Source organism: Carya illinoinensis, chromosome 5 (assembly GCF_018687715.1).
Source record: "Carya illinoinensis cultivar Pawnee chromosome 5, C.illinoinensisPawnee_v1, whole genome shotgun sequence".
Classification (NCBI taxonomy): domain Eukaryota; kingdom Viridiplantae; phylum Streptophyta; class Magnoliopsida; order Fagales; family Juglandaceae; genus Carya; species Carya illinoinensis.
This window is the reverse complement of record NC_056756.1, coordinates 17,842,467-17,914,555: the sequence shown is the minus strand read 5'-3', so window position 1 is coordinate 17,914,555 and position 72,089 is coordinate 17,842,467. Positions and strand designations below refer to the sequence as shown.

General features: G+C 38.0%; 4 protein-coding genes across 5 annotated transcripts; 1 reads left to right on the top strand and 3 right to left on the bottom strand.

The window, feature by feature from the left end:
* Positions 1 to 72: 72 nt before the first annotated feature.
* Positions 73 to 892, bottom strand: LOC122310147 (scarecrow-like protein 14). Its single transcript, XM_043124027.1, has 2 exons — positions 782 to 892; positions 73 to 633 (listed from the first exon to the last, which is right to left on the bottom strand). Exons 1-2 carry the CDS (start codon positions 890 to 892, stop codon positions 73 to 75), a joined length of 672 nt encoding a protein of 223 aa, XP_042979961.1.
* Positions 893 to 23,819: 22,927 nt separating this feature from the next.
* Positions 23,820 to 31,582, top strand: LOC122310605 (pentatricopeptide repeat-containing protein At1g05670, mitochondrial). 2 transcript variants are annotated; one of them, XM_043124652.1, is made up of 3 exons: positions 23,820 to 24,040; positions 27,354 to 29,821; positions 31,069 to 31,582. In XM_043124652.1, exon 2 carries the CDS (start codon positions 27,449 to 27,451, stop codon positions 29,702 to 29,704), a length of 2,256 nt encoding a protein of 751 aa, XP_042980586.1. In that variant the 5' UTR covers positions 23,820 to 24,040; positions 27,354 to 27,448; the 3' UTR covers positions 29,705 to 29,821; positions 31,069 to 31,582. The 2 variants fall into 2 exon arrangements, with proteins under 2 accessions (XP_042980586.1, XP_042980585.1); XM_043124651.1 differs by having other exon boundaries at positions 31,063 to 31,582.
* Positions 31,583 to 31,820: 238 nt separating this feature from the next.
* Positions 31,821 to 35,775, bottom strand: LOC122310606 (HIPL1 protein-like). Its single transcript, XM_043124653.1, has 7 exons — positions 35,307 to 35,775; positions 35,045 to 35,202; positions 33,631 to 34,413; positions 33,287 to 33,503; positions 32,967 to 33,145; positions 32,622 to 32,848; positions 31,821 to 32,457 (listed from the first exon to the last, which is right to left on the bottom strand). The coding sequence occupies exons 1-7, from the start codon at positions 35,401 to 35,403 to the stop codon at positions 32,079 to 32,081; spliced, it is 2,040 nt and encodes a 679-aa protein (XP_042980587.1). The 5' UTR covers positions 35,404 to 35,775; the 3' UTR covers positions 31,821 to 32,078.
* Positions 35,776 to 49,918: 14,143 nt separating this feature from the next.
* Positions 49,919 to 50,629, bottom strand: LOC122310146. Its single transcript, XM_043124026.1, has one exon. The coding sequence runs from the start codon at positions 50,627 to 50,629 to the stop codon at positions 49,919 to 49,921; it is 711 nt and encodes a 236-aa protein (XP_042979960.1).
* Between the last annotated feature and the right edge of the window lie 21,460 nt (positions 50,630 to 72,089).

Genomic DNA, 72,089 nt, shown 5'->3' with positions numbered 1-72,089 from the left:
TTATTGCATTCATCTCTGTTTGTTTTCATTTCGTAGATTTGGAGTTCCTGTGTGTTTGGGTAAATTGTTTTTTTAGTCATTTTTGGGATATTCATGTGTGTTTGGCGTTGAGTTACTGTATTCAAAAGGGACATTGAATCTCTTGCAATAGTTTTCCAAGCGACGCCCTGTCTCTTCAACCCTTTCCGCAGGCCAAAAACCCGGTTGGGGAAGCTCAATCCCAGTTATACGAAGCTTGGGAGGGCCACCAGGTCTTTCAGAGAGACGTTGGATGAGACAGGGCCATTGGAAACCATAGAGAATGCCGAAATCAATGATATGCACTCTTGTTGCTTTCTGGGATAGCACCAGTTTCCTAATTGTTCGATTAGCAAAGACATTTGACATCCTTTTGAAAGGGCATGCTGTGACATATACCCGGTAAGCTTTCAAGATATCAGCTGCCGATGTCCCATTGCTCACTAGGGGTGTGTAATCAGGTGTCCTAGTACCCGCCAACCGCACCTCGAGGGCGTTTGCGAAGTAATGAGATAGTCTCTGTGTTCCGTCTCCAAAGGGAGAAGAGTGTTGCTTGATTTGCTTGAGCAGTTCGTTTGCAGTTCTTTGGTCACCGCTCGCCACAGTATGTGCACACTATGTTAGCAGGGTCCATAAATCTACCACTTCCCCCTTGTTGCCTTGCTTCTTCGAGCGGGTTGTTTTGCTATTATTCTCTCCACTACTCCTATTTCCACCATGCTGAAATCTTGTCTTTTGCTTTGAAATTCACATGAAATGGTACAGATATACACCGAAATAACTTGTACCCAAGATAGCATGTCACTTTGTATGGTTTATCTGCTTCTTCAGTAATGATTTGTTTGTCACTTTGTCTGCTTCCAGTACCCACCATGCATGTCACTTTGTTTCTTTGACTATGGTTATTCTCTTTTGCTAAGACACACAACAGAGGAAGCAATTGCTGCATGCATAGAGGCAATTGAACCAGCTCAGGCTGCATTGACATCTCAGTTGCGGAACACAGTGATAAATGATCTCATAGAAGGTTTAACAAAACATGATTGGTTTACAGAACTTGATATTGCTAATGAACCACCTCCTGTGAGATTTTCTTTGAGGGAATGGATCAACCAAGCCAAGGAAGTTCAAGTAACGGTTTTTATTGCAGGTTTTGATTACCATCCATTTATTTTCTAGTGGAGGAATATTACATTTGTTTCTTTTTCTTTGAGTCTCAAAAACATGATAGCTTACTACTAATTTTTTATGCATGGATTTGGTGTTATTTTTTTTAAATGAAAAAATCACCTTTAATAAAATATACTATTTTGAACACAGCTCATATGTGGAATGGACATCATCTTCTTTGCACTCACTCTTTTTGAAGCTTATCTTTTATTATTTGCAGTGCATGGAGGTATTGGTGAAGATGGTACACTTCAGGCTTTGTTGGAAGCTGAAGGGTTTCTTATACAACTCTTATCTTACAAATCAACTGTTTTAAATGGACTGTATGTTCTCCTGGTACCAATTGCTCATTTCTTTCTTTCTTTCTTTCTTTCCAATGAAGGCCCTGGAGTGATTGCTTTGAAGACTTGTATGGACAAAGTTGCAACATCTAATTCTCTTTACATATTAATTTTAAGTTGCCGTGGCTATATGTGAAACCCATATGTGCACATTATAGTTTTGATGTTGTTTCTTTTATCGATTTAAGTTGCATTTGTTTGTTTGCACTGAAAGCAAAGTATATACTTTTGAGCCATCACCTAATGGATGAAATATCTAACTTTCAACCGGAAGCAAAACATAGAAAAGTATGCATTTGGTGAAGTTATTGCAAACATATTCTGAGGATGTTTTGAACATGACACAGGTGAAATCCATATGTCATCTTTGCATATTCGACTTTTACATGATGTTTATCTTTTAGAGGACATTTATTTTCATTCTTATGGATAATTTTTATTGTGCTTGGACAGTTATTGATTTCCCTTGAAATATACAATTTTTATTTAGCATGCTTTTTTACTAATGCAGTTTTATGCTTCCATAATTTTTTTTTGGGATAATTATTACTTGCGGCAATTCGCCGCATATTTTTTTTAAAAGTTTGATGTTATTTGCGGCGCAAAATACTCGCCGCAAATAACTATTTCCGGAGATCCAACCCCGCGGCAAAATGTATTTGCCTTAGTTGAAAACCTATTATTTCCGACGGAATTCCTTCGCAGCAAAAACTCTTCAATCCGACGAATTCCAAAGCTCACCGCAGTTCATCAACCTAGACGTTTTATTCTCGGCCAATTTGCTGCGAACGACTCTCAGTCGGTTTATTTCTTTGGCGGCGAAAGATATGCTTTTTTTGGTGAAATTATGTCTCCGCAAAATACAAGATTTTTTGTAGTGTCAAAGCATTCTTCATTCATCGTACAAAAGATCGGTCATTACAATGCTTTCCATGATGAATACATTTCTTAATTAATTCCGGAATCCAGATCCTCTTATAATCAAACAGACTCTTCTTTCACATGACAAGATCACGAACTTAATTAGCCATTTGGTGAGCATCATTATTCTCTTCTCTTGATGTATATTGTATTTTCCAATTTATCCTACGTACTTCTGAAAATTGTTTTGATGTCTTCAATAGACTAGTCATACCATGACCAGTTTTGTTTAGACCTTTGTATATCCCTGATCACAAATAAAGCATCCCCTTCAAATATGACCTGATTTAAACCAATTTTCCTACATAACTTCATAGCCCTCCATTGGGCATTAATTTCTTCATCTAAAGATACATCCCAATTTGTTTAAAAAAAAAAAAAAAATGTTACCTGGTTTTTGCCATCTAATAGCTTTATTTACTGAATCGATTGTAGTTGCTTGCTCCCTTAGCATAACTTGTGCCAGTTGATACTCTCTATAAGTCATTCTTTTCACTATTAAAAATTGCTCTGGGACTTTCAAACTTCCCGTTTGGATACGTAGTTCAAATAAAATGAGATGAGATATTTTAAATAATAATGAAATTTTTTGAGATGAAATAAGATAAGATAGTTTGAGAAAAAGTATATATTTAGACAGTGAGATGAGATGAGATAGTTTCGAATTTTTGGAATTTGATAAAGTGGTGAGTGCCACCAATGATTGGAAATGATTTAATAATTATTGATTATATAATAATGAATATATTAATAACAAAGTAATATTGATGAGTAAATACAAAATAATGTATAAATATTCTATTTATATTTCAAAATGGCCGAAATTTTTGTACCGTATCCTTAAAAAATAATTCTCTTTTAATATATATTAGTCTAATTATGACTTATTTATTTTTCTAAGATATAGGAAATTCAAAATTTTTTTGTAATTATAAATTAGAATATTATACAAATTATGACTTATTTATTTTTCTATATATAAGAAATTCGAAATTTTTTATTCTAATTATAAATTAGGATAATTATAATTATTGTAAGAGATAATTATATGTATTAAAGTGTTGTAGATTTTTTTTTCAAATTTATTAATTTCGAAATTCCTAATAAAGTGTTGCTGAGGGGCTGGTTTTCTCAAATGGGTTTGGGCGTTCGTGTTTTCAAAACGAGAAGAAAAGAAAAATGAGAAAGAAAAAAAAAAAAATTGCAGAAGAGTGTTTTCAAAATGAGAAGAAAAAAAATACTAGAAGAGGACGCGTGATAGCCTGCGTGAAGAGACATTGCTTTTTACTGTTTCAGTATTCAAATATATATTTGTTTCTTCTGAATCAAGTTCTTATGAAAACACATGCAGCTTCCTCGCTCCCGTTCATTTTTCTATAATGTTGTCACCATCTCCTCCCATATGCTGAAAAAGCCATCCTTTGTACATGCATTTCCATTTATGAAACATGCTCTGAGTTTATCCATACATCAGAAGCTGCACTACAACTCCATAATACATGGCAGGCTGTATATATTCTCAAACATTGCACAAGTAGGGCAGAGATAGTTTTTAGCGACTTTCCTTTTATACACATTCCTCTTGGTTGGAAGAACCTCACTAGCTGCTTTCCAGTTAATTAATACTTTAACAACTAAGTTTGGTACATTCATATTACAAATTTTCTGTCAAGTCTTATTATATATATATATATTATTGAAGTAAGAAAATTCTGATTGATTTCGAGCTTATAAGTTATAACCTCCCTTAGCCCCTAGAGATTTAGGACCTGTTTGGATGCTTGGAGTAAATATAGTTTGAGTGAATATGTTTCATTAGGTTTATTAGGTTTTTGAAAAGGATAGAGTAATTAAAATTGAATAAAATTATTATAAATTTAAAAAACTGTTCGAATATAATTTTAATATTATTTTTTATTTAAAAGTTTGTAAAAGTTGTATTGATTTTTGTGTTTTGTTTTAAAATTTGTAAAAATTATATGATTTCTTGTTTAAGTAATAATTAAATAAAAAATTTGAAAACTTAAAATTGAAAAGTGAATTTACATTTTAATGGTGTTTGATAATGAAATTATGATGAAGTTTTGAGAACCTTCAAATTCCAGTAGCTAGTGTCCAAAAATGCTCTTACTACCTAGCCTCTCAATGTGTGGAATATGGGCCTAAGATCTGCCTCCATTAATATTATGCACGCCATGTTGGTCTGATTAACCCATTCAGCTCAAATACTAATACAGCAGTGAAAGAGAGCATCTCCCAACAAGCTGAAGGAGTTATTTGTGATAGCTATAACAAATACTTGGGTTTGCCCACTACAGTAGAAAAATCCAAGTATAATACTTTCAGAGGACTAAAAAAAAAAAAAACCCATTCATGTTGCCTTCACAGAAGCAAGATCAGAATCTTTTGATTTTCTAGTGGTTCTACATGTTAGATGATTGATCATGTGAATCGTACATGTCGATTCATGATTTACATATGATCATGATTGGGGGGGGGGGGGGGGGGGCAATGACTTCTGTTTGGTGTCAGTTTTAATTAGCCACCTTAATTTTCTTCATAGCTTTTTCAAGACTAATTTGGTATAAATGTGCTTATTATTAATGCATGTAATACTATTTAAAAGCCGGCAAGGATGAAAAATTCTTTATAGAGTGGTACTACTGTGCCACTAGAAGATGCCCGCTCCAATTGACCGCCTGATATGGCATGCGACGTTTCATATTTATATTTAAAAAAGATCAGAAGAGGTTGGAATTCTCAAATCGAGCGGGATACATTTTGAGGCCCTCCCATCACCGAATATCGTCACACCATCAAGAGTTCCATCCTTTGGCGAACTCGGCACCCTCCTCCACGAGTACCATCCGTCGTGCGTGGTTGCAGGGCTTCTTTAAGTCACGACAGCAGAGCATCTACCCACCAAAGCTTCTTTACTTTCCGTACATGTTTTTCTGTGTAGATCTTAAAGTTACTTTGTTTATATGCATTTAATGGACTTGTGTTTTTCATAATGTGTCTGGTACCTAGGAAATTGAAGGAAAAGTGAAGAATAAAACCTATTACGTTCTCTTGGCAATTTGTATGACTAAAACTATGTCAATAAAAGTAGCAAATATGAAGTCGGTGAGTCCTAATAGAAGTACCAATACAAAGAGAACTACCTAGAAGCTATCGGTGAGTCCAGGTAAGCTCAATACACACAGACAAGGTCATGGCCATGGCTACCCAGCAGAGATGAAGGAATTTTTTCTTTTTTCTTTTTTTCTCAAAGGCACCTATAATTTTTACCTTTTGCTTCCATTGTGGAGTGATTAGTGAGGATGGGACGGAGCGAGATGGAGGCTTCGAATCACCTCGAATCATAGTGAGGATGAAATAACATGTGGATTTGAATCATGTGGAGTTGAAAATGGTGGCTAGAGTTTCTATGTGGAGTCGAATCCTAGTCGTCACCCCTGTAGGCAATGGAAATAGAAATAGAAAATATGTTGGAAGGTTAGTTAAAGTGCTCTTAATTAAAGTGAGTCATCCCCTTTTCGATAAAAATAACCGTTTCCAATTAGCAAGCTTTCTATTTACTTTCTCCACAATCACATCCCTTCTCCCTAGTAAACATATGCCACTGAGTTAAAGAATTTTAATTGGCCTAAGAGTTTGGTTCATATGGTTATAAGACTAATGATATATATACAATTATTTTTAGAATATTTTATATGCCCATATTTAAAATTAAAATTATTTTTATGGAACGATATTTTTTTTATAAATTATTTTATAAAAAATACCGCTCATTTAAAAAAGAATTATATAAAAAATTGTGAAAATGATTGCATATATATAAATTTACTTTTCCAATTAATAAATGCCTTGGTTCTCTCTCTTCTTCTTCTTCTTCTTTTTTCCTTTTTTTTTTTAATTTTTTATAAAGTTTCCCTTTCCGTAAGAATTTCTATTTTTTTCTTAGGCTATCCTCGAAACTCTTATTTCTCCATAGCTACTGGTGCTAGTTGGGCCTTCATGGAGTTGCTCGAGCAGCAAAACAAGACATCAACAATGGTGTCGTTTGTGAGATCTTTCCTATAAAAGCGTGTCTTTCATATGCCAGCAATGACGTGGTACCAAACCATGTGAAGAGAGGAAGAACATAATGAAGTAATGGAAATGAGACTCACAGAGAGACACGATAAAGAACCAACGAAGAACTGGCAGGGGGAATGGAACCCAGCCAAAACGAGCATGCTGAATCACGTCCTAAAATGGCCAGAAGAATGGGTGTGTCATCCTCTGTAGACCAGCTACTTACCAGCATGGACCTACCGTATAGCGCGGGAGTTATGGTCATGCCTCTCCCGCCTAAATTCAAAGTCCCTAAGATGGAAGTGTATGATTAGTCCAAGGATCCGTTGGAACACTTGGAGACATTTAAGCTATATGACCCTACATAGGTTCTTAGGAGAGGTTGCATGCCAAGCTTTCCCTTTGACACTAGAGGGGGCCAACACGGGCCTGGTTTGGGTCCCTACCACCAAGATTCATTGATGGTTTTAGCGAGCTAACTTGTCTATTTTTGATGCAGTTTATGGCAAACTGGAAGATGAGGTGCCATGCCACCTACCTTCTGGCGGTGAAACAATGGGATGACGAAAGCCTAAAGTCATACTTCACTCGATTCAATCGGGAGCACATGACTACGAATGACCAGGATGAAAAGATCACCCTGGCAGCCTTGTTGGGAGGGATCTGGCCCCTAAACTTGTTCATGATTGAAATAGCCCAGAGGACCCCCACGACGTTGAGAGAATTCATGGACTGGGCCAACGATTTCATTAATTTTCAGTACACCCTCTGAGCCCTGACAACTCCCTGAAGAACCAAGTTGGAGCAAGCAGACAAGAAGGCCTCTAGACAAAAGGGCTAGCCAAACAGTGAAGGGAATAAGAAAGGTGTGCAGGAGGTCAAAAAAAGGAGTGAAGCATCAGCTCGGGCTTGTGGCCTGCCTCATGCTCACATGAGCATGACTGTAGAGGGTGAACGTTCCTCGAGCCCTAGAAAGGAACCATGGCGGGGTCAAGATAGCCTTAAGTATTGCGCCTACCATTTGATGGACCAACACAGTACTGAGAACTACTATACTTTGAAGTGAAGGAGGAAGGCATTAGAGGGTTTGCTAGATCAACGACGGCAAGCAGAAGGGCGATAGGAATGGGGCAAGGGCAGCTACCTGAGGCCCCGGTGGAGTGAGAGCCCAAGGAGACAGGCGGGAGGCCCGAAGGAGCCTACGACGTAGGAGCCTAGTGGGCGGCATTCATACTATCGCAAGAGGATACGCTAGGGGACCTTCCACCTCATCAACTCAGAGAGCCCATGCTCAAAGAGCTCAGTATGAGGAAATGTTCACAACGGGAAGGGTCATGACTGGTACCAGGAAGCACGCCAAGGGAACTAGGATAACCTTCAGTGAGAAAGACAAGGCGGGAATCCTCCACCCGATGACAATGCTTTGGTAGTCACCGTATAGATTGCCAACTTCACAACGCGAAAAGTCTTTGTTGATAATGGCAACTCAGCAGACATCCTACTCTAGGAAGTCTTTTTTAAAATGGGGATTAGCTCAGACTAACTGCGCCCGGCTCCAATGCTACTTAGAGGTATCATGGGAGGCATAGTCTAGCCAATAAGGGCCATCATGCTGTCCATCCTGGTAGGAAAGGCCCCAGGACTTTAGCCATGATGGTCAATGGTCAATTTCCTGGTGGTAATGGCCCCCTCCTTGTACAATGTGATATTGGGCCGCCCGATCCTGAATAGCCTGAGGGCGGTAACCTCCACCTACTACATCAAAATGAAGTTTTGTGACATCTCCATATTCCGCTTGGGATCAAACGGACATTTGAAGCGTCGAGATATACAACGCAAGGTTATCTACCCTCGTTCATGACATATAAGATGTAATATTCCTAATATGCATCTAGTATTATGCAATATTCGCAGTGGATAATTTTTTTTTAGCAATACTATGCACCAAACTTATAATATCCCAAATAATTAAATCATAATCTAAGCATATTTAACAAAATAAACATCCACAATTTCAGTACGAGTCTCAGAAGACTGTAATAAAAAATATGGGAGGACAGACTCTATATTTACATTACCAAAATACACTATTGAGGAAGTTTGTTGAGTAACTCATGTAACTCGACTAACGAGACTAAAATACTATCCAAAAACTAACTAGAGAAGCTGTAAGCTCTACGTCGTGTCTGTGGAGTCTAGTCAACTTCCTTCAGTCTACCAATGTTCGCTCCCTGCTCTGATCCTGACACATCGCCTACCATTCAGGAGAATGGTAGTTGGGACTACCATGGTAAGATTTGATTACAAATCTCAGTAAGTTAACAGCAAAATCCCACACAGGTTAAAGATGCATGCATGACAGTAAAAACATGAATGCATAATTAAAGTCGTAAGTAAGCATAGTATAACTTGACATATAGCATGACATAATTGACATAACCTGAACTGAAATGTGAACTGAACTTGACTTGACATGACATGAACTTGAACTTAAAATATAACATGGACTAGCAACATAACATGAATGTAAACTTGAAACATAAGATGGACTTGAATCATAGCATGAACGTAAAGATACATAACATAAATATAAACTTGAATTTAACATAAACCTGAACATAACATGACATAAACGTGAACTTGAGGCATAATGTAAATATGAACATAACATAACATGAACGTGAAATTGAACATAACATGTACGTGAATATAACATGACATGAACGTGAACTTGCAACATAACGTGAACATGAACATAACATAACATGAACGTGAGCTTTAACATAACATAAACGTGAACATAACATGATTTGAATATGAACTTGAAACTTAATGTGAACATGAACATAACATGTACGTGAACATAACATAACATGAACTTGATCTGAAACTTATTCTTATCTCATGGGGTCTCCATGATTGCTTATTCTTATCTCATGGGGTTACCATGATTGTTTATTCTTAACTTCTTGACATGAACTTAGAATCTTGTTCAATAGACTTAATTAATAACGTGACCATATGGGTGCTACATGGATCCCTTTGAGCCGTGTGTCCTTGCCGATTACCGTATCACAACACAGGTATCTACACCAGCTGTGAATGCGTTAATACGTACTCTACAGTTGTTGTGGCTCCACGTATTTTACGTGTCACAATTGCTGTATCTCACGTAGTGTATATTCCACAGTTGTTGTGGCCCCATATTTCATGCTCCACAGTTGTTGTGGCCCCATGAATTATTTGTGCCACACTTGTTGTGAACACACGTAAAATAAAATATGGCTCCAACGACGTTAGTGCCTGGTGCGCTCCAGTAACCAGCTAGTTAGACCCCATTCACAACCTGTTGACTATACTTCATCAACCTAGAGAATTTCATACTTATTTAGACACTCTAACGTAAACAAAGGAGTTCCACTAGGATATTACCACATCCTAACACTTAGGATCGTGATTGACATGAATAACTTAACATGAACATGATCTGAAACTTAAGTTAACATAAACTTGATCTGACTTCTTTTCTTAACATGACATACTTGTAATGGTGAATATTACATGATATGACATATATGTAACATATGACATGACATAATTAGCATGACATACTTATAACATATAAAAATATGTGACAGAATAGATTGTGTAACAGATACATATTCATGACAGAATAAATCATGCATAACAGATAAACATGTAATGACGTGGCATGGCATGGCATATATGATAACATATATACATAAATTGTAGTTCCCTTATCCATCATACATACACAGTAAACTGATAGTAAATTAGGAGCTAACTTACTTCTTTTGTCGCGTTCTATGAAAATAAAGTGCGAAACACGATAAACTATAAGAAAATATTCTAAAAGTTAGAAATTTAATTACTAACAATTAGAAATGTGTAAAAAAGATAACTTAGAGTAAAATTACAATTTTACCCTCTACATGTGAAAAAATAACTATTTTACCCCTAACTTAAGAATTTCACATCCTAATTCTAGAATTTTCAAAATTTACATTCCTCGTGTAAATTTTGTCCTAAACTCAAATATCAACTCATAAAAATTTAAAATAAATTACAACTATGAAAAACACACTATGGTCGAAACATCCATAAGCCATTTCTCTAGATTTTTGTTGCAATTCCTTCCAATTTCAAAATTCATGCTTAAACAAAAAATTTTATAACAAAGATATTCCTATTCTAAGTTTAAAACCATACTTAAAACATCAATTTAGAAAAAATCTAATAATCAACACCAAACTTTTTGTAAAATGATTCAAACACTTAATCACAAGTTTTGACCCTAAATCAAAACATCTCCAAGAATTCAAAAAAAAAAAAAAATCTTACTTCTAACATATTCATAACATCATCGTAAGATCAACCATGCTTTAAATCATCAAACTAAAGTCACTAAAATCACAAAATAATACTTTGAGTTTTTGGTTTTACATTTAGCCCAAAAACAGAAACTTTTTCATCAACTAGTTTTGATAAATCTCTTGATCAAGGCTTAAGAATGTAAGATCTTCGAAATAAAGCATCAGATGGTTTAAAAATGTGTCCAAAAGAATATCCAACCATCAAACTTAAAATCACGTGGCTAAAAATCAATAAAACATGGATCTAATCCAAAAATATCAAATCTTAGGCCTAACCAAAATCCTCTTGCATAGAAAAATTATATCTTTGAAAATAATACTAAATATCTTCAAAATAACATCCAAATATGAAAATAAGAGACTTAGGATCATCATATAAAAATATTAAAGCTTTTAGAGTAAGATCAGACCTCAAAATATTCAAACTTTCTTCAAACAAAAACTGTTTTTCCACTTCCAGTTTTCAAGTTTCTAAATTTAAGGAAATCTATCATCAAAAACTTTATTCATGCAATAAAACCTCAATGGAAACTCATAAACATATGCTAACAACACTCAAAAAATTTTCGAACCAAGATATGTCCACTAGCTTGGTCAAAAACTCCAAAGCATAACATACTATCTAGTTTTATGCTCAGAATGACATTTTCATGGTTAAAAATACTTTTTACCAAACAAATGACTATAGAATAAGACAAATAATATATCTACAGAAACTATACTAAAAGAGGAACTATTTTTATGAAGGAGTCATCGTGTGAAAATACTTACAAAGGGTATAAAATTTACACGCAAAAAGATCCATAAATCTATCCGAGAGAGCTCTTTTGGGTTTCTCTCTAAGAACGGGGTGAAGAAGTGATTAAAGGGAAATGATTGTATCTTGCACAACTCTATACATCTGGAGGGGGAAGATATGGGCATGAATGACCTTTGATTAGAGGCGGCTATGTGACATAAAGTGGAGAATAGTGAGGGGAAGGGACTGCCTACAGAAGCTGTGAGGTATGAAGGTTGATGAGGTGGGTTTCTCCATCTCATCAAGGCACTATTGGGTCCAGCCAAGGGCAGTGGATGGTATGCCATGTGGGAAAGGAAACTTTTTCAAGAAGTTTTGCCAAGGTGACCAAATTCGTGGGCCTTGGTGGACCTCAACCAAGTGGACTTCAATTTGGGGTTTAAAGGGGGTTTGGTTAGGGTTTAAGATGCTATCAAACCTAAATCCAATTTTTCTTGGCCCAATCAAATACCAAGATTTGAAATATTGGATAATAATGTCATAACAAGGGTTTGAGAAGTTAACAGCATGTGAAAATGATTTAATCAAGTGATTAAACACAATACTAGAAATAAAAATAAAAAAGAGTTTGAATGCCAACTTTAGGGTTTAAGGAAACTGTTTAGGGTTCTAGTTTCAACCAAGTTTTTGAGATTTCAATTGGATTCCAACTATTTAGGGTTTCACTATGGTTGAAACCCTTTTTTATCTAGCTCAAATTGGTAGATCAGATGAAAAAAGTTTTGTATAAGTGGCATGATCTCACACCTTGATTTCTTTCACAAATCCATCTAATGGTTCCTCTTTGTGGTAAGTGTCTAATACTATTCACTATTTGTGGCTAAAATCTTACCAAGTGTCCAAATAAAACTTTCCTAACCTAATTTAGACATTCCACATTGTGATTTTGAAAACACTGTACTTAGTGCGCTTATCGAGATTACTATTCACTTCACAAAAATGCGTAATAAACTTAATACTGAAAAATCCTAAATATTCATATTAAGGTACAGTGAAAATCGTTTATCAAAACTCAACCCCAAAATGCTCCTAAAAAAGATTTCACAGTTTCGAATTGGCATTTCGTCCGAAATTATGAAATTGAATTATTGCACCACAAAATCCTAAAGAATCAATTGAGTCTAGTGGCACAGACCATAATGTATTTTGATACTTCTATCTCAAACAAATAAAATCGCATTTCTAGCACCATAGTGAGTGATAACACTGACTATGTTGACAGACTAAAATTTTTGCGATTAGCCGATTCGTGAAAACTTACGGAGTTTTCATGAGATTCCTAAAGTTTATAGAAATTATACCATTAAATTTCTAGCTAGCTATTACAAGTTCCATACGGACTTGGGGGTGGGCGAGGTCCACGGCAAACAGGTACTACCTCGGGAATGCTATGCTCGGGAGCTAAAGCACGAAGTAAAAGAGGTCAAGATAATGGGAGGACTATGGGAGGGTGTCGGACCACCTCCACCACCAACCTTGCTTAATGGAATGGAGAGGTCTGAGATGTATAGGTGTTGCAGAAGGTGAAACCCAAAAGGCCATTGAAGTTAGTTTTCGTAGACCAGTAAACTCCTGAGCGCACCGTGCGAGTGGGGACCAAAATGGCTCCCGAATTAAGGTCGGCCGTGAAGCTGCTCCTCATTGAGATCAAGATGTGTTTGCATGGAGTCACAACAAGATGCCCGAGATCAATAACTCGATCATTGAGCATCGCCTGTGTGTGGTATCCACAGGCAGGAAAGTCAAACAAAAGCACCAAAGCTTTAGCATGGAAAAGTTTGCAGCCATGGCTGAGGAAGTGGATCGTCTCCTCATGGCAAGATTCATTCGAGAGGCCCACTATCCCGAGTGGCTCTCCAATGTAGTGCTGGTCAAGAAGGCAAGCAAGACGTAGAGGATGTGCGTTGACTTCACAGACCTAAACAAGGCATGCTCGAAGAACAGTTTCTCCTTGCCCCGCATTGATTTGATAGTGGACTCAAAAGCGGGCTACCCACTTCTCAACTTCATGGACACGTACTCTGGATACAACCAGATCTAAATGAATATGGATGACGAAGAAAATATGACCTTCATCATAGACAGGGGCTTTACTACTACAAAGCCATGCCATTCTGCTTGAAGAATGCTGGTGCCACATACTCGAGGCTAGTCAACCGGATGTTCAAGCAACAAATTAGCCGGAACATGGAGGTGTATATGAACGACCTGCTGGTGAAGAGCAAGAAACCTAAGCAATAATTGTCAGACCTCTGAGAGGCTTTTGCCATACTTCGATGTTACCAAATGAAGCCCAACCCATTGAAGTGCACATTCGAAGTGGAATTAAGCAAGTTCTTAGACTTTATGGTCTCTGAGTGTGGGATCAAGGCCAACCCAGATAAAGTTGAGGCAATAATGGAGATGGCCACTCCCAACGGCTACAATCTTCATGAAGTTCAGAGGCTCGCAGTGCGGGTGACAGCCTTGCACCGCTTCATCACACAATCGACCGACCGATGTCTCCCCTTCTTCAAAGTCCTAAGGAAAGCTCAGGAATGAGATGTTGACTGCGACGAGGCATTCGCTAAACTGAAAAAAAAGTACTTGGCTAATAAAGTGTGAGAAATGCTTAATTAATGTGCTTAAGTGATCTATTTTATCAAAGAAAAGTCAGGCACTTAATTATCCATCAAATTCTATGATTGGATACCAAATTAATTGATGACAATATTCTACACACAAAAGTTTCGTATTTACCCTTAAAATGATAAACACTCATATTATGCTTAATTGCTATGCAAGGCATTTTTGGAAAGAGTTATGCGGCATGGAGAATTCTAGATGAGTAGATTAAGAACAAAGCCATAATTGCTATAGAGGGCAAAACCTAGAATAACAAAAGGCTTCATTTCTTCACCCTTTGGCCAACACTTCTTTAGGAAGAAAGCATGCTAAGTCTGGTGCTACGAAGGAGGTGTGGGACGTGAACCAACAGAGAATAAATCAGTTATAGGTTAGATTAAGGCCAAGGGGTGTGTGAAACAGGCTATGGGAAGGAGGCTGAAGAATATTCTGTGGTCCAGGAGAAGGAAATCAGCTACACAGTAAGGTAGATGGGGAAAAAGCATAAAAGGAGGGGAGCAAGGGCTCGTCAACACCATCCTTCTTCTTCTTCGTCTTTACCATTTTTTTTAATATTAATACTTTCTGCATTAGTAAAAGAGCATTTTACTTCATGATGCAAGAGTAATTTTGTGACTAAGCTTGGGCATAGCTCAGATTGGATTGTGACTCTTATAAATTGAATTTCCTTTTATTTGATTTCATGGATCTAAGGTGTTGTTAGTCAATTTACAAAAGATTCAACATGGGTTCTTCTTTCGTTCCTTTGATCTGTTATTGACATGAGGCACAATAGATGCTTGGGTTACAATGAGAATACGTGGTTAATATGTTGTTCCAAAATGGCTTAACAATTTCGTAGAAACTTTTGGTGTTGATTGAAAATTGCTTTTAATTGTTGAATTTTCCGAATGCTCATCTCTTGATGAAAATAGTATTTGAAGTGGTTAGAGAATGAAATTTTATTTGAGCACAATCCATGAAGAGTGAACCCATAGCTTAGGTGTTTGATCTTTTGCCTCTTAGACATAAAAATTGCATTTAAATTTGAGTTTCTTTCACCATTCCTTGTTTTGACATTTTTTTTTTAAATTTAATTTTACAAATAATTACAAGAAATCTTAGTTAGTATAGTTGCATCTCATATACTTTCCAATCAGTTCATTCCATTCCCATTTGTGCACAAAGAACTAACTTAGTTCATTTTGAAGTCTAGAATTAGATTTATGCACCAATTTCTTACATAATACATTACACTATTTTCTGAAAGTAATAGCATTCTCAAGCATTTTAAGACTCAAGTGATTTTCTGAACATCATTATCCTTGTAAAATCGACATTGGGACTTTCCCTTGAATCAACTTGACACCTTCTGCACTTGGGAGGTAGCTTTATTGGCAAGACATTGGCCCAACTGCCACTTCTCAGCCAGACCAAGCCAGACGAGAACTTGATCGTGTACCTAGCTGTATCACTACACGCCATGTTTGCAGTAATGATTTGTGATGTGGAAAAGGGACAACAACCCATCTATTACACAAGTTGGGCATTCTATGGAGTTGAGGCAAGGTACTTGCAAAAGGAGATGCTAGTATTCAAGTTGGTAGTCGCTTCAAGAAGGTTAAGGCCGTACTTCCAAGCCCATTCGATGAAGGTGCTCACCGATGTCCCCCTCAAAAAGATCTTGCAGAAGCCTGACATGTCCAATCGGCTGGTGAATTGGACAATCAAACTAAGTGAACTCAATATAAAATATGTACCCTGCATGTCAATTAAGGGAGAAGTGCTGGCAGATTTCGTGGTTGAGTTCACTAGCTTCCTAAAGGAGGTACAAGTCACACCTTAGGGGAAGCCCTGGCAGGTCTACGTCGATGAATCGTCCTACCGGGCTAGAAGGGGTGTGTAGGGGTGCTGATGAGTGTACGAAAGTGCACCCTAAATATTCTATTATTGGACTAGAATGCTAAAATTTGAATAGAAATCATATGAATTAATTTATATTCCTTAATTTATCTTTTATTTATTTTTGAGATATTTCTAAGCACAATTTTTAATGTTTAATTTTAGAGTCCATAAAAGAGGAGGGCATGCATGCATTTTGACTTGAAATAGATTTGATCACCTTTTGGTTTTACAAACGGAACGGCATGGAAGTATATATATGTTATTTTTTAACGTTGTAGATATACACGCATGAAGATGCAAGAGATGGAAACAACATTTCATTGTTATCCATTTTGAGCGGCATGCAGGTCTTTGAATTAGATGATAAGTCTTTAGGTTTTGGATGCAACATCTTGCAAGGAATAGATACGCACACAACACAAGGAGCAAGGGAGAATTCTTTTACTGGACAGATCTGGAGAGTAAAGAAAAATATACCATTTTTTACTTTTTCACTTCATTTTGGGTAAAGTCTAGGGTAGAGATAGATTAGTGAAAATACTTTAACTTTATTTCAATTCATATATTAAGTTTTATTGTTTAAGATTCTAAGATTGAATTCTCTATTTGTTTTAGATTTTTATAAGTTTAAGACAATTATATTAAATCTTGCTATAGTTTTACATAAGTTATAGGATTATGAATATATAATTGTAACTTAAACAGTTATTTTTCATGTCATTGATATGATCTTTTACTGTATTATTATTTGTGAACATAGTGTCGTCTATAGATCTGATATTCATTTTTATATATGAAAACTGTGATTTGTAAAGAGGAGAATAGATTCTAGAACTAAATTTGAGAAAGTAAATAAACATAACATCATATCTTCCAATTAGGAATTTGTTACTATAATTCTTAATTGTGTATATACTTTAGACTGAAAAAGTCAGAGTATTGGATTTAGTTGATTGAAGCCCGAATCTTTACTTACCTTTTTATCCATTCCCTAATATCATTTTAATTACATGATTTAGGTAGAATTTTCATATTCCTATTATATTATCGTTTAGTCTTTTTCCTTAAGCTTGCATATTGTAGTGTTTCTTCCAACTCCTTGTGGATCGACACCCTAAACTATACTACAACACTGCATAATAGTTTGGGCGTAATTAGGTGCACATCGTCACTAAGCATAGGGAGGAGCACAATTACACGGTAAAGCTCACCTTCAAGACGACCAAAAATGAAGCCAAGTACGAGTTACTACTAGCAAGAATGTTAGTGGCCAGGCTACTAGGAGCCACAAAAGATTACAGTAAAGGCTGATTCTTAGGTTACCATCAGCCAGGTGTTCGGACAGTTCACCACTAGAGGTGAGAAGTTGAAAACATACCTCCCGCAGGTGGGCGTGGAGCGCGACCTCTTTTGCTACTTTCGCATAGAAATCCCAAGGGGAGAAAACTAAAAGGCAGATCGATTTGCAAAGGTCGTATTGCGATAGAAGGAGCTTCCCCTTCTCGAAAGTACCGTGATTAGGACAGTCGATGCCCTGGCCATCGGGGTCACGGTGTCGGTCGCCTCCTCAGCATCGCCTGAGTGGGCCGCATACATCATGAAGTTCTTCTAGGAAGGTGAAGTCTTAGACTACCGAGGGGAGGCACGCAAAGTTAGGAAGAAGGTCGTTTCCAAAAAAAGCCCATTATGTACTGGCCAAATTTTACGTTGGAGTTTGTGAGAAGCCATTCAGGAGGAAGTGCCCTGGCCGCAAGGGTGACTCGAGCAGGATACTATTGGCCCCACTCCCTCCGGGATGCATAAAGCTTCTTGAAGAAATTTCCAAGATGTCAAGAACATGCACCTGTGTCGCGCTGCCCGTCAGAGGAATTGACATCGATCATGTCTCAATGGCATTTCACGCAGTGGGGACTGGACTTGATCAGCCCATTTCTGGTGGCTAAAGGAGGAGTAAAGTTCGTGGTCATAGAGGTCGACTACTTCACAAAGTGGGTCAAAGTGGAGGCATTGGCAACCATCACCGCCCAAACCATCACGAAGTTCTTATGGAAGTCAGTAGTTTGCTGGTTCAGCATCTCTCACAGCTTTATGTCGAAAAAGATAGACAATTTGACTGCTTTCACTATTGGAAATGGGGTGCTAAGTTGGAGATCATGGTCAAGTATTCTTTTTTGGAGAATCCGTAGGCCAATGGACAGGTTGAGGTGACCAACAAAACTTTGTTGGCCACCTTGAAGAAAAGGTTGATGGCTCATAAAATAGAATGGGCTAAAGCACTTCCGGGGGTGTTCTAGGCCTACTGGACAACCGTAGAACCCCCAAGGGAGAGATACCTTTCGCCCTCGCATTCTAGAGAGTAGCAGTGATCCTTGTGGAGATAGAGATGCCCACTTACCTAGTCCAGCAATTTGACCCAAACCTCAACGATGAGAGATTGAAAGAAAACCTAGACCTCATGGAAGAAATGCAGGAAAAAGCCATGGTGGCAAACAACAAAAGAAAGGCGGAGCACTACTTCAATAAATGAGTTAGACCATGCTCCTTCAAAGTAGGAAACCTATTTCTAAAATAGATTGGGGTGACCACTCAGGAAGAAGGGAAGCTGAGGCCACGATGGGAAGGCCTGTACATAGTGATGGCTAGTAATAGGCATGCCTCTTACTGCCTTAAAGATGTTCGAGGTGACGAACTCTCTCACCCATGGAACGCCGAGCACCTAAAGAAGCATTTTGCCTGGGAACCACAAATATTATCCATGAATGTATCAAATGTGCTTATAAATGAAGATATTAGACATGACCGGGCGCTCTTGATCTGGGACATGACCGCCCCCTGGTATGTATGATTGATCGCCTGACTAGACTCCATGGTCAAGATCTTAACGTCTTGGACCATGACTGCTGGCGAACCTCCCAGATCAGCTAGAAGTGCTAGAAATAAAACTTCAAGCGTTGCCTGCGCCTGAGGACTGCTACTTGGACAGTTGGTCCCTCTTATCCCGCAGCTACAGGAGCCCTCTACAGGAAAACTGAATTCCTCCTCCCATCTCTTCAGGTCCCTCTAGGCGTCGGCACGCTCGTCTTGGAGACGCTTGCACTCTAATGCGATCTGGGAGAGCTCCTCCTTGACCTCGGCCAGTTCCCATTTCACCACGGTCTTCTTGCCTTTGAGCTCCCGGCACTTCTCCCACAGGAGCCTATTGTGCTCCATCAAAACATCCAAGTCCTCTATAAGATTGTTGCATTTGAGGGTCAGCTCCTCAACCTCCTGGTTTGCCTTGCGAACCTTCATGTGGGCAAGGAGAGCCAGAGACTGAAGCACCCTGTTCTCCTCCTCGAGCTCCCAGCGCTCTTCGACAATTATGCCGGTCAGTTGGTCCACGATTTGCATTGTAAGCATTGTTAGAAGAGGAAAAATAATGGATCGAGGTAACAAACGAAGTATGAATAGAGTGTACCCGGGCGAAGAGAGGCCTTAGCTTTTGGGCCTTCCAATTGATCGCCTCAACTCGAGCTCTCTCGAAGCCCTCACCGGTTGTCTAGGCTCCCCTCGTCCGGGCATGGGAGGACAGGCCAACATTCCCTAATTTCCACGAAAGCATGGGAGCATCCGGGATGGATCCCAAGGAATGGCCTGTGCTAGGGGCCTTCGGGGTGTCAGTGGCTTTGTCGACCTCCCCCAACTCAAGAGCCAGCTCCTCTAACACGAGTTCTTTAGATACAGTGGGCCCCGGGGAGGGTTCCCCAGATGTCATGAGCCCTTTACAGGTCACAGGTTAAACCTCCTCCTTAACAGTAGGGGTGGCAATATGTAACATAACTTGTTAACTCAACATGAATATGACACGATAAATTAGGGTTAGGGTTTAGTCTTAATGGATTCGGGTCAAACAGGTTGACCCGTTAAGACATGATTGCTTAGCAGGTCACTAACAGATCAACCCATTATGAATTGTTAAGAAAATGAGATTTCCCTTTATACCCTTAGACCTAAAACTAAAAAAACCCTTAACACTTATGACCCACTTCCTTCTTCAAGTTCTAAATTTGTTTAGATTTGTGTTTTTATCATATTTGGGATTGTAACATTAATATATTTAAAATGTGTGTTTTGTTTCTTATATTTGAGATGTAATTTTAATATTATTACAATGTGTATAGATCATATTTGTGTGTTTATCATATTTGGTATCGTTAGGATTTTAATATTGATATTTTTATTGTTTGGATTGTAATTTTAAACTTGTAGTTAGTTTTTTTTTATAGATATTATTTATATTTTAATATTTATATAAAATCAATCAAGTCAAATGGGTCACTAACAAGTCTATTCAACCCAATAATGTAAACAGGGTTGAAACAGGTTGTATCGTGTCGTGTGGTATTGTGTCAGTTTATTTTGTATTCACTACGATCATGTCATGTTAACCTATTATCTTAATTGGTCGTATTAGAGTTTAAGATTTTAACACGAAATCCTTAATGGGTCATGTTTATATTGACCCATTAAGTATAATATACATGCCATAACACGACAAGAATATGACCTGTTAACACGATTTGTCACCCCTACTTGATAGGGCTCGGCTCACCCATCAAAAGAGTCTGCTAGAACACCTTCTCCAAAGAAGCAAGGAATGAATCCACATCTAGCTCCAGGGAGGTGCACAGAAAAGGTGACGAGTTTTACACACGGTCGTCGCTCAACTCCAATATGAAGGGGGAATTGGGGGGGTGGGCAGGATAAAGCCACCATCGTGACGTTCGGAGGAATGGGAAGAACAACCTCCTGTGAGAGTGACTCCTCGAATGAGAGGAATGGCTCTAACCAGAATAGACTAATCAAAGCATTGAAGAATTCAGCCTGGATATCATCGTCACCTTTCTCCTTATCGGTGATGAAATCCCGATAGGTAGAAGATGAAGAGAATGTGGGGTGCTGTGCCCTCGGAGTAGGAATCCCCTGGAAGGAGGGACTGGAATCTCTGGGCATTTGGGATGCTTACTTTGGGCCCCCTCGGCTTCACTCTAAGACTCGCTAAGGGAAGAAGGGGGTCAGGACTGCCTGACTTCGCTCTAGGACCCACCCTCTCTATTTCAAGATCCCTCAGCCTTACTTCGAGGAATCCCACTGGCCTCTTCCCCCCTGTCACCAGCCGAGGAAGGGCTAGAATGACATTTTCGACCCCAAGGTGAAAGGGAATTGCCCAAGAAGTCCCAATTGAGCATGTATAAAAGATTCGGGACAAACAAATACCTTTGGATGTTTACCTCATTCAACACCACGTCAGTCTTGATGTTGATAGGGTGGGCTACCTAGGACAACACAAACGCTAGCCTGGCCTCCTCCTTTTAGGATAGTCTGATGGACAGACTCTTGGCAAAGGGAACATATGACCAAATAGCAACTGGGAACTCCTGGTGGACCTCTTCTCCCTTAGGATACTCCCACCTAAGCCAGAAATGAAGAAGAATCACCTAGAACCCTACTAGTGAAGCTCCTCTAGGTTAGCAATAGGCTTCTCAGTGGAACACGCCTAGAAGCTGCACAAGCTCCAGTTGAGACGCTACATGCGGTACACTGACAGGAACTACCAAGTCGTCAGGTCAGGTTACTCCTTAGAACCGAAGTATAATACCCTCTAGAAGATAATGCAGCTGGCGACTAGAAGTCGCCAGGTGTGCAGGTAGAGTTGCTCTAGGGCCAACCCCAGGAAGTTGAGAACATCGTGGATGGGGCGATAAAACGGGAGACGGAGTTCGTTCTCAATAATCAAAGGGAAGAGTGCCACATGAGACGCCATCTCGTCGGAATCCATCGTTGCCACTAGACGCCCTGGGATATCTAAGACCGCCGATTCTGGGATATTGTACTTTGACCTTAGAGCCCAGGGGTCATCGGACGAGATCGATGATTCCCAACTCCTGCTGGAAAAGTATAGGTTACAAGAATCTGAGGAACTTCTGGGAGCCATGAAAACTAAGAAGGAGACGACAGGCATGAAGAAAAGGAATAGAAATGCAAAAAGTGAGAGAGGCAGAGATGGCAGAAAGTGAGAGAGGGTGGAGCCTTATATAGAAGATGGATGTGATGATAGGCCCTCTGCAGGCAACAAAGCGATCGTGGGTTAGAAACTCGAGAAGCGCGCCACGTCCTGAGAAACGCATAGAGTGACATCGTGAAGCCCAACCTACACGTATCCACAAAGACATGGCGAAGCCACAATGGGTGCATGGGGACATGGACCAATGTGCAACTTGGTACGATGGAGGACTTCACCATCATATCTAACCACCTGGGAGGAAACCTAGGCATCACAAAGGCATTGATGATGCAAGTAAACATCTGTGGAGCTCAACAAATGCATACCCACGAAGACATGGAGAACCCACATTAGGCACGTGGGGAGCACATACCAATTTACAGTCTGGTATATAGGAGGACCCCCTCATCAAATCAAACCGTCAGATAACTAAAGGGGGATGGAAACTGAGGTGCCACCAAGAATTGATGATGCAAGCGAACGGGCGCGGGGTATGTGCCCGAGAAAGATGGGGTAGAGGTGTTTTGAATTCCCACCACACGTATGTGGCCGGAATTCGCGGGGTACTACGAGGGGAGTTATTCTTAGGGCAGTGCCAATCCAAACATGCTCGACCCGCGGGGCTTGAACAGGCCTAATGGCCCAAGAGGATAAAATGGGCTGGACTAACAGGTCGGCTAAAAAGCCCATAAAAAGAAGCAGTTAAGCAACACCTGCTAGTCAGGGTTTGGAAAGCAAACTGTTTGACACCACTACCAGCCGACAGCCGTAGCGTGCAAGGTCAAGGACAATCCCTGTCCTTTAATCTTGGCAGCTGGATAGACCTAAAGAATGAGCGCACCTGATCGAGGCCACATCGCATTTAATGAAGGGTGGAGACGAGCACGTCACAACGAGGAGCCACACCACATTTAATGAAGTTTGGGGGGTGCCTCTTGGGTTGCTAGTAGTCGCCATATGATCAAGTTTGATAGGTCTATTATACAATAGTAAGCTGGCAGGTACATAGTGACACCTCCACGATCTTCTTTCTAGGGATCGCTCAAACCAGGTATATATATCCACTCCCTTAGCAAAGGGAAGACTCTAGAAACACTTTTTACACTCAAGCTCCTACAATTCTCATACAAAGAATCACATACTGACTTAAGTATCAAAGGTGCCCCCACCATCCCGAAGCTCATTTCTCCATAGTTGTAGGTGCTAGTTAGGTTCCTGTGAAGTTCTCAAGCAGTGAAACACGATATCAACAATTCTCTTACTTTTTATTTTGATTATATCCAATTTCATAAACTAAATTATCGTTAAAGCTTTTGGAAAATTATAAACAATATTGTAATCAAGTTAATTTCTTATTTTTAAGCCAGATTTGAATCTCTGTTAAGGGACTGCCATAAATTAACAAAAAATCCTTGCACGGAAAACTTATACTATTTATAACATTATAATTTATTTTGGCCTTGCTTGCAATAACTTACAATAACTTAATGGTAGTTTTGTAAATACTTATAATAGTATTGGCACAATTGTAACTTCATGGCCATTTTCTCCCATCTCCTTTCTCCTTGGCCTTCACTCCGCTCACCCTACTCACCTTACGTGCGTAAACCCTTGGCCATTTCTCCCATCGATCTGATGCTAGTGTAAGCCGCCTCTTCGTTATCATCTGCTTCATTTCAACCATCATCGGTTACTTATTCATTTGTACCTTCGGATACTGAATAAAGGATGAAGGAATAGAAAGAGAGGGAAAGAAGCGAGAAGGGTATGCCTTTCTCTCTTGCTGAATCTATGACAAATATATGAATATATATTTTTCGCTTCTCTCTTCGATTTCTCTTCTATGTTACTTAGATGGAGCTGTTATATTTCTGGTATCAAGCATCCCAAACTAGATTACAAAGAATGGAACACATATTTTTTACTTTGGCTGTTCAGCCTTGCCTTCCTTTCTTCTTCTTCTTCTTTCTTTTTTTTTTTTTTTTTTTTTGAGGTAGAGAACTGCTAGAAATTCTCATTTCATGTGTTCATTCGATTATGCTGACAATTAGAGAAGCCAGTTCTCCAGAAACTATTCTCTCTCTGTTTTTGTAAGTTCATTGGTCTGGAATCCTGGTCTCAATAGATTTTCCTTGTTCGGTTTTTATGTTGTTTGCAAAATTGACCAAAAGGTAATATGATAATTGCAAAATCCTCTAATGGGCAGTCATGGACTCATGGCTGAATTCACACTTCATGGCTATATTTGCAGTCGTGTGCTTTCTTCACAGTACATGCAGAGTGACTTTTCAATATTGGCTGAGTTCGTAGCAGGAGAAGACCATTTTTGTAGTTGTGTGAAAATTGAATGTGAGGAGGGATAGTGGAAATAGTCTGAGCATATAGACCCACCCTTTTTGGTTCTTTAGTAGTTATAATCTCTCTATGTATTCCTCATGTCGTCCATGGTTGCTGGAGAAGAAAAGTTTTGGGCAATGTGGAGGATGCTAGTGTGAAAGAAATAGGAGAAATGATTCAGACGGCCACGTTAAAAGCTCAAACTATGAGCTTGAGCATTGTTTTGATGTTAATAAAAGCTCAAACTATGAGCTTGAGCATTCTTTTGGATTGACTCAAGTTAGGTCGATGATGGGACTGCATAACCATTTCTCATTTTGTTGTAAAAACAATCCCATCAGATACCAGTCTCTTGATTGATATTAATGGTCTTTGCTAGTGTGTTTGTTTGCTCAAAATATATGGGTGTGAATCTCTCATGAAATCCTCACCCAACCCCAACCCACCACCTGCACACTGCAAAAAACTGGAAATGTCCACAAAATGCTCAATATTTTTGGTATTATTGATTTTTTCAGATATGTATGTATACTCTTAAAACTATATTCCAGTTATTTTGGAATATAGCTTCTATATATATAATTATTTATTCATATAACAACTATTTCGAAACGGTACACCGAAACATACCGATACCAAAATATTCCATTCCAATACCTCGACACGAACATAATTCAAAACTCTGATTGCTTGCACCAAAGCCCTTATCTTTTTGTCTAGGACAAAGAAAACTTGTAAAAACTGTACTTATCCGGTTTAAGAACATCCTAAACCGGGACAAGAGCTTCTGTTGCCAATGTATTCATATTCATAGCATTCTTCTGAACAGCCAGCCACAGAAAGTTTCCCTCCGACTTTGGGACCGCTGTTAGAAACCAAATGCATATCCCATTTCCATGTCATCCTGCTGAAGCAAGTATCAGACATCTTAAATCCCTGCCACTCAGTTTCATGGTATGATCATTTGGTTGTGCCTTTCTATTCACTGGGTTTCCATTGTCATCATTTGTACATCGAGTGCCGCTTTCTGTTAAATTTTTGGCTTTATAAATGTCAGTTTCTACGTTAAAAAACAAGCTCATATGGAACTACCATACCGGAGTTTGCTTGTCTGATTGACTGGGAATTGTTTGGGCTGCTTATTTTATTTGGTGGGCATTTGTATTTTGAAGGTTACAGATGGTTATTCTGGTTGTCTGAGTTGCATAAGCCCTGTTTGATAGAATGCCCGTTACTGCTATATTCTCACCCATCTCAGTGAAAAGGTCATATGCGTGCCTAAGTTTGATAGTTGTGGATTTAATATACTGTGGAAATCCGATGAAGTCATATTCTTTTTTTATTGGAATCTTGAACCTTATTTAATTGCTCAAAAAGTGGTGCAATCAATTTGATAACTACGGGGCTGTAATTCCGAGGTTGTGGCCTTAATTGTAGTAGGATGTGGCCTGTAAAATTAGTCTATTTCTTTTTAAGTGCATTTTGACAATCAGTTATCAGGTTGATGGTCTATACTGTTAGTTGTCTTTACATTTGGAATTACAGCGAGGTTTTGTGTGTGGATTCTTTACATGCTTGGGGTTGGATCAATTTGCTTAATCACCTTTTTGGGCAGAGGTTTCTATTGCCTAGTCAATCAAATTAATATTTGAGATGCTCATTAATTTTTACAGTTGAATAATTGCTAGTTATATACAAGCAGGACCACAACATTGGTCTTGGCGGTATGCTCCCTCCAGGTCCAAGGTTCGAATCCTCTTATGTGCAAACAATTCCTAGGGGCCATTGGATTGGGGGATTTTCTTCTTGAATTACTTGAGGTGCACTTATAGGAAACTCCTTGCCAAGAGCTTGTGGAGCCCCGAGATTAGTCGGGACACTATTTTCAGACACTTCGTGCCAATTAAAAAAAAAAAAAGGGAAATTCTATCTTCAATCATTTTGGCGTGCCAGCTCGAAAATGAAACAGTGCATTCCAATATGGGCGGGACAGAAAAGAACGCCAAATGAAACGGTGCATGGAAGATGCCTGAGTGATATGGTGCATTTTAATCTCCTTCTCCATAAACCTAATAGGATCAGATCACCTGCACAATTCGTTCTCCTCTCCACCACCTCCTCCATCTCTAACCCTCCTTCATGTGCAAACTCGCATGTCTGTAGCGGGAAAAAAGAGAAGGGAATTTACCAAAAGTTTCAAATTTTGAATTGGACAGATCCTTTCTTAGGGTTCAGTTCTTCGATCCATTGTCGCCATCTTCATTATTATCCTCTCTCTCTCTCTCTCTCATCTTGTGTATGTGATGTGTGTGGTATGCTGCATAGATCTTTCAAAGCGTCCAATTAAATCTCCGTGATTAAATCAAAGCTAATTCTCCTTTAATGGAGATTTGATTATTGCAAGTTTCTCGAGGTAAGAGCAACGGTTTTGAAATATCTGGGCCTGCCCTTTGGCTGCCAACAAAAATGAACGAAATTGAAGAATGTTTTTAATCTAATGGTTTCTTTGTTGTTTTCGTCTTTGAAAAACAATGTCTAGATAATCTTGACTGAGATTTGGGATTCTGTTTTCTCTTATTTCCTCACAAACAAACAGAGAGTTGATTTTCTTTTTTCTAAAGAAGATTTGCTGCATGCTGGTGTGTCTGGGGCGTGCACAATTTCGTGTGCAAAGTCACCTATCTGTAGCGGGATTGTTCGTATGTGTCCCGATTTGAGTTTCATCGTTGTTACTGATGCAGGTGATGGAGTGATGAGGAGGGCTTCTACATGGAGGAGAGCTGCAGCATCAACAAGAGATCATCAAAACTTGTTTTGATGGGTTTCTCTGACAGACATGAGCAAGTGCTCCATCTCCTTCTCAGACCATCGTTTTCGACTTGTCTCTTATCAGTCCCTCTTGGGTATTGCTTCAAATTATTTTCCTCTCGTCTGTTTTAAAAGATGTTTGAGCCAAGGATGCCCCACACTATGCTCAACTGATAACAGACCTTTTCCTGATTATTCCCCCAAAAAACCTACCATCAGAGACTCTGAATTTGTCCATCAGATCTCAACTGCTATAAAATTACGCCGCTCTGAGCCTCTTCGCCACATTCTAAAGCCTTATGAATCAAAGTTGAGGCCTGACCACCTAATTTGGGTTCTCATGAACATTAAGAATGATTATAAATTGGTTTTAGATTTTTTTGACTGGGCATGCCTACGGAGAGACCCAACACTAGAAGCCCGTTGTATTGTTGTTCAAATTGCTGTGGCATCAAAGGATCTAAAAAAGGCCCATGCACTTATTTGTGATTTTTGGGCAAAACCCAATCGAGATATTAGCTTCTCATACTCTCAATTTGTTGAGAGATTGATATACACTTATAAGGACTGGGGTTCAGATCCCTATGTATTTGATATATTCTTTCAAGTCCTTGTTGAAGCTGGGATGTTCAATGAAGCAGGAAGATTTTTTGAAAAATTGTTGAATTTTGGGTTAGTTGTCTCCACTGATTCTTGTAATTTATTTCTTACTCGTCTATCAATAAATTCTGATGGGATTGAGATGGCTATAAAGGTTTTTAATGAATATCCTGAAGTGGGTGTTTGCTGGAACGCTGCATCATATAATATCATAATTCATTCTCTTTGTCAATTAGAGAAAATAAAAGAGGCCCACAAGTTACTCCTTCAAATGGAGTTGAGGGGCTGTATGCCTGACGTAGTGAGTTATAGTACTATAATATGTGGTTATTGTCATGTTGGGGAACTTCAAAAGGTGCTGAAACTCATAGAAGAAATGAAAATAAAGGGATTGAAGCCAAACCCTTATACCTACAACAGCTTAATACTTCTTCTATGCAAGACTGGTAAACTAGTTGAAGCAGAGAAGGTATTCAGAGAGATGATAAACCAGGGAATTGTTCCAGATAATGTGGTCTATACAACTCTTGTCAGTGGATTCTGTAAATTGGGGAATGTTCCGACTGCATATAGACTGTTTGATGAAATGCGGACAAGGAAAATTGTTCCTGATAGTATAACGTACACTGCTATTATCCATGGGTTTTGTCTGACCGGAAAAATGATGGAAGCAGTTAAGCTCTTCCATGAAATGGTTAGTAGAGGGTTCGAACCAGATGAAGTTACTTACACAGCACTTATTGATGGTTATTGTAAGGCAGGTGAGATGAAAGAGGCCTTTGATCTTCACAACCAGATGGTTCAGAGAGGGCTTACTCCAAATGTTGTCACTTACACTGCACTTGCTGATGGCCTCTGTAAAAGAGGTGAGTTAGACACTGCAAATGAGCTTCTTCATGAGATGAGTCAAAAGGGCCTCCAACTGAATATATACACTTACAACTCCATTATAAATGGTCTCTGTAAAGCAGGAAAACTAGCACAAGCAGTAAATCTGATGAAAGAAATGGAGGTGGCAGGCTTCCATCCTGATACTTTTACTTTTACTACTCTCATGGATACTTACTGTAAGATGGGGGAGATGGCTAAAGCACATGAGCTCCTGCGCGAGATGCTGGATAGGGGTCTTCAACCTACAGTTGTGACATTCAATGTGCTGATGAATGGGTTTTGCATGTCAGGAATGCTGGAAGATGGTGAGAGGCTGCTAAAATGGATGTTGGAGAAGGGTATAATGCCAAATGCCACCACCTTTAATTGTCTTATGAAGCAGTACTGTATTAGAAATAATATGCGTGCTACGACTGAGATTTATAAGAGCATGGGTGCTCAAAGAGTGATGCCTGATAACAACACCTATAACATTTTAATAAAAGGGCATTGCAAAGCTAGGAACATGAAAGAGGCGTGGTTTTTGCACAGAGAAATGGTTGAGAAGGGATTTAATGTTGCAGCTAGTTCCTACAATGCCCTTATCAGAGGTTTTCATAAGAGGAAAAAATTTATGGAGGCTAGGGAACTATTTGAAGAGATGAGAAAGCACGGGTTGACTGCAGAGAGAGAAATATATAACATTTTTGTTGACATGAACTTTGAAGAAGGGAAAATGGAATTCACTCTTGAGCTCTGTGATGAAGCAATAGAGAAATGTCTAGTGGATACAGCCAAAAATGAAACGACATAACTGGAGCTGGACTTTTTGGGTTATTATTTGGTATGATTTTTTGCAGACAATTTATGTTTGCATCAGCTTGCTTGGTGGGATTCTATGACATACTGTCCGGATCTACCCAGAATCATGGTAATTTTTATGTTTGGCCTCTTCATTGGGATTCTTTATCTTTTACATGTAGTATATGTACTTCACTAGCCCTTAGTAACTATTAAATTCTGCGACATCATGTATTTAATGAACATTATGACATTGATGTGACTTGTATAATTTCGTCAAGCAAGATTGGCATCAGAACTTGTTATTTCAAGTTGGGCTTGGGTGGAAAGATCCCCATATTGGGTGAACTGACCACATCCTAACCATGTCAAACAAATAAAAATGAACAGTCGTGCACATGGGCATGGGCGTGTGCACATTTTATTTGACCCAAAACTATCACTTATTTTTCACTTTGCACCCTAAGCTACAAAAAGTTTAAATTTGCCCCTAAACTACCTATATTTTTCAATTTTCACCCTTTGTTTTTTTTTTTTTTTATATTAGTAAAAAAATAAATAAATAAAAAAGGATTGAGCTCAGATTTCACCCTCTGTTAAGATTTGACTGTTAAGATGAGTGAAAAATTGTCCAGCTCGCACAATCTTAATGGTCAGATTTGAATGGAGGGTGCAAAATGAAACCTATTTGTAGTGTAGGGTGCAAAGTGAAAATATTTGTAGTTTAGAGCATAAGAAAAAGGGGTGGTAATTTGTGGGTGAGAGGCGTAATTTCTCCTTATAGCATTCAATAACTATATGAACTATGAGAATATATGGAAGGATGTCTCTCTTGTAATATTTATTTCTTGGTGGTGGGAGGGGCAGGATCTTGAGTTTAATAGCTTTATAAATTTTGTTTGATGGAGTCCTCCCAAATGCTAATTCAGAGTTTTGTACTGATCTTGACATTGATGTCAATCTTAATTTCGTCATTTTTGGGTTTTCTAATCTGACTTGAATGAATTTGCATTGCCAAATCATTTTGTTTCACTTGGAAGTTTAATGCATTAAGATTACTTTCTATATCAAGTTATTTACATGGTTACCATCCTGACTTCTGGCCAAGTGGCCTACATATTTATGGCCTAGCTATAACTATCGATTGGAGGGTTTATTGGCCGCAAAATTGTGGAATCTAGTTGTAATAGACAGGCTATATCAATGTGGTTGTTTCCAATGATGGTTTTCTTTTATGGAAGTAAATAATAAGAAAGGTAGCCCAAATATAACTGTCACTCCTGGTTATTCTCACCTTTGCATGGGGCTTGCTTCATTTTTTAACTTTTGTGTAGTGTCATTAAATCTCTTGATCTTAATTTACTTGAATAGATGCAGGACTCTTGGTTTGATTGGAAGAGTTGGTGTTGCCAGACAAAGCTGCTGAGAGGGCAGTTAGCCAAGAGAAGCTCGACCAGGTTTTTAGGCATTACTTGTTTAAAGACACTACGGTCACTTCAAGGAAAAATTTTTGAGCAAGAGGAGTTTGACTAGTAGTTTCAAAGCGACCACAATCAGTGTCATTTGCATCACCGTATCTGTCCTTGCTTTATAATCTTCTGACTTGAAGGTTTCAGTAATGGAAGATTACCTTGAATTTTTGTGGCAGCTGCAAAAGAGGTTTTATGAACTGAGTTGCGATACTCCTCATTATTGGTGTTTGAGCATTAACTTGGTCTTACAACAAGCCAGACCGTTGTTTGAATATCCAATAACTCTACAAAATCTGGCACTGCATTGCAAAGCACCTTTTCTTATAGAAGCCTTGTACTCCATTTTGTGTACATCATCCAATTGTCTATAGATAATCTTTTTATAACATTGTATGTGATGCAAGTTCCATTTTTCTTTCGTTGATACTTCGTTACTAGATGTAATTGTTTTCTTCCTATCAATTTTGGCTATACTTTTGAGGTATTAATCCTTGTCCAGATCTGCTGCACTGGAGTAGCAATCATTAGTTCTTTAGAATATATAATGCTTTCCCGAACTTTTGCGGGGTGTGTACTAATTAATGTGTTGTCCTCAGTCACGGGTATATTTTTCTTTCTAGTTTCCTGTGAGGGCTATGTTCCTCCAATCATGTGCAATTATCAAGGTGATGGGCATGGCCTTTACATTTCCCTCTTAAAATAAAACATTACTACAAAGTTTAGATTGGAAAACTAGATCATGGAGAGGTCTACAGTTGGACTGGTTTACTATGGGATTGGGGGATTATAGATGGTCTCTTTCTTGCTTCGAAAATTATATATGTCATATATATCTCCAAATTGAGACTAGGTATGGACATAGTTTTGTAGACTACAGCAATTATCCCTCACAAACTTTCAGTGAGAACATAACTTTCAGTTAACAACAAAAAGCCTAGAAAAGAGAGACAGAAAGAGCATCCAATGGAAGTTAGTCAACTGGTTTCCGCTTGAAGGAGTCGGTAAGAAGATGGCAGTGACATTTTCCTTCGAGCAAGTGTAGTTGCAGCGACTTGGACGAACAATTCTGTACACACCACTGCTGGCTAAAATAAAAATATCTTTCCTGTTATCCTCCCCAAATGAGTATATGTAACCCAGAGCAGGTGAAGAATTTCCTGGTATAGAGCTACAATGGATTGGAGAGTCATGAGCACAGCTGAAAGGAATCATGGCAGAAGTAAAATTTCCACTATTTGCAGGGCTTTCAGCAGCCGCCCAAATCGCACTCCCATACAAATCTGCATACAGGTAACTGAACATACAAAGACAGTTAAAGATTGTTACCAAATGTTTGGAAAACTCTCAACACAAATATTTCGGAGGAGTTTTATTCCACTTCTACTTCTTTAGAAGATCATGTCAGTAAATACTAGTTTTAGATAGAAATCGGGAAGAGTTCTTTCTTAAATTACCCACCTTCCAAACATGCATGGATCAGTCAAGGAACGATAAAAATACCCTCCAGATATTGCTGCAGATCCTTCATTATCATTTACATCTGAGTGATTGTAACCCAACACAGGGAAGATTGGATTGATATAGTTAGCCTGAGACTGATGAGGGTTATAGGGGAAAGGACCTTCAAAGACACTCCAACCGTAGTTCCCACCCTTGGTGATTATATCTACCTCTTCATAATGATCCTTCGACATTTTGACAATAATAAGCATAAAATCTTCTACTTTCAGAACCAAAAAAAAAAAAAAAACAAACGATAAAATGCGTGTTAAGTGATATTCAAAAGTAATTTGTTCTCTAAACCTGCCCAGTATCTGCACAGACGAAGTACAGAGATCTTTCTGAGTCAAAGCTACAACGCCATGGATTTCTTAAACCTAGAGCCCAGATTTCAGGCTGCAAGTACTTGTCTTCAGAAGAAGGATTATCTTGAGGAACAGAATAGTTTCCCCATAGACCTAGGTCACTTATTTCATCTGCGCCTGTAATTTGATAGCAACAAGACCAGAAAGATGGTGAACAAAATCATGTACACATTTAAGTTATGTTGGTTATTTAATAATCTAACAGAAAGGGCATAGAACCCTACACATTCTACCAGTTTATGTGCCATTATTACTCACTTGGTAAATTATCAATGTCAAGCCTTAAAATCTTTCCAAGCAAGGATTTCTTGTTTTGGGAGAAATAATAAGGATCACCTCCTTTTCCACCGTCTCCCATCATAACATATAAATATCCATCTGCAGGTCCAAATAGAATCTGTCCTGCGTGATTGAATGCAAACGGAAGTCCCAGTGTAAAAACCCTTCTCACCTCTACTGGGCTGGCACTGTATCCCTGGGAATTAATTTACAAGTATGTCAATAAGCAAAAAACTCCTAGCAAATGTCATAATGTCATGGCTGAGATGCAATAACCGAAAAGGTATATATATATATATATAAATATCTACTGAGAAAGGTACCGATGTGCCATTAGCAGTGAACTCTGCAATAACTTTATGATACCGGCATGGCTGAGCTGCATTAGAAGAACCTATCTTTGCAGGATCACAGTCTACATCTGTGTTACAAGCACACCTTCCAGAACACCCTGGTGTTTTGAGCTTATCACAATTGAATGAAGCAAATAAACGACCATTATGGGCGAAGTTGGGATGAAAAGCCATACCCATCATCCCAAAGCTACTATCAGAGAAGACTCTATCAGACAAATCCATAAAGGGCTTGGACATGTCCAGCCCCAGAGTAGCTCCTGAACTTTGCTCAGGTATGGTGGCCAACCAAATTTTGCCCGATTGGTCAGAGAAGAAGGCACTGTTAGACCCATCTGGATGTGCAACCATATTGAGGTAAGATCCGTTTCCAATTTTCTCAAGACACATGCCCATTGGTGGAAGCACAGTTTCAGTTTTTTCAAGTGAGACTTGTTCACCATTGAAACATATTGATTTATTGTCAGAAGAACCACCAAATGCATCACAGAAAACACTTTTTGACTGCCAGAGTTCGTTTAGTTTGGATGGACTTGAATCCACTGGTGCCCCACCCCTAACTTGTAGTGAAGGGACGAAAGGGGAACTCAGTATAGACACATTTTGACAAGCATCCCAGACAGTCGAGCAAAAGCTACTTGGTGCCTTGTTTGACAGGGATGAGTTTAACAATAGAGGGGAGCTGCAAAGAACAGGAACTGCTTGAGGTCCCGATTCAACCTTAAATAGCTGAGCTGAGAACTTGTCACACCTCTGCAAATAATAAAATTCCATAAGCTTTCAACTATTATGATGATCTTCTCATTTAGAACCTGTATCCAATGCTATACTGAACTTACGATGACAGCTGATAAGGCAGATGACCAACATTACTTAAATACCTATATGCCCACAATCTCTAAGACATAATTTAGGACAAATCCAAAAGCTTCTAGACAAGGACAACTAAAATAATAAGACAAATGTGTTGGTCATTTTTCCCATAAATCGCCAACGAATCACTTTATATTTCTTTGTTTCCACATTCCATTTTCGTCTATTCAGATAGGAAACAAAGAAAGAATGTGGAACAAAGGTATATGCATTATCAAGTAAGCCTGAGCATAATTTACATCCATAGAAATACACGACTTATATCAGGACATCAAGAAGCAGTCGCCTTGACAAGTTGCACCCCTGTATCAATACAGAACAGCCTCTACAACAGGTTAGACATTATGTCGGCATGAAGTAAGTCGATTTCATCATATGTAAAACTAGGACTCAACTTCATATGGTAAGCATCCTGACAAATCAAAATCTTCTTTGGGGTTTATAACCAATCCTTAACGAGTTCGAACAATTTAAAAGAAGCTACCACTATAAAACGATCGACAAGACTTACTGCACAGAGAGTTGATTTCACAAGAGTAGCACAGCCAGGATCAGAGATATTCATGTCATGAAATTGCTTCCACAACTGTAGGTCTTTGGCTGAGTCGCAGCACACACTTCCATTGTAAGGACAAAAGATCAGAGGCCTCTTTGGAATGTGAGGTGCCCCTACGCCAATTAAATCAAAGAAAAGGAATTCAGCGACACAAAGATAACCCAAAAACAGACATTAAACTTAAACGTGCGCGCACATAACGGAATTGAGAGAATACTTGAATCACTGCATAATGGAAGTGAAGAAGAAGGGTAATTAAGCAGTAGGAAGTGAAAAAACAAAATGAGGATTGTGACAGCCACAGAGTCTTCCATCCTCCCAAAACTGAAAAAATACAAGGATCAAGAAGAGAAACAGTAATAGCTAGCCCTTCTCTTCAATCCTCTAATGATACATATACAGTAAGATCAGTCACTAATCATTTGACATTGGATCAGAGAGGACAAAATATACAAACTTTAGTAGTTATCATTTCGACAGAATCAACCCCAAAACTAAGTAACAATTCAAAAGTTAAGTTGACTTGATTGTCTAAATTTGTGGCGTGGACGGAAAATATGAAGGTAATCACATTACACTTGACAGGAAGATCTATAAACTAAGAAAAAAAATGAGGGACAGTATGAGAATAAGTACCATAACCCACTTCCTTTTTTTATTTTCTTTTAAAATTTGATCTGGGAAAGGGAAGAAAGATATCAGACAATAAGAACAGGGACTAGGAAAATGAAAAGACAAATAATATATATTAAAGAAAAAGGCCACCATAGGAGTGATGCATGGTGGTGATTTTCAACAGGATACTGCTGATTTTTCTTTTCGGTTCTTTATATCTTGGGGAGAGATGCACTCCCGCCAGCACACAGAGACCGCATGGATTGTAAGATGCATGATCATAAGACACAAGCATGCGCATGCAGTTTGTTGGCACATAAAAAATTAAAGAGTTTAGCAGAATCGTTCCCCATAAATTCCAAAATCATTTTCTAATCAGCATGATTGTGATGACCCGCTTTCGCGTGTATTTTTACTGAAGAGTTGTTTTTATTTTAATTAATATATTAGTTTATTTATTTTAATTTATTGCGCTTTAAAATTGATTTTTAATTTATTTGATATTGTGTTTTATTTATTTTAGTCGTTTTGCGATTTTTAATCTCTTTCTCGACAGTTTTGTTTTGTTTTCCCGGAGTGAGGATTGGACCTCATCTCTTTCCTACATCTCTTTTTCCCTTTTTCCCTTTTTCCTTTTTTCTTTTCTTTTTCTTCTTTCTTTTTTTTCTTTTTCTCTTTTTTTTTTTTTCTTTCTTTTCTTTTTCTTCTTCCTTCCTCTCCTGATCGGCTCTCTCTCTCTCTCTCCTCTCCCACGCCGGAGCTGCCTTCTGCCCTCAATCCGCCGCCGTCCGGCTGCCGTGCGGCACACCGCCCCCACCGGTCGAAGCCTCTCCCTTCGGCGCACCTCCCCACCAAACCTCAGCCCCATCCGGCCAGCCGTTTGGCTGGAAAACGCCTTTGAAGCTCCCACGGTTTTTGCCTTGATCCGCCGCCGTCGCTCCACCTCCGGCCACCATTTCTTCACCACTTCATCACCGGTCCCTTGCCGTCCTAACCCACCCATTTTCGGCTCCTAATAGTCATCGGAACAGCTCCCACGAGCTAGCTTTCCATTTTGGAAAATCCGGCCATCAACCTCCATTTCCGCCGCCACCCACGGCCAACCACCACTTCCAATAGCTTCATAATCATCCCTAGACCATTCCCTATCAATCCCAAGCCCTGGTTTGTCCCCGTTCAAAAGTAGGTATTTTACAACCCACGGCCACAGTGAATTTTTACTGTTACGTTGCTTTTTCTTCACTGTTTGCAACGCTGCAAGCTTTCTAAAAATACCATATAGCGCTATAAGTATTTTTCCAAACCCTATTTTCAGATTTAAATATATATTGCTCATTCAATAATTTTATCTGCTGGTTGGTTGATTCCGGACTGAGTCCGAGGAGTTCGGGGGTCGGATGGATGGAGGACGGAGTTGCTTGTTTTATTGAATTAGGTTGGTTGATTATTTTTGTGCATTGATATGGCATTTACATGGTGCATGCACGTGTGTTTTTGTTTGATTGAGAAAAGCATGTCTATTGGAGTAAGTGGACTTACGGGTGCGTGTGTATCACGACCCCAAGCCGGGATGGGGTATTATCTCGGTGGAGCTCCTCTGGTCACTCGGGAGCGGAATAAACTGAGTAATGTCCATTGAGTTGTCGCTGGGCGACAACGAGAGCAGGGGCTAGGGGATGCTTGGCTACGAACGCGCCGGGCGCAGAACCGGGCACCGCCCTACGCACCGACTCCATGGCCCTTCGCTGGTGAGGGTTAGAGGATGCTTGGCTACGAACGCGCGGGCACGGAACTGGGCATCGCTCATTAGGTGTCACATGCGTGGTGGTACTCTGCGATGTGGCACTGGAGTCAGGGTGTGCGGATGACCCCTAGGGGAGGTCATGGTGCATACGGATAAAATGGATAATGGTTTGAGATGAATAAAGGCCAAATGTGACTTTTGGCGTGATATTTGGAACGGGTTTGTTTTTGGGCCAAATGGGATTTTTTGGCGTGCGTGGTAAAAATATGATTTTATGGATTTTGCGCATTGGCATCACTTCATGCATATTGTTTGAGTTCTATATGCTTTTATCTGGTGGTGTTTGGATTTTACTTACTTGTGGTACCATTTTTGGTTCTGTAGATTTTGGTGCAGGATTCGAGGAGGAGGAGGAGGCTGAGCTCGAGGATGCGGTTCCGCCGGAGTTTTGAGTCGAAGTTATGCTTTATATTTTGGTTTAAAACTATATTTGTGTTTTTGTAATATTTTATTTATGTATGTTTTAAACAGCTTGTTTTATATTAAGAAAATTCTAGTACTTAGTTATATGACTTTCGTTATCTGTTGCGTGTTCCTTCGTGCACATTTGTTGCTTTTGCACACACTTGGCACTCGTCGATAGGGTGGTGATCGGGTTGTCATCATCTGGACGTCTCGATTTCCCCATGTCCGTGCGTGGGGATTTGGGGGCATTACAATGATCTTAATTCATGATTGATTTATAATTAATGTTTGTCCATAGCATAAATTAATTTCCAAACATTAAAATTAGTGGTTTGAGCATCCTATTCCATTCGACTAGTTTTTATACTCATGTGAATAATGTGAGGGGACAGTATAATTTTAAGTCAATTTAGAATAAAGGTGTAAATTATTATAAAAATCAAAATGAGGAAAAGCTATAAATAATGCCTTGTACTGTACCATTAACCCCTCCCTATTTAAACTTTTTTGAATGAGATTTTTTTGACTTGTGTACATAGTTGTCTGAGCTGATAATCTCTTGCCCAGTTGTCTAGAATTCATGAGTTCGACGTGCATGTAAATGGGCGGGCGAGCTCTTTCATCTACCCTGGAGCTGACCACCATGAATTAAGGGGTATGCAGCACAAGAAGGCAGGAAAGTTTGCTCAATGTTTGCAACAAAGAGCCTACATGGGTTGGCCAGAAAAAGGATGCAAATCATGATCAAGTAAAGAAAATTTTCCCAAGCAAAAATAAATAAATAAAGAAACTTTTTAGAGGAACGTGATCAGTGAAATTAGTTAATTATCCTAAGATCTAACAATTAACTTTATAGGTATCGTCAAAACTTGCGTAAAAGGTAAGTAGTAATAGAACCAATATGCAACTACAAATATATAAATATATATATATATATATATATATATTTATATTTATATAAATGATGATTTAATCGAGATGGATAAACAAGATCTTAAAAAACACATCCAAATCTATATACCTGATTGAGCAATTTATTGTTTCTAAAGTATATATAATCTGCAAGCAGCATCGACATGGTCAATGATTTAGTACAGTTTAAAAAAAAAATTATTTTATTTTCAAGTTAGTGGGTAGATTAGTACACATTGACATCTAATATTACATGGTAAGATTTAATTGATAAAATTTAAATTTCAAAAATTATCTTTTAAATTAAATTATGCCATGTAAAAAGTGTATAATGTTGAGGCTTTGTAATGGCATTACCCCCCCCCCCCCCACCCCCCCAAAAAAAAAAAAAAAGAGGTTTTCTTTTTATCAAGTTTCTGTGATTTTCTGAGCAAAGACATTGTCTACAAGAATTTTATTTGGCCATTTATTATTATCTACAAATTATAATTTTATGATAATTATAAATTACATTTTTTTTTATCGTTTCATTTCAAGAAAATTAGGATACAATGATATTCTCGTTACATAAATGCTAAAGCCACACATGGGTTTTCTCAACTGGGGATCCCGACTGTTTTCTTTTTTATGCTTAGTGATTAATGAAGTGTTTTTTAATAATGTTATGAATTTTTTTAAATATTTAAAGCATTGAAAAAATACATGAGAAAAAAAGCCAAAACAATAAGTATTTGCACTGTCAGGATCTCCATGTGTGGCTGTAGAGCCACTCTTCACGTTATATTATTTCTCTTCCAAAATTTATAATTATCTGGGTGAAGCATATATTTAATGAAAAAACCCACCTTCATTTGATAGTGCTATGTGTTGATTACATTTTTAAGAAAAATATAAAACTTAGTTTATTGTTGACATGCAATTATCTCTATTTTATAATTTTTATATAGTTTGATTCCGTTGTTCAACTTCTTAATTTTAATTGTAAAATATAAAAATATTGGATGTAAAATTATCAATTTTATTGGAAGAAAGCAAATTCAAACATTCTTTTTTCTTTCTTATAAATGGTGTTTTTAAAAAATTTCAACTCAACTTTATGCTAATATGAAAGCATTCAACCCTACCAAACTTATAATGTTAATTTTGTCCCAGGCTTCAAAAGAAAAGAAATATATAGACGAAAAAAAATATTTATAATTATGAATTGTACAACTGTCGCATAATCACTTTAAAAAAAATAAATAAAATATGAAACCTAAATAAAAAAAATTAATTTTTTAATAATAGATTACACTATTTTTTTAAGCGATTATGCGACGTTTACGTACTTTATGATTGTATGTATAATTACTTTAACTTACTTTTTGCAAGGATTTATAAACGTCGTCGTTAACGTGTGTATGACAATATATACGGTCTGGACTCTGGCACATGGATTTTGGACAAATGATGTTTTCCCTTTTAATTCTCTTTGTTGTTTTTATTTTTTGAGACTTCGGTTATTAGGATTTTTATTTCTTTGTTTAATGTTTTTGTTTCTTTAGTAACGAATCATATATACAAAGCAGAAAGTGTCCTTTTTCGGTGGAAATTAGGCCCATCAATATTGAACTTAGTTGATGTGGGGGGAAAATGGAAATTGGGTATATTTTTTTCTTGTAAGGGAACGGCCCATACAATTGGCCCAATTGAACTGGGTGATTTTATACCTTATTTAAAGGGATTTTCTTGGAAATTGGGTAATTGTTTTACCTTATTTGTGAAATACATGCATTTATTTCTGGAAAAATGCTAGAAAGCACGCCAGCCATTAGCCACGAAACACACACCCTCCATGTCATCAATAATGAAATGTCCATTTTGCCCTTAATTAAATCCTTTGTTTTCATTTTAAGACTACCTCATTTCTATGCATTTCATTCTTTTTCCATGGCTAAACACACCGCTATACCAAGTGTGGGAATGAGTTGAAACCAGCTCGATGGAAACCGTTCTGAAACTCAATAAGTAGGATTACGTAGAAGATGCTCCACAAATGACAAGATGTCTGAAATAAATTCTTGTGGGCAAATTCTAGTTCAATACAAAACCATATCCTTCCAGAATCTCTCTAGATTTCTCAATTTTTTGTTTGCAACAGTCTGGAAGCATGGTGCATTTTCAACTCATGCACAGACCTAGTTCCTATCAATTACAAATTACAGCCAACATCCTATAATTCTAAAGGGTGTGATCACCAAACGATATTTCCTTTGGAATGACACCATCTCCATGGTAATGGTTCTCATAAGGGGTGATGTTTAAGAAAATGTTAAGAGGCATAATCCTTTGGGTTATGTGACTAATGAACTGTTAAAAGACACAACCTTTTGGATTATGTGACTAATGAACTGTTAAAAGACACAACCTTTTGTATTTAGTCAAAAAATTGTGTCACTTCTTACAGTTGTGTCATTTACCAACCATTGAGTTACCAATGGTTGTGCTATTTGCCAACCGGTGCATGATGGTCTATAAATAAGGGTTATTGGTGCACAATTTTACTTAATTAATTCTCTTTGTTTATCACCAACTTGTGGGACAAATACCCTCACGGGAGTGTCACCATTTTGTCAAATTTACGTTCAATTTCGTACATTTTGTTTCTCCATTTTTCTATAGTAGTATCAAGAGCCAAGTCATGTTAGAGGAAATTTTTTCACGCATTTTGAAGACAATAAATAGGCAAATGCTTGGTTTGGCAACCACACTTGCATATTATAATCATCTTCGAAGGCTTGAAAATCCAAGAGAGAAACTTTTTCAAATCATAGTGGGAGGATTAGATTACATTGAAAATTTTCAAAATCTTGTAAGAGCATCAGCAATGGAGTATTCATCTTCATCTTCATCCTTGAATTTGAAGATTATGCCTTTAAAATGTCTTGCATTGGTATATGCATATCTATAATTTTGAATAAATTGCTACAGTGTTTATTCAAAGATGAATAACCACTTTTCATCTTCAAATATTATTTTTATTATTCTCTCTCTCCAAACTCCCAACCGGCTCTCTCTTTCTCTCTTTTTCTTTCTTTTCTTTTTTCTCTTCTCTCTCTCTTTTCTCTCTTTGAATATTTTATTATTATTTAGTCAAAAAATACATAATCCAATGTGGAAAATTTTGTTCATATTTAAAATCAATCTTCAAATCATGAAAATTTGCATATGAAGATGAATAATTCATTGCTGATGCTCTAAGTTGTTATTATTTTGAAGAAAATTATTGGAATATTTTTACATAAAAACATAGTGCATTTTTCAATTTTTCATCACCCACTGTCACTGTTACGGGGGGTCGTCAGAGTTCATCACCGCTGTCAGAATTTGTGGACATCGGGAGCACGTCGGAATCCTCAACACCGGTGACCATTTCACCGGACAGAAGTAAGGATACTAGTTTTTGGGTTTCGGAAGAGGTGCAGTGCAAAGAAGAATACATTGTCTCGTAAAACGGGCAGAAGAATCAAAATCTGTGTGGGATAAACGACATAGTCGTTTAGCCCATAGTGCCAAACGACAATGTCGTTTTATCCAGGAATGAATTTGTAGCTGTCAAGCCGAGCCATCCAGCCAAGCCGCTGACTGAGTCACGAGCCAATATCCAAGCCGAGCCACGAGCTAATTTGCAAGCCGATTCTCGAGCCGTGTTGCAAGCCGATAACTGAGCCATTGACCGAGCTGAGACCAAAGCCATTGACCAAGTTGACACAGGTGTTGTTGACCACCGATTTTCAGCTAGACTCAGTTTTAGCAGGCTGAACTGGTTTACCTTGTTTTCTAAACCGGTCCGTGACAGATTTGCTTTTTCGAGCCATTCGAGATCATTTCAAGCCCGATTTGGTCTATTCAAAAACCGTCGTGCTCTAAATTTTGTGCCAAATCATAAAAAAGTATTTGTTGGTCAAAATTATCTTGGGAAATTATTTAGAAGCAGTGAAACATCGAGGAAAGGTCGTGGAAATTCTTGATTGGGACGTCACTTTCATTATTCTCCTTACATAAATAGGAGAATTTCAAGGTTGCCTCCTTGGATTAAATCCAAGTATTATAATTATTAAGTTTGTAATAATTTTTAATTTATTCACAGTTGAACTATTGTATTAAGTTTATTTATAATAGAATATATTTATTATTTCTACATTTTCTTTGTTGTTAATTATTAAGGTTTAATACTTATGGCACTGAAGAAAAGTATTGATCCATCAGGGATAGAAAAATTGAATGGAAGAAATTTCCAGGTCAGGAAAAGGCATATAACTTTTCTTCTAACCCATGAAAAACCTTATATACATTGACAACACCAAAGCCATTGGAAAATGTAGAAAATGGAAATGAAAGTGACGTGACAAGTGAAGATCAATGGGTAGAACACAATGCTTGGGCAAAAGCATTAATCTTGCATTGTATAAATGATCACATTATTCCTCTATTTGAAGACTATGAAACTGCTAAAGAAATTATGGATGCAGTTGAAGCAAAGTATAGTTTATGATTGGATACTTATATACAGTTATTATTAGATAAGTATAACCGAAATTGCATGAAAGAGAATGATTACATTGGCGATTATGTACTTCAAATGAAGTTGATTGCAAAAGAACTATATGATGCGGGCCATCCTCTCACTGATAAAATGTAAGTTATAACTATACTTAATAGTCTTCCTTCATCTTGGGATCATATTGTTACTTCATTAACACATAGTGTAAATGAAATAACAATGACATCACTTCTTGTACTTTTAGTACTTGAATGAGAAATGATGAAGAGGAGGAATAGAAATGGTGAATCACCTAATTTGTTAATGGCTTAGGACAAGCGTTCTACACAGAACAAAATGAAGCCAAAACAGTTTAAGAAAAAGAAATTGTTGAAAAAGAAACAAAAGAAATCATTTATTGGAAACTGTTTAAAGTGAAGGAAGAAAGGGCATTACAAATCACAATGTCCTAATAAGGGAAAAGCACAAGAAAGTAAGGATTGGGATGACAGTCTCAGAAGTAATGCTCGTGGAACCAGCATCAAATTCATGGTGGGTTGACTCTACAGCAACAAGACATATATGCAGGAACAAATATATGTTTGTCAAACTTAAAGATAAACAAACAGGAGAGCACATAGTGTACATAGGCAACAACATATATTGCGATGTCTTGGAGCAAGGTACATGTAAATTTAAAGTAAATGGTTCTGTTATTTTACTAAGTGATGTATTATATGTATCTAGTATTCGTAGGAATCTAATATCAGTGCCTGTATTAGATCTAAAAGGCTACACAGTTGAGTTTAAGTCTAGAACCGCTGTAATAAGTAAGGGAAATGTATCAATGAAAAACGTGAAAGATCACGATATGTATGTACTGAATATTGATATGAATAAAGTATCCATTTCTGATTATTTGAATGTGTCTACTGATTGTGCATATTGATGACATTTAAGATTAGGTCACATAAATAAAAATAAGATGATCAGAATGTGTAAAAATGGATTAATACCACAAATAAACTCAAATAATTTTATATATGTGAATCATGTATCAAAGAAAAAATGAGTAGTAAATCTTTTTCAAAAAGTTGGAAATCTATAGATTTACTAGAAATTATATACTTTGATGTTTGTGGATCTTTTAAAACTAAAACTCATGAGGAATGGAGTACTTTATTACTTTCACTGATGACTATTCAAGATATGAGCATATCTACTTACTCAAACATAAATATGAGGCAATTGAGAAATTTAAAGTATTTAAATTAGAAGTAGAAGCCCAGTTGGGTAGGCCATTAAAAGTTTGAATAGTGATAGAGGATGAGAATTTGAAGCTTTGGATAATTTCTACAAATTGAATGGTATAAGACACATTTATACTATGCCATATAAACCTCAACAAAATGGTATTGTAGAAAGGAGAAATAGAATTCTATTGGATATGGTGCGATCGATGATGGCATATCCTGATCTACCAACACATTTTTGGGGTAAAGCATTATCGACTGCAATATATATATTAAATAGAGTTGAAACCAAAGCAAAACCTCTTACACCTTACGAATTATGGACAGGACATAAACCAGACTTAAGCAAGTTCAAAGTGTGGGGTTGTAAGGCACAAGTGCTTATCCCAAGGCCATTAAGGGATAAATTAAAAAGTAAAACCTGAGAATGCAGGTTTATTGGATATGTAGAAAGCGACAGATTTTATCATTCTGAAAGAGGATTGATAGAAAGTAGGGATGCTGTTTTCTTAGAAAATACAAACCTTATTACTCTAGTTGATCAGATAAATTCATTAAATGATTTAGAAAATCAACAAATCTCCACTAACACTGACAATGAAAATTCTGATATTATTCAAATACAGAATAATAAGAATAAAAGAAAGTCAAATGGAAATCAATATTCAAGAATTGATGTTGGAGACAGTGGGAGTAAAAGAACCAGACGACCATCGATATTATTTCAAGATTATTATACACTAAATACCAGTTTGAAAAATTTAGAAAATGATCCTGAAAATTTTTCTGAAGCAATCAATATTATCAATTCAGATAAATGGCTTGAGATCATGAAAGATGAAATAGAATCGATAAACAAAAATAATATTTGGGAGTTAACAGATCTTCAAAAAGATAGAAAGGCTATTGGTTGCAAATGGGTTTTAAGAAAAAATTTAAAGTTGATGGTAATTTGGAAAGATATAAAGCAAGGTTAGTGGCCGAGGAATATACCCAACAATCAGGTATAGACTTTGTAGATACATATTCGCCTGTGGCGAAGTTCACATCCGTAAGGATTATCATGTCTGTTGTTGCTAGGATGAATTTGAAATTATATCAGTTAGATGTAAAGATAACTTTTCTTAATGGTGAATTAAAAGAAGATATCTTTATGATTCAACCAGAAGGATTCCAAATTAAAAGACATGAAGAAAAATTTTACAGGTTGAAGAAGTCACTGTATGGACTTAAGCAATCTTTAAGACAATGGTACTTGAAATTTCATCAAGCCATTTTAGAAATGGGATATGAAATGAGTCTGCTAGATCATTGTGTATACATATGAAAAAATGATAATAAGTTAACATTATTATCTTTATATGTTGATGACATATTATTGTCAAGTAATTGTCTAGATATGATGAATGAAATGAAAGAATTCTTGAAATCTAAATTTGAAATGAAAGACAAGGGTGAAGCTACCTATGTTCTTGGTATTCTAGAGATAGAAATTCAAATATATTGTATTTAGATCAAGAAAAATATCTAGAAAAAGTACTTCAAAGATTTGGTATGGAAAATTGTAAATCTTTAAATACACCTATTTGCAAAGGTCATATTTTAAATAAAAGTATGTACCTAAAAGATAAGGAAGAAATAAGTAAAATGCTTAATGTTCCCTATGCTCAAGCTGTGAGAAGCCTCATGTATGCAATGACAAGTACAAGACCATATATTTGTCATGCAGTAGGATTGGTAAGCAGATATCAATTTAATCCAGGTAAAGAATATTGGCAAGCAGTGAAGCGTATATTAAGATATTTACAATGTACCAAAAATTTAAAATTATGCTTTGGAATCAGTGATCTAGAATTAATCGGCTACAGTGATGCTGATTTTGGAAGTGATGTAGATAATAGAAAATCTACATCTGGACACATATTTTTATTTGGTGGAACATCAATTTCTTGGTTGAGTAAGAAACAAGGCTGTGTTGCTAAGTCTACTATGGAAGTAGAATATATTGCTTGTAATAATGCAGTAAGTAATGCGGTATGGATGAAATGCTTTATTGAAAATTTAAATTTAGGTACATCCATAGAACTAGGGCTGCAAACGAACAGAGCCGCTCGTGAACAATTTGAGATCGACTCGTATAAATTCGACTCGAACTCGGTTCATTTAATAAATGAGTTGTTCGTGAACACGAATATTGGTTCGAATATTAAATGAGCAAAACTCGTATAATCTCGACTCGATTCGGTTTAGACTCGTGAACAATATTCGTATAAACTCGATTCGACTCGTTTTGAGCTCGTCACAATACTCGTAATATTTTTTTCTCTCTCTCTATATATACTCTTACATATATTCTTTTATTGTATATATTTGATGTGTTATATCTATTATTTTTGCTACTTTGTATAAGTAATATATTTTGTTACTTTATGTATAACAAGGTGACGAAAGAATAATGTTGAGATAATATGTATTAAGTTCATAAAAGAATTATTGAATCAAATGTTTATAAATTGTAAGCAACTCTAATTTGACTACGACACTTTCTTATCTAATTTCATTTTGATTATTTGGTCATATTTAATATTACTAATAAGAGGCGCATGTGCACAGTGAAAAATAGAAATCTATTATAATAAATATTTATATTTTCATACGCTCCTATGAAAATATAATTATTATATAGCATTCACCTAAAATAATTATTAACTATAACATAAAAATGAATGTATGAAAAATAATTAATTTTATTAAACGATTAATTTTATCTAACAATAAAAAAATATATTTACATTTTGAAATCATATATTTAAAGAGATCATTAAATCAAAATCATTAATAAAAGAAAAAATATATATATAAGTAACTTAAAATATAAGCAAATAAAATATTACGCAATATTAAAATTTATTTTGTTACATTTTAAAACATTTGGTATTTAGTTTCCGCTGTGTCTTTAGTTTTATTTTGTTACATTTTATTTCTATCATATTTTTATCAACATTGGGTATTTATTTGAAAAAAAAGAGGAGAAAATTATAGTTAGATTGGTAAACTTAATGCCCAGCCCGTGTGATGTGGCCCAACACTCTAAACCCCACCCAAAACTACATCGTTTGGGGCTAGGAAAACAAAAACCCTAATTCATCTATCTTCCCCTCCCACTCTTATGCGCCGCACGAGATCTGCCGCTCCTTCTTCCATTTTCTTTTTTTTTTTTCTCTTCTCCTAGCCACCACCCATGAGCTGCTCCCACCGCCCCCATTGTCACCACCGCTGTACAACGTGGTCGTGCCTCCCGTTGCCTCTGATCGCCGCCGCAACCTCCACAATCCTCTGTTCGTTTGCAGCATCAAGTGAGCCAAGTTTTCTGCAAGTTTTTTGTAGCCTTATAGTGAAATTGCATAATCGAGGATCTCGAATTCTTGGGTAAAGCAAACAGTTTGGAGTAGCTCTGACTAGTGAATTTTTCATTGGAATCTTGAAATGTTTCATTTTTGTAATGAACGTGATATTTGTAGTTCCGGATATGGTAGTGTTGGCTGCGGCTTGCTTTGATTATTTGATATAATTTCTTCTATATCGCTTCTCTCTTGGTTTTCAATCTCTCTGTTGAAACTCTATATTTTCTCTATTGCAATTAATTTCTACGTTGTTTGTGAGAATCTGTTGCTACATGCTTCTTTGATGTGGCTGATCGGTTGGGGGCATTGGGGTTCAACATAAACAGAGCATTGATTTTTCAACAAAAACAGAGAATTTAAATCGAACGAGTAGCTCGAGATCGAATCAGTTTGTTTATTTAATTTACACGAATTCGAGTCGAGTTTGATCTTAACGTGTGTTAGGCGAGCCGAGCTCGATCAGAAGTTTTTAAATTTTGTCGAGCTCGAGTCGAGTTCGATCACATATATGTGCTAATCGAGCTCGAGATCCCCTATTCGAACTCGGCTCGACTCGATTCGTTTGCAACCCTACATAGAACCAATCAATGTGTTTTGTAAAAATCAATCTACCATCTCATTGATAAAAAGTGAAACACAGAGTTCTAAAGGAAAACATATTGATGTGCATTATCACTATATTTTAGATATAGTGAAAAAAGGTGAGGTCAAAGTTAATTTTATTTTCTCGACTGAAATGGTAGCAGATCCAATGACCAAAGGTTTATCTTTGGAGAAATTCAAAGAACATGTGACTAGAATAGGATTGAGAGAAACCTAGGAGAAGCGATCTCATGATCAATATGCTTAACTCAGGAAATTCTGGGGATGCCTAGAAAATTGGAGTTATGGTAATACCCAAATAAAAATTTTGGTCATTTGAAAAGTCACTAATAAGGTGATCAAGAAAAACCTTAGTAATGGCCTTAGGGTGAGTACTTGACAAAATTTCAATGCAAGATGATTAACTAAGTAACAAGTTGATCATTTGTAAAGTCGCTGATAAGGTGATTAAGGAAAGACTCAGGTGAGGAAGTACTTAACGAAAATTCAATGTCATTTACTAAAGTTTTAGTAAAATGTGATTTGATTACCCAAGTAAACGGTTAACTATTTGCAAAGTCGTTGATAAGGTGATTAAGGAAAACCTCGGGAATAGCCTCTAGAGGAAATACTTAACAAAAATTCAATGCAAGTCGATACATATGTTATGTATTTGGCTGAAGTCGTCAATTGTGACAAGATTATTGATAATTGATTAAGTCATATAGAATTGATGCTGTTCACTAAATTTTGTTTCGGTGAATTGAAGTCACTCGTTATATGTGGTTAGTGGGAGCATATATAGTGAAGGGTGCGGTCAGATAAGGTAATGACAAAAACATATGCACGTAGAGCCTTGTCATGTTCTGAAGCTGATCTGCGAGAGTATGCATATGAGAGTTGAGTATTGGAAAGCTCATATTGATACCAAGGTAATTTTACTGAACTGGATCATCACCATTTTGTGTGATCAAGTGGGAGATATAATTCTAAAGGGTGTGATCACCAAACGGTGTTCCTTTTGGAATGACACCATCTCCATGGTGATGGTTCCCATAAGGGGTGATGTTTAAGGAAGTGTTAAGAGGCATAACCATTTGGGTTATGTGACTAATGAAGTGTTAAAAAACACAACCTTTTGTGTTTAGTCAAAATGTTGTGTCACTTCTTAAGGTTGTGTCATTTACCAACCATTGCGTTACCAATAATTGTGCTATTTGCCAACCGGTGCATGATGGCCTATAAATAGGGGTTATTGGTGCACAATTTTACTTACTTAATTCTCTTTATCTTTTTTTTTTTTTAAAGGCAGAAACAAGCCTTTAGAACTTTTCATTTCAATAAACTAGAAATACACGTAAGGTATTCCTCCATGGTGATGATACAATCTAAAATAGAAAGAGCATTCTTTGCAAGAATGTGAGCTACAACATTACCATCTCTCCTAATATGAGAGACTTCCCACCTTGCAAACTTTACAAGTCCTAAGTTAGCTTCGAAAAGGAATATGCTAGAACTGCACCGCACCTCTTGGTCCCCCTGCAAAGCTTGTATGGCTTGGAGTGAGTCACCTTCCAGCACCACCTTTGACAGTCCCAGTTCCCTTGCAAACTGAACAACCTTTAGAGCCCCATATGATTCGGTCAGAAAAGGATCTGGGATTAGAGGTTTTCTTTGCCTCAGTGTTGCTACAACCATGCCTTGACAGTCCCTTACTACCACCCCCACCCCAACAAAACCCTTTACTTTGTTCACAGCTCCATCCCAATTTACTTTAAACCAATCCTGAGGTGGTGGCCTCCACTCAGTTTTAGAAGAAGTTGTCCTTCCATGCATGTGGACCTGCTGACTTGCCCTTCCCTGTTCTTCCTGGTCCCATTGAATTCTCTCTTTCACTTCCCTGATGATCTTGTATGGCGGCCAGAACTCTTGGTTGAAGATGAATGCATTCCTTCTAAGCCATAACTTCCTTGCCACTACTGTAAACTCCTCTAGCTCCTCTTCAGTGAGCAGCTGGAAAAGGCTTTCTAGGAGTTGCAACATGGGGGTGTGGGATAGTGTGCATTTTTGTAATCTCTTTGAGCATTGGCCCCACACATCTCTGGCAGCTTCACACGACCACAAAGCATGTGTTTAGTTCTCTTCCTCTCTTTGACATATAAGGCACAAAGGATTTGGGACAATTTCCTTTTTGTAAAGATTGGATTGAGTTGGAAGGGTTTCTTTACATGCCCACCAGAGGAACATTCTCTCATTAGGGGTGACTCTAAGTTTCCATATTCCTCTCCAGATTTCACCAGCACTAGTGCTTGTTGATGCTTGACCCTTGACTGCCACCTCCCTAGCCTTTTCCAGGTGGTAAGCACTTCGAACTGAGAAGGAACCCCCTCTTGATCCATTCCATACCAGCTTATCTTCTATTCTGAGGGAGCTTATAGATATCTTAAGGATCAAGTCAGCTTCCTCCTGGTCAAAAACTTCCTTAACTAGCTCAGATTTTCAGCACTTATTGTGGGGGTCAATAAGTTCAGATACACTTGCATTTGCCTCAAGGATCTTCTGGTTACTCGTGGCCTTGGTGGGTGTGCTCCTAAGAATCCATTTATCTGTCCACACTTTTGTCTTTTCTCCTGTGCCAATTCTCCAATAGGCCTCTTTTTCAATCACATGCCTCGCAGAAATTAAGCTTCTCCATATATAGGATGGTTTTGATCCAATCTTGGCTAGTAGAAATGAGGATTTAGGGAAGTATTTAGCTTTTATCACCTTTGCTGCTAGAGAATTAGGGTCCTGGAGAATTCTTCAACATTGCTTTGAAAGTAAGGCTTTGTTAAAGATTTCCAAGTCTCTAAAACCCAACCCTCCATCCCTCTTCGACTGCCCCATCTTCTTCCATGAAACCCAGTGTATTTTGTTTCCTTTTTCTTGTTGACCCCACCAGAAATTTGTCATTGCACTGTTGATAGCTTGTAGGAGACTTAATGGCAATTTGAAGACACTCATTGTGTAGGTTGGCAGTGCTTGCACAACAGCTTTCAGGTATATTTCTTTCCCTGCCAAGGAGAGGGGTCTAGTAAACTTGTTGTTCAACTTCTGCTTTATGTTGTCTAGGATTGCCTTGAAGGTCTTAACCTTGTGTCTCCCAACAACTGAGGGAAGGCCCAAATACCTTTCATAAGGCATTGCTATTCTGACCCCTGCAATTGATGTGATATAGTCCTGAGTAGCTCTTGCTGTGTTTTTGTTGAAGATTATGGATGTTTTCTCAATGTTCAACCTTTGCCCCGAAGCCATTTCATAGCATTTCAAAAGATTTATCAATTTGGCCCATTCTTTAGCTTTTGCCTTGTAGAAAACCAGGCTATCATCCGCAAAGAAGAGGTGGGAAACCTTCAATTGACCTCTGGCTACTGGTATACCATGTATATGCCTGTTCTCCTCAGCTTTGGTTATTAAATTACTTAAAGCCTCTGCACACATGATAAAAAGGTAGGGTGACAGAGGGTCACCCTGCCTTATACCTCGAGTTGGAGAGAATTGTGGTTGAGCTGTACCATTCACTAGAAGAGAATACTTGACTGTCTCTACACACCTCATCACCATTTCTACCCATTTTCTGCAAAAACCCATCTTGTAGAGGATTGCTCTTAGGAAACCCCACTCAACTCGATCATAAGCCTTGCTCATATCGAGTTTGAGTGCCATATAGCCCTCTTTTCCTGCCATTCTACACTTCATAGTATGTAGTGCCTCAAATGCCACTACTATATTATCAGATATTAATCTAGAAGGTATGAATGCAGATTGAGATGGTGAAATAATACATGGCAGGATCCTCTTTAATCTATTTGCAATCATCTTAGAAATAATCTTATAAATTACATTGCACAATGAGATAGGTCTGAAATCTGTTACCCTTAGAGACTCCTTCTTCTTTGGTATGAGGGAGATGAGTGTGTTGTTAATGTTCTCCAAGCTGCCTTCTGAGTTCAGAACATTGAGCACAGCTTCTGTAACTTGGTCTCCTACAATGCTCCAGTGCTTTTGGTAGAAAAGGGCAGGAAAGCCATCCGGGCCTGGTGAGCTCATCCCTTCCATATGGAAAACTTCATCTTCTACTTCCTGTCTACAATAGGCTTTGGTCAGCTGCCCATTTTGTAAGCTGCCCATTTTGTAAGCTGGTTACTTTGGCCTCCAAAGAAAGAACACATTCAGTTTCTAAATTGGGTCTCGAGGAAGTGAAAAGGTCAGTGTAATACTCTTGAAAAAGGCCACTGATTCCTTCTTTTGAATCTACCAATTGGTCTTGGTTATCAAGTATTCCTTTAATGAGATTTGTTTTCCTTCTTTGTGTAGCAGCTTGGTGGAAAAATTTTGTATTCCTGTCTCCCTCCTTCAACCACTTCTTCTTTGCCCTTTGCTTCCACTTGATGTTTTCCATTTCTAGTGCTGTATCTATATCTCTCTGAAGGTGTCTTATTTGTTCAGTTAGGTGACCTGAATTCCTGTTTTGGAGCTGAGCTAGTGCATCCATGTTATCCCTTACCCCTCTTCTTGTGTTTCCAAACTTTTTTCCACTCCACTGGTTCAATTTTTCCTTGCAGTGCTGAAGTCCTGCTAACATGCACTCCATCTTTCCTCTAGCAGTTTTTGGGGCTTTCCATGAGTTTTCCACTTACTTGGTTATAGGTGATCCACAGTGGACTATTGTTAGAACTAAGAGTTGGCAGTATGTGAACTCTTGCATCATTGTTTTGGTCTGACCATTGGCCATTACAAAAGGCTCTGTCCAACCTTTCTTTAATGAAAGCTGATCCTTGTCTCCCATTGTTCCACATGAACTTACTTCCAACATACCCCATATCAAAAAGGCCACACTTAGTCACTGCTTCTTGGAACCTGTCCATCTGTTTTTGTGGTCTTGCAGGGCCCCCCTTCTTCTCATTAAAATGGAGCATTTCATTAAAATCTCCAACACATAGCCATCCCAAATTGTCATTAGGGTTCAAACTCTCCAAAAGCTCCCAGCTACCTCTTCTGGCTTCTGTGACAGGGTTTCCATAAAAACCAGTTAGAATCCATTTCTTTGGTGCATGCCCAGATGAGACTTGTAAGTATATGTGTGAGTTGGTGTATGAGATCACCTCTGCTTCTGTGTCTTGCTTCCATAGAAATGCAACACCACCTTTGGCCCCTATTGCATCAACAATAAAACTGTTTTCATACTGCAACACTCTCTTGACAGTTTCCACTCTAGATCTTCTGCTCTTTGTTTCCATTAAGAAAACAAAGGTGGGAGACTTGGATTGCACTAAAAAATGCAAGTTATTCACTGTCCGAGGGTTCCTAAGCCCTCGACAGTTCTAGCTCAAGCAACTCATAACCACTGGTAGGGCTGGGATCCAGCCACCACCATCTCCTCACCATTTTGTTGTTCTGGTTCCACCCCCTCCTGTTTTATTTTTTTCCTTTGTGACTTGACAGAGGAAGAGTCCTCATGGTTTTGCCTTTTTCTTGAAACTGGAATGGTATTTTCTTTGTTACTAGTTGCCTCAGTAGTAAAGTTGCCCAGATTCCTGTCACGGGCCTTTCTCTTCCATGTGGCCTTTTTCTTAATTTCCTGCAGCATTTGCACATGATCAGAGACAAAAATGGCTAAAGATGACACTTGGTCCTTAAGCCCATCAGTATGACCTTTTCCCACTGGGCCTACCTGAGGCCTTAATTGTTGACATATTTGCATATCACTCTTTGGGAAATCTGGTTTGTTGCTTTTTCTCATTAAGCACGGTTCAGTTTGGTTTATATACTCAGAAGTGACATTATACATAGGTGGCCTCACTGTTTCCTCTACAGGAAGGAAGGTACCTTTTACAAGTGATGGGTTGGCATAGGTCTTCTTGTTTCCTCCTCGAGCTGCTGAACTGTCTGCATCAGTGTGTTTTGGTGTCTGCATGGTTGGTGAGATGTCAGGTTCCTTGGTAGCAAGGTCATCCCTGACCTCCTTGTCTGTTTTCCATTGTTGTTCACCGTGGTCATGCTTGCAGCTGTTTGTTCCATACTTTTTCTTCTCACCATCCATAGGTCTTGTTGCTGGAGCTCGTAACCATGGTCCATACTGCCTCATTTCACTACCTGTGTTGTTAACAGAACAGCCTTTGGCATTGTGCTTTATGCAACCACACCTAAAGCACAGGTTGGGCAGTCTTTCATTCTTCAGAACAATCCATGACTTCTTCCCTTCAATCATAATGAAAAGACCTCTTTGTATTGGCTTTGTAATATCAAGTTCCACCTTCATACGTATGAATTCTCCCCAGCATATCCCTCTGGTATCTGCTTGTACTTCTAAACATTTTCCAATGCTATTTCCAATCTGTTGTCCAACATCAGAATTCATGCTTGCAAAAGGTGTGTTGTGTGCCTGCACCCAGAAGATCTCCATGGAGAAAGGGATCTCTTTAACTGACTTCTTTCCTTCGAATGAATGTAAACAGACCAACCATCTGTCAAAGCACCATGGCCTTCCTTGTAGCACCTGTTCCAGGTCCTGTTCTAGGTGAAATTCTACTAGATATTGGTTGCTCCCTACTTCAGAAAATTGCATCCAGCTAGTGCATTTCCAGGCTTTTGCCATAGTGTTTTTGAAAGCCTCCTTATTGACTGCCCTCTCAGCGATGACCATAGCCAGTAGACAATGTTGTCCTTGTTTCACCATCCTTTCCTTTGAGTTGTGTGAGATAACAATCACTCCTTGCTCCTTTTCAGTGAGGCTGAGAGCCTCCCACTTCATAGCTAAATCCTCTTCCATTTCCTCTTCAAACTATCAGAGATAGCTTAAGAGACCAGACTCTTCAATGAGAGAAAAAACCTCACTACAACAAAAAATATTTTTTGGGATGAAAATTTTCGTTCCAAAATATATAGATTTCGTTCTGAAATATTTTTTGGGACGAAAAAATTTCATCCCAAGGTAGTCCCAACATCACTATCCCAGAAGATATATTGGGACGAAAATCACAATTTCGTCCCAAAATATATCTTTTGGAATGAATTTGAAATTCACCGTTCGATACCATTCGAACGATGGATTTTTTTGTCACGAATAAAATTCGTTCCAGAATTGCATTCGAATGCTGATAAACGTTTATCGAACGATGCTGATAAACGTTCGAACGATATGGTAATGTCCTGCGTTTGAATTTTTTTTGAGCATCTGGTATCGTTCGAATGGTTTGCTCATTAATGTTTGAACGGTACATTATCGTTTGAACGGCATGCCCATTAATGTTCGAACGTGACACGGTCGTTCGAACGGATATTATTTTTATTAAACCCAATAATTATAAAAAAACTAAATAGACATCCATATTATTTGAAAAACATAAATTAGGAACTGTTTAATTACTCACAAAAGTTTTATATTAAGTGCGAAGAAATAAATAACCATCATACTAGCATTGTTCATACATAATTAGATAATGTCATAAGCTAGACATAAAAAACTATCAGTTGGTTGGAGGCCTGTACTGTTACATGAGCTGTTGCATTTGGAGTTGCATATCTCTCCTGAACTCTGCTTGTTCTTCTTCATGTTGTTTGAGGCGCATCTCCATGTCTCCTTGTCTCGCCAATTGAGCATCTAACTCTTGTTGTTTTGCAACTAATTCTTCAATTCTACGATTCGCATTCTCTTGAGCTATAGAGGCAGACCCGGAAGAAGAGGAAGAGGGAGAAGGTTTTACACAGCGACCCAAACCCCTCAAATATCCTGAACGTTCACCCAGAACTTGTGTAAAAATCTCAACATCAGTATTTGAGGAATTTTGATCTGACGCAGATTCAGCACGCAGGGCAACCATTTTATCCTACACATAAGATAAAGAGTTAATATCATCATAAATATTCAAATATATTTATTTAAAATAAATTATAATACTTACATAATTTTCACGGGCATCAGGATGACTCCACTCTCCATTACGATTAGTATGTGATGCAGCATATAATTTTGTCAGATCATAATTGGCATCTAAATCTTGCTATAATAAAGATTTGTTAAGATATAAAGTCATTATGATTCATATATTCAATTAACTATATACAAATAAAAGAATAGCAATACCAATTTTTTAGAGAGGCGGTGGAAAGATCTTGAGCCTGCATGATGAGTAATCTTCAATTTTGATCTATTTGTTTTGTTTATAGAACTTCGCTCCTACATAAGAATTGAAAATATTAGAAAGCGAAATTAAAAATAGGACTAAAATAATTAAATTAATTATACCTTATATGATGGATCCTTAAACATGTCACAAAGTTTTTCTCAATCAGAAGGTTGCACATCTTGAAAAGGATGTTGGCGTGTTTCTTCACTATTCTCAAACTTATTATAATGCTCATGACATCTTGCCTTATACTTGCGGAATGCATTACTCATAAGCTCTTCCACAGTTTTACGCTCCTCTCTCCGACCAATATTTAACATGTATCAAACAAACAATGCAACATTTGTTAATTAAGTATTTATATTATTAAATAATTAGATAGTTGTTTTATATCTTTCAAAATATTTTATCAATTATAACTATTTGTATTGTAATTAACATTCATTTTATTAATTATAATTCGGAATTTATATTTTAATCAAATTCATTTGATTACTTTTAACTTTTAAGTATTTAAGTATTATTAAATCCAGATTATTTGTATTTTATTTAAAATTCATTTTATTAATTCAAAGATTAAGTATTTTTGTGTTATTAAAACAAAACTATTTGTATTAACCTATAGTTGAATAATTCAACATCATAAATAATTAAGTTTTGTTACAAATCTTAGATGATTTGTAATTTAATTCATTCTCATTTGATTATTTTAATCTTTTAAGTATTTAAGTATTATTAAATGTAGATTATAAATAATTAATTTTTAATTCAATTCCTGTATTTAAAATGTTAATTATTTTAACACTGACCAACATAATGTTCAAACGGTGCTCGTCACCGTTCGATCTAAGGACATACGTTCGAACGGAACACGAATACCGTTCGAACGGATTACTTCCAGATATCACTCATCTTCAACCTCCGAAAACTCCAACATTTACAGTCTAAATTACATCAAAAGATAGCAAATTATATGACGAACTCATTATAGCAAACGAAAACACTTATATAAAAACTAAAATGAGAATATATTTAAGGAGAATACATGATTTGGAGAGATAAAGCGGAAAATCCACCAAACGGTAAAAACTCTTCACCAAAAGGTAAAAACAACCTCTTAATCCGAAAATATAAGAGATTGATAGAAGTTAGTAATATTTGAGGGCTAGATTGAAGAATAATGGCGTTAGTTGGAAGAAAATGAGCGTGGGAGTGATTGGAAGTCGACTGGAACGAGTGCGAGATTGTGAGGTTCTGTCGTGTAAATATAGAACATTTACGTTCGAACGGTTGTTTAATGAACGTTCGAACGTCAAATCGATTAGCAGGAAAATTTTCCCTCGCTAATTTAACGTTCGAACGTGAAAATATCCGTTCGAACTTTTTTCTTATACGTTTGAACGGTTATATTAAACCGTTCAAACGTCAAATCGATTAGCGGGAAAAATTTCCCCCGCTATTTTAACGTTCGAACGTGAAAATATACGTTCGAACGTTTTCTTATACGTTTGAACGGCTATATTAAATCTTTCAAACATCAAATTATATTGTTGCTTATTGTATTTTTTTTGCACTATACATTTAAATATAATAACTTCTGAATATACTATAGTTTAGAGACATAGTAATATAACTATATAATATATAATCAAACATATATTATATAGTTTAGTAACATATATAGTATAAAATATCATATTATATCTAATATTATAGTCAAGTACATATATTAACTTATTATATATAACATATATATGGTATCATAGCATAGGGTTATATGTATCACATGCATATATATAATGTTTATACTATTATATTATTATTATTATATTATTTAATAATAGGATATCTACTATTAATATATATAGTGTCATCTATACTAGTATATATATGCGATATTAGTTAATATCACATATAATATATATGTTATATAAATACATGAACATAGTTTCATGTATATAGTAGTCTATATTATATTAATTATACTATATAATATAACTTATACTATATACTATATAATATTCAATAGTATAATATATTTTAATTAAATATAATATAATATATACTATATATATAATACATAGTGTTTAATAACATATAAGTGCATTAAATATATTGCATTTAATATATTTAACAGTTAAAATATATTATAATTGAATTAATTAATATATTTAATATAATTAATACCGAATATTGCATTTAAATATTATTTATTATCATGAAAAACCGATTAATTAGAGATGGGTATTAATATTCAGTTAATACGTTCGAACGGTATTAACTTACCGTTCGAACGGCATTGCATATATAAGCCCCCGATGTCACTTTCACGGAAGTTTACGTCTCCATTTCCTCTGTTCTAAGCCTCCAAACCGTCGATCTCCACCGTTGAACGCCGTCTTCGCCGCCGTCAACAGTGCCCACTCAAAGCCTTTACCTCTAACTACCGATATTTTTCATTTTTAAAACATTTTACCGTTTAGATTTAGGTTTTTGATAGATTAATTGTTTAAGTTAGGGTAAACCGATTTATACATCAAAATAATCGGTAGATTTGCATAAATCCATGTTATGAACGTGTATTTAGGTTTCTATTGCATTTATTTTGGTGTAAAATCCAGGGAATCGAAGGATTCCATGGATTTGGAATCCTGATCGACACGAATATCGTTCGAACACTATGCGTAGCGTTCGAACGACATAGCATAACGGTCGAACGGTTTGTCTGTAACCGTTCGACCGTTACAGGAATCGTTCAAACAGTTTTTTAATATTATATTTATACTATTAATATTGATATTGAGAAATATATTTATTGTTGATAATGTTGTTCATAATATCAAATATTATTAAATTGCTGTTTGTTTCAAACTACTGTAAATAGTTCTTTATTTTATTTTTCTTGTTAATGTTATATATCTAGTTTGTAATTATAAATTTCAAGTTGATTATAATGTCTACTTCTAGACCGGCACGTAAGTAACGCAATCTTGGTGAAAGTAGTAGTGGTCCAATTCGGGAGAGGACAGTTTTACTGGAGCAACCAGTGAAAATTTCTGATTTCCAGAGTCTTCTCTGGGAGGGTCATTCATTGCCCTCAATATTCAGTGATCGTGGTTGAGGACCTATCTTGGATGAACGGGAGGAAGCATGGGAGCCAGTCTCCTACATTGACATTGTTGCTGAGTTCTATAGAGAACTCGGCAGTGCCAGCGCAAATGATTCTGGGGCCTACAGTATCACTGTCCGAGAAGTACCCGTTGTATTTTCACAAGATGGACTTGCTGCCAGATGCATATCCAAATGTGGTGCCTAGAGAGTCTGATCCTTCAGTTGAGGTAGAGACAGCTGAGGAGGAGGCATCAGTTTATACTGATGAGGTCGATACCCTTGCTGATCACGAGGTGAGGGATTTGGTTGTTAGTCTAAATGCTCCACCGTATGACGGGACGAAGAGCATCAAACAGGCAGATTTATCTTCTTTCTTTAAGATATTAAATTTGATAATTGCCAATAACATTGACCCTCGGCAGCACAAGACAGAAGTTGGCATTGATCGAACGAAATTTATGATACGGGTCACTCGTGGCATTCCTATCGACTTGGTGGGGTATATATTTGATAGGATTCGATCAGAATCTCGATACATTTCGATGGATATACTACCATTCGGAGTCCTGATCACCCGATATCTAATATGTGCTGGTGTTGTGCCAGATGTTGCTGAGCGTAAACCGGAGCCGATGGGACCGATAAATAGCACCACCCTCTCACGCAGCACGGGACACTCGAGATTACGTTTTTGTGCACATGTTCCAGAACCAGTTGATCCTCACAGAGATGCACAGCTGGGAGATCATGGAGTCTCAGCTGCAGCTGCTGAGACATCTACACGGGCCGAGGCATCAGTCCACAGTGTTACTCGTGAGGAGATGGCTGACATAGTGCATGCAGCGATCAGCGAGCAAACATCAGCAGTAATCGATGCAGTGCGTATGGAGATCCATTCTGCTGTGTCTGAGCTTCGTACAAAGTTTGCTGCCATGTCTGCGACTCAGGTCACCATCAGTACTCGACCGACACAAATAGAGGAACGTATAGCTGCAGTCGAGGAAGCGTGCAAAGACTTTGAGTCTTAATTACTTTATGATATATTTTATTTATTTATTTCCTGTTTTTTGTATGGACAATATTTTGTGTTTTGTAAATTCAGTATTTAAGTATGAAATAGTATTGTTTTATATTTTCTAAACTAATTCTTAATTTAGATTATTCATATTATTTAATTAACCAATTTTTTATAATTACTAGTTAATCTAAATATAATTTGGCAAAAAACTTGAAAAATTAAAACCCTGTCAACGTTCGAACGATTGAAATAACGTTTGAACGGTGAATATGCATCATTCGAACGGTTATAATTTACCGTTCGAACGGTTTGTCAATTTCCCTCCAAAATAATTTTGCCTATCGCGCCAATATTACGTTCAAAGGGTAAAAATTAAACGTTCGAAGGGTTAATCATTAACGGTCGAACGGTTAACTTATTTGGGACAAAAAATTTCGTCCCTAAGAATATCGTTCGAACGATTTCGAACGGTCTGGCATAACCGTCATTATTTTGGAACGAAATTCAAATTTCGTTCTAAAATCTCACTTTTTGGGACGATTTCCAATTCGTCCCAAAGCAATTTCGTCTCAAAAAATGATTTTTGTTGTAGTGCCTCATCCTGAAACTAGGAGAGGGGCTTAATTCTCTTTATCTATCACCAACTTGTGGGACAAATACCCTCTTGAGAGTGTCACCATTTTGTCAAATTTACGTTCAATTTCATGCATTTTATTTTTCCATTTTTCTACACATCCAACTTGTAAATAAAGTTAATAAACATGTGATAACAAATTATTTTAATTTCACTGAGGCAATTGTTGGACGCCCTGCTTCGTACATGCTAGTATCAGGGTTTGTTCCCTTCTGTTTTAATTGTTTTCAGTCTTTTAATGAGTTGTTTGATTTCATAAGCATGTGGATGGTTTTAGAATTCTTAATGGTTTTCCAGTTTTTCAAAAGTTATCTTTTTTGTGAAGTATTTCCTCTAATTTGTTGAACTGTGTTCATCTAGCATTTTTGGTTTTAAAATGATTTAGATAATTTGAGAAGTGATTCCAAACTAGAGTTCATGTTCTACCAAACAATTTAGACATCGTATTTAATGGGATTTCACTTTTATCCTTCAAGTATTATCATTCTAAATATAAATCAAGATAAAATATAAATAATAAAATGCAGAGAGAGAGAGAGAGAGAGAGAGAGAGAGAGAGAGAGAGAGGTGATTACTATGAGCATTGGGCTTCGTAGCATAACGGGAGGAGGGCAGTGTGCGAATGGGTGATGGGCGATTTCTTTGAGCAATCGGCTTCTCGCGAAAAGAAAGTGATTCGTTGGAAAGGAGGACAGCGGAAATATAGAGAGCTGCATTTTTCTGTCTACTTTGGTGCGTAATTCCTATATCAAATTATTTTGTTTTTAAAAAAATTTAATTATAAACATAATTATATATTAATATATATACTAATTTAATGTAATTAATTAAAAAATAAATTTTAAATATAAAAAAAATAATATTAATATATAAATTAGTACATAATTTTATTCTTATATAATAAAATTTTTTTTCGATCCTGATGGGCTCTTTGTACCACTATTCTTATTTCTAATTCTGACTGCATAGCTTTTGAGAATTAAAAACCCTGAACTAAGTTGGTGGTTGTGTTGTAACTGTCACACCATTGTAGGGCCAACGTGTTCTCGATAATTTCCCGGAAGTGGGCTCCATTAATTTTGATTAGGTTTTGTCGAACATTATGGTACGTTCCATCCACCAATTACAACTCAGGATTTGATTCGAACATCATTTTTACAACAGTTTTTGTTTTTGTTTTTTTTTTTTTCTTATTTGATTATTATCGTCTACTTTTTAGCGATCACATATTAATTAAAAAATTCTATACACTGCAGTGATATTCTTCATTAATTTTTATATTCCTTTTTTAAAAATTAAAAAATTATTTAAAAATGATAAAAGTATCCTATTACACATAAGAAGATAAGATGAAAGTGTAATTGATAGCACTGCTACGTGCCAAATCGATTACCATCTGTTATCATAAATAGAAAATTATTGTTTTAGCAGTAGTCCATGAATCAACAGCCGAAATATGGCTATTTTTACTTAAATTACCAAATAAAAAAATAAAGGAAAGAGTAAATATGTGATTATATATAAAAAGGACATTAATCATATATTTTGTCTGTTTTTCGGCATCTGGTTTTTCAAACATGTAGGGGAGAGCTCAAATTTTTAGCTGAAAGTGAGAGGGAAATGGGGGTTTAGGTGATGGGCACGTGAGAGATAGAGTTCTGTCCTTGCTTTGATTTACCATGGTTTTAGTGATGGCCCAAGAGCAATATGTGCCATGTGGGACTGCCTTTTCTTTTCACTTTTTTTTAAGGACGACGGATATTTAAAGAGCAATAACCAAGGTTAAAATAATAATAATAATAATAATAATAATGTAAATCCATTACAAGAAAAAAGGAAAATTAAAGTTTAAAAAAAATGAAAATTTGGCCCACAAGAGATATAACAATCCGATTCAATAGTATGAGGGATTGAATAATGATAATTTTATTAGACCTAAATTAGATTTAATTGATTGTTTTAGATAAGTTCACGAGCTATAATTAATTGAGGTGGATTTGGAATTTTAATTAAGCTCATAGGTCTCAAAAGTTTATTTAAAGCTTGTTAAGATTTGGTAGACAGGCTTTGCTACGCATCATCATAAACCACACGTCACACATTATTTAGTTTTTTTTATTATTATTATTCTTACTAACTAATTGAATTTTTCTACTCATCATTCATAAACTACACATTTGATAAAGAAAAAAATAAAAATAAAAAAATTATGTGTGATGTGCAGTGTGGAAACGATGAGCAGAATTGTTTTTAATAGATTTTGGATAGTATTAATAGGCTAATATTTATAACAAACCCAATTTAGGGTTATTGGATAATTTCAAATAAGTCGTGGATCCAAATGGATTGTATTTAAAGCCCTTTTAATATTTACGAAGCAAACAAACCCATATTTACTAAGTACCAGATGAAGAATTTATTTAAAAGCTCAAAAAATATCTATTAAATGAGTTAGGCTCATTTTGAAATTTAAGAACGTCTCGTTATGATTGTTAAGTCACTAAGCCTACAAAATAAAACCCTAAGACCCATGGGTTAAGCCCATAAAATGGACCCATAACTCCAAGCCCATGCATGCCAGCTTCTTCATGCGCACTAGGGCTTCCAACAAAAATACACACACATATGTGATATGTAAACACATTCATGCACAACTTTCCCTTCTACTAAGCGCATGGATCACACGGCATAACTACCATCTTCAGCCTAGGATTCTTGCCGCCAACCACTGCCTAAGTGTCACAACCCCCATGAGATTTGCCCGGGACCACACCTCAACACGACTCTTGGAGGGTTAGGACAGTCACATGGCTAGCCTGTTTGCATGCCTTGGGTCAAACCATGACACGCAGAGGGCAACCATGGAAGCTACTGGCCACGCGTAGACCATGCGTGCAGGCTTGCGCGTGCCTTTGAGCGTGCACCTGCGCGCATGCACCAGTGCCCTCGCACCACTTAGCGAGGTTAGTGGCGTGCCCCCACAGGCACGCCATCCAGCGCACAGCTCCAGCTCGTGCTTGCAGGCGAGGCTAGTAGCATGCCAATCAGCGCACGGCTCCAGCCCATACCTTGCGGCCCCATAGCTCAGACCGTCAACTTGGGCCATGCATGCTCATCACCCAGGCCACCAGCCCGGGCCATGAAGGACCACCACCCAAACCACTTGACTGGGCACCACAGCAGCAGCACGGCATCACCCTGTCCCCACTATCTGACCTAGGCTTGGCACCATGCCATGCCCACCATCAGCAGGCCATGCACAGCATCATGCCATGCCCACCACCAGACCAACACATGGCATCATGCCACGCCTTGCAGAGAGCCACGAACCAGACCATGACTAGCCTAACCGTCTATGCACCACCTTAGCCCACCATAGGCCATGCATGCCATGGTCACCATGGCTAAATTATCATTTTTATTATTTTTATTTATTTTATTAAAAGACTTGATTAATTATTATTTCATTTGTTTATTTATTTTCTTTTCTTTTGCCTAGGGACCTTTTGGGAGTTTCCACTTTATAAACTCTATAAATAGGACCCTTAAACATTTCATTAGGATCTTTTGACATTTTGACTATAGAGTGGCCAGCCATAGGGCTTGGAGGATTGTGATTTTCAATTCACATGCACTTGAGCTCTTTTGGAGTGCAATTCGTGAATCCCCCAGGGAGAGGATCTTCACCATGCAATTCGCGAATCGGTGTTGATTCATTCTATCTTTAATATATTGAGGTTTCCTTTCAATTTCTTGTGCAATTTGTGAATCAAGAATTATTTGGTTCCTTTGTTTTTATTTTATCTTTTTGTAGCTTGATTTCGAGAGTGGAGGCCGAATCTCCCATTAGGAAATTCGGATTTGTGGTGTTTCGTGCTAGATCTCTTGTTTGCATGTGATTCCTCACATGTTGATGAGATCTCATTAAAGTTATTTGAAGAATCTTATCTCTCACACATCAATTTTGGCCAACCCTATCATTGGCCTTTTCCATCACCTTCAATTGCCTCAAATCATAAAACCCTAGCCTCCCATTAAGCCTTACACGCCCCCATCAATTCTCATAGTCAAAAAAGACCCAAAAACCCTAGATCTCACATTGAGCAATTCGGCCATAGCCTCATTGGCTTAGCCGAAACCCTAGATCCTATAATTTCTCACTTCCATTTTTCCCTCCATCATTTGATTGGTCAATTTTCTTGATTGGCTCACTCAAATCTCATCATCTCACTAAAACACATTTTCCCTATCCTTCCTACCAATTTTTGGCCAACCCTTTCATTCCTAGATCTCTAGATCTCAAATCCTATTTTTTAAGAATTTCACAATTCCTAATTTTTAGGATCTCACAATCCCCATTTGCCCTAGCCGAACACACCCCCTTAAGCCTTGGCCGAACCCCTCATCAAACCTAGCCCCACTCGCTCATTTCTAAACCCTACCCAAGACCACCCTTCATCCAACCATAGCACACAAGTGACGCCTAGCACACCAAGGGTCACTAGCCATGCACCATCATCACCCAAACCTTAATCACCTAGCCCAAACACCATCCATACTTCCCACCATTGAACCCTAGCCTTACTTCACCCAAGCTCCCATTGGGCTACACGTGATCTACACCAAACAAAGGAGTCTCATTAGTCAATAGAGGAGCAACAAAATGAGGATCGAACCCTTAGTGTTTGGAGGCTTGACCGAGGTTCCCAACACCAAGCCCCTCCTCACGGTTTGTCCACTCAAGCTCATGGCAATTTCTCCTTCTCGAGCATTGAAACTAGGGGTGTAAAAAAATTTAAAAAATGGGTTGAATTGGACTAGATTGGACCATAACTAAGGGTGTAACTGGTTCAGTCCGGTTCAGTTTTGGACAAAATTTTGAACCGAATCGGTATACACCGGTTTTGCATTTCCCAAAATCGATTACATACATGTTACCCTCCTAAATTGATACTTCAATTTTCGGCCTGGTTCAATCCGGTTTTCCAGTTTTAATATATTATATTAAATAATATAGTATATTATAGTATATAATACTATAGTGATAATATATTATAGTATATTATAATATATAGTGATATAGTATTAGTATAACTATTAATATGCACTATATAATATTAGTATAACTATTAATACAATAAACAAAATGATATAAGATTATAAAATTTAATATTATATTAATTAGTAACTTATCATATAATACAAAACTATTATATATATATATATAAATTATATGCAATAGAAAAAATTAAAATATATATAAACGAGTCCAATCTTAGAATAAGAAAAATCGAAACTAGACCGATTTTGACCAGTTTTAAGAAAAATAAAACCGATAACGGACAGAACCAAACTCGGGACCGGACCTATCCCACAAGTTTGTTCCGGTCCGGTTCGATTTATCGGTTTTTTTTTTTACCTGGTTTAGTGCAATACCTATTTTTAAGAATTGAAACCAGTCATAAACTGGTGTAGTACCAATTTTCATATTTTGAAAACCGGTTTAAACTAAACCGGCACTGTGATGACCCGCTTTTAAGTGTATTTTCGCTGAAATAATTGTTTTTATTTTAATTAATATATTAGTTATTTATTTTAATTTATTTGCGTTTTAAAATTGGTTTTTAATTTAATTTAATTTATTTGATGTTGTATTTTATTTTTTTAAGTTGTTTTGTGGTTTTTAATCTTTTTGGAGGTTTAGTTTCGTTTCCCGGAATGAGGATTGGACCTCATTTCTTTTTTACATCTTTTTCCTTTTCTCTTTTTCCCTTCTTTTCTTTTTCCTTTCTTTTTCTTTTTTTTCTTTTTTTTCTTTTTTCTCTCTTCTCTCTCCCCGATCGGTTCCCCCCCCCCCCCGAGCTCTCTCTCTCTCTCTCTCTCCTCCCTCTCCCTCATGCCGGCGTCCCTTCAACAGCCCAGACCGCCGCCGTCCGGCCACCGTTCGGCCCCCCACCGGTCCCATTCTCTTCCCCTCCCTCCGGTGCACCACCCCACCCAAGCTCACCCCCAACCGGCCGGCTATTTGGCCGGAAAAAGCCCAACAAAGCCGCACGGTTTTGGCTCCGATCCGCCGCCGTCACTCCACCTCCGGCCACCACTTCTTCACCACTTCATCACCGACTCCTTGCCGTCCTAACCCACCCATTTCCGGCCTCCAACGACCACCGGAACAGCTCCTACGAGCTAGCTTTCCGTTTTGGGTAACCCGGCCATTTTCCGGCGATTCCGCCGCCACCCACGGCCAACCACCACTTCCAATAGCTTCACAACCATCCCTAGACCATTCCCTATCAATTTCGTGTCCTAGTTTGTCCCCGTTCAAAAGTGGGTTTTTCAAACCCACGGCCACAGTGAATTTTCACTGTGACGTTGCTGTTTTTCCACCGTTTGCAACGCCGCTTGTTTTCTAAAATTGCCATATAGCGCTGTAAGTATTTTCCAAACCCTATTTTCAGATTTTAATATATATTGCTCATTCAATTATTTACTGTTGTTGGTTGTTGATTCTGGATTGAGTCCGAGGAGTTTCGGAGGTCGGATGGATGGAGGACGGAGTTGCCTGTTTATTTGATTTATGATTGTGGATTATTTTATTATGCATTGTTATGGCATTACATGGTGCATGCACGTGTGTTTGAGGATTTATGTGAAAAGCCTGTGTTTTGGCGTAAGTGTATTGCGGGTGCGTGTGTATCACGAGCCCAAGCCGGGATGGGTTATTATCTCGGTGGAGCTCCTCTGGTCACTCGGGAGCGGAATAAACTGAGTGATGTCCCCTGAGTTGTCGAGAGCGATGACGGGAGCGGGGCTAGGGGATGCTTGGCTACGAACGCGCCGGGCGCGGAACTGGGAATCGCCCTACTCACCGACTCCGTGGCCCTTCGCTGGCGAGGGCTAGAGGATGCTTGGCTACGCACGCGCGGGGCGCGGAACTGGGCATCGCTCGTTAGGTGTCACATGCGTGGTGGTACTCTACGGTGTGACACTGGAGCCAGGGTGTGCGGATGACCCCTAGGGGAGGTCATGGTGCATACGGTTAAAATTGGATAATGGTTTGTGAGGCCAAATGGGACTTTTGGCGTGGGCCGGATGGACTTCTGGCGAGATATTGGGCCAAATGGACTTTTGGCGGCCAAATGTGACTTTTGGCGTGTTTTTCGGAAAGGATGTGTTTTTGGGCCAAAAGGGTTTTTGGCGTGCGTGGAAAACTGGTGTTTTACGGGCTTTGTGCATTGGGCATGGTTCATGCATCTTGTTTGAGTTTTATGTGTTTTTATCTGGTAGTGTTTGGGTTTTACTTACCTGCGTACCATTCGTGGTTCCGTAGCTTTTGGTGCAGAGTTAGAGGACGATGAGGAGGAGGCTGAGCCCGAAGATGCGGCTCCGCCGGGTTGCTGATGCTATCTTTTATATTTGTTAAAACTGTATTTGTGTCTTGTAATATTTTATCTATGTACGTTTTAAACAGCTTGTATTACGTTAAGAAAAATTCTGGTACTTAGTTATGACTTTCGTTATCCGTTGTGTGTTTCTCTGTACACATCTGTTGCCTTGCACACACTCGGCACCCGTCGATGGGATGGTGACCCGGGTTGTCACCATCCGGACGTCTCAATTTTCCCGTGTTCGCCGTGGGGATTTGGGGGCGTCACAGGTGGTATCAGAGCGGTTTGGCTCTGGGTAAAACCACATGTCCCGTAGGTAGTACCAGAATGTTTTTAAAGTTGTGTTTTGAAAATTATGTTAAGTATAGTTGTTTTATTTGTTTTATTTGTTTGGGCTTGTTTGCTTGTTTTTATTTTATTTAGTTATGTTTTGGCATGCTGGTTTCTTTTGTTTCTTGCTGTGTAGTGCTGTTTTTGTTTTTGTTGGTTTTATGATGGTTTTATTTGTTTTCGTAAAGGAGGGTCAAGAGTGGTGTTGTGGCAAGAGTATGGGGAGACCAGGGAGACCAAGGAAAAATACTCAGGAACCACAGGACAATACCTCCAGGGATGACTCCATAGCCGAAGCAATTCGGCAGATGACGTAGTTTATGCAACAGAGTGCGAGGTCTCAACAGGCAGGGCCTTGGCCACTACAAGGACCTTGGCCACAACAAGGGGGTCCTTGGCCACCATCAGGAGGGCCTTGTCCACCATCAGGAGGGCCTTATCCACCGTCAGGAGAGCCTTGTCCGCAACAAGGAGGGTATTGGCCACAACCGGGAGGTCCCTGGCCATATCAGGGAGGGCCTTGGATGTATCCAGGAGGGTCCAGTAGCATGGTGCAAGCCGGATGCACCTATGAGCGCTTCCTAGCGCATCGGACTCCACACTTCATTGGAAATGAGGATCCACTTCAGGCTGGAAAATGGATGAAAGATCTGGAGAAGACTTTTGAGGTGTGTGGGTGCACTGAGGCACAGCAAGTACTTTACGCCAGCTACCTCTTGCAAGGTACTGCTTCTGATTGGTGGGATACCAAGAGGGTGCTGTTGGAATCTGAACTGGGATCTTTCGCTGCGGTGACCTGGCAGCGTTTCAAGAAAGAGTTCAATGACCGCTTCTTTCCCGCATCGGTAAGGAAGCAAAAGGCAAGAGAGTTCTCCAATCTGGTCCAAGGGGGCGCGACAGTGGAGCTGTACGCCCGGAGGTTCATAGAACTTGAGTGGTTTGCTCCTCACCTTGTCGCCACTGAGGAGATGCGAGCAGATCGTTTCCAGGAGGGGCTGCGTCATGACATACGCCGTATGGTGGTCAGCCATCGGATATCCACTTTTCAGGAGTTAGTGGATGTGGCCACCCTTATAGAGCGGGAAAATAATCTGAGTATGGGCTCCCCTCCAGGGCAAAAGAGGCGGAGTTTTTCTGGTGAAGGAAGCAGCTCGGGTTCGCCTCAGAAGTTTGTTCAGCGGACCGGAACTCGACCTCAAGCATCCTCAAGTGTTCGCATGGGAGGACGTATGCCTGTTTGTGGAGCTTGTAATAGAGCTCATGAGGGCGAGTGTCGGACGAGTAGTGGACCCTAGTGTTATCGGTGCGGCCAAGTGGGACATATTGCTCGGGATTGCCCCGTCAGAGTTCAAGGAAGCCGTGGAGGTAGACACGATGAAAGAACCAACCCGAGACAAGCAGTGCAAGCCCGGGTTTATGCTGTCACACCCGGAGAGGTGGATGATGAGGCACCAGCGACCCATGATGCTGGAGTAATCACAGGTATGGATTAATTTAATTTTTAAGTTGGATTTAATTTTTGGTGCATTTGGTTTCTTCGTTGTTTTTTTGGATTTCATGGGTTGTGTGTTTGGTTCAGGAAGAGTCCGTTTGTATGAGTTTTATGCTTGTACTTTGTTTGATTCCGGTGCTTCACGATCGTTTGTGTCTTCCACGTTTGCTCGGGTGTGTAATTTGGTCACGGAACCGTTGCCGAAGGCTATGGTAGTGGCTCTACCCGATGGCGAGATGGTGTGGTGTTCCAAGGTTGCTTTGGGATGCCCGTTAAATTTTGAGGGAAGATTCTTGGATGCGGATTTGGTGGTGTTCAAGCTGTTGGGTTTTGATATTATCCTCGGAATGGATTGGCTATACCGATATTCTGCGAGTATTAATTGCAGAAGTCGGATAATTAGCTTTCAGCTTCCAGATGGTGATTGTCTGGAATTTGTGGGGAGTAGATTAAAAGAGAAACCGATAATTATATCGGCGATTCAGGAAGACGAGAGATTGCATGGGGAGCGGATGCATTCTTGGTGCAGATGGTGTCCACGCCGTCTGAAAAGAAGTCTTTGGCAGACATTCCAGTTGGGGAAGAATTTCCCGATGTGTTTGTGGATGACTTGCCCGGACTACCTCCTGTTCGGGAGATGGAGTTTGTTATAGACTTGGAACCTGGAGCGGCTCCTGTGCATAAAGCTCCTTATCGCATGGCACCGGCTGAATTGAAAGAGTTGAAGACTCAGTTGCAAGAACTGGTAGAGAAGGGATTTATTCAGCCTAGTACGTCGCCGTGGGGTGCACCAGTTTTATTTGTTAAGAAGAAAGATGGAACCCTCCGTATGTGCATTGACTATCGGGAATTGAACAAGGTGACCATCAAAAATAAATACCCTCTCCCGCGGATTGATGATTTGTTTGACCAGCTTCAAGGAGCAGCCGTGTTCTCTAAGATTGATCTGAGGTCGGGATACTACCAGCTGAGAATCAGAGACCATGATGTGCCTAAAACTGCTTTCAGGTCGAGGTATGGGCATTATGAATTTAAGGTGATGCCGTTTGGGTTAGCTAATGCCCCTGCAGCGTTCATGGATTTGATGAATAGGGTGTTTCAACCTTACCTGGATTCCTTTGTGGTAGTATTTATTGATGATATACTGATTTATTCCCGAGATGTTGAAGAGCATGTGTATCATCTTAGTCTGGTACTTGAGAGATTGAGAGAACACCAGCTATACGCCAAGCTCAGCAAGTGTGAGTTCTGGTTGGAAGAAGTTAAATTTCTTGGGCATGTAATTTCCCGGGGCGGAGTGGCAGTTGATCCTAGTAAGGTAGAAGCCATTTTGTCATGGCCACGCCCAACCACAGTACGTGA

What these genes read in the sequence shown, in the direction of transcription:
- LOC122310147 (XM_043124027.1), bottom strand. Translation starts at nt 892, where the DNA reads ATGGTGGGTACTGGAAGCAGACAAAGTGACAAACAAATCATTACTGAA. An exon ending in AGTTATTTCGGTGTATATCT is followed by an intron (nt 634 to 781) that starts GTACCATTTCAT and finishes CTGCTAACATAG; the next exon opens with TGTGCACATACTGTGGCGAG.
- LOC122310605 (XM_043124652.1), top strand. Translation starts at nt 27,449, where the DNA reads ATGAGCAAGTGCTCCATCTCCTTCTCAGACCATCGTTTTCGACTTGTC.
- LOC122310606 (XM_043124653.1), bottom strand. Translation starts at nt 35,403, where the DNA reads ATGGAAGACTCTGTGGCTGTCACAATCCTCATTTTGTTTTTTCACTTC. An exon ending in TCACTGCTAATGGCACATCG is followed by an intron (nt 33,504 to 33,630) that starts GTACCTTTCTCA and finishes ATTAATTCCCAG; the next exon opens with GGATACAGTGCCAGCCCAGT. An exon ending in TCTGTGCAGATACTGGGCAG is followed by an intron (nt 32,849 to 32,966) that starts GTTTAGAGAACA and finishes AAAATGTCGAAG; the next exon opens with GATCATTATGAAGAGGTAGA.
- LOC122310146 (XM_043124026.1), bottom strand. Translation starts at nt 50,629, where the DNA reads ATGTTGCAACTCCTAGAAAGCCTTTTCCAGCTGCTCACTGAAGAGGAG.